The 67,269-nt window shown below is 55.1% G+C and overlaps 4 protein-coding genes across 14 annotated transcripts; 3 read left to right on the forward strand and 1 right to left on the reverse strand.

The window, feature by feature from the left end:
* Nucleotides 1–1,778: 1,778 nt before the first annotated feature.
* On the forward strand, nt 1,779–10,411 carry JPH4 (junctophilin 4). The gene is made up of 6 exons (XM_032856337.1): nt 1,779–2,664; nt 3,193–3,743; nt 4,527–5,298; nt 8,273–8,391; nt 8,709–9,241; nt 10,171–10,411. Exons 2-6 carry the CDS (start codon nt 3,365–3,367, stop codon nt 10,252–10,254), a joined length of 1,887 nt encoding a protein of 628 aa, XP_032712228.1. The 5' UTR covers nt 1,779–2,664; nt 3,193–3,364; the 3' UTR covers nt 10,255–10,411.
* A 1,670-nt stretch (nt 10,412–12,081) lies between these two features.
* On the forward strand, nt 12,082–20,617 carry AP1G2 (adaptor related protein complex 1 subunit gamma 2). Of its 5 annotated transcripts, XM_032856338.1 has the most exons (22): nt 12,082–12,187; nt 12,624–12,828; nt 13,256–13,380; nt 13,520–13,661; nt 13,774–13,870; nt 14,045–14,121; nt 14,239–14,334; nt 14,745–14,825; nt 15,128–15,226; nt 15,400–15,455; nt 15,626–15,739; nt 15,925–16,065; nt 16,150–16,204; nt 16,289–16,411; nt 17,104–17,193; nt 17,280–17,407; nt 17,644–17,748; nt 18,091–18,208; nt 18,290–18,425; nt 19,745–19,908; nt 20,123–20,221; nt 20,316–20,617. In XM_032856338.1, the coding sequence occupies exons 2-22, from the start codon at nt 12,625–12,627 to the stop codon at nt 20,415–20,417; spliced, it is 2,352 nt and encodes a 783-aa protein (XP_032712229.1). In that variant the 5' UTR covers nt 12,082–12,187; nt 12,624; the 3' UTR covers nt 20,418–20,617. The 5 variants fall into 5 exon arrangements, with proteins under 5 accessions (XP_032712229.1, XP_032712230.1, XP_032712231.1 ...); XM_032856339.1 differs by lacking the exon at nt 17,644–17,748; XM_032856340.1 differs by lacking the exons at nt 16,150–16,204; nt 16,289–16,411; nt 17,280–17,407.
* A 334-nt stretch (nt 20,618–20,951) lies between these two features.
* THTPA (thiamine triphosphatase) lies at nt 20,952–24,061 on the reverse strand. 2 transcript variants are annotated; one of them, XM_032856344.1, is made up of 4 exons: nt 23,705–24,061; nt 23,378–23,566; nt 22,743–23,291; nt 20,952–21,667 (listed from the first exon to the last, which is right to left on the reverse strand). In XM_032856344.1, exons 3-4 carry the CDS (start codon nt 23,284–23,286, stop codon nt 21,525–21,527), a joined length of 687 nt encoding a protein of 228 aa, XP_032712235.1. In that variant the 5' UTR covers nt 23,287–23,291; nt 23,378–23,566; nt 23,705–24,061; the 3' UTR covers nt 20,952–21,524. The 2 variants fall into 2 exon arrangements, with proteins under 2 accessions (XP_032712235.1, XP_032712234.1); XM_032856343.1 differs by lacking the exon at nt 23,378–23,566.
* A 2,460-nt stretch (nt 24,062–26,521) lies between these two features.
* On the forward strand, nt 26,522–56,432 carry ZFHX2 (zinc finger homeobox 2). 6 transcript variants are annotated; one of them, XM_032856350.1, is made up of 11 exons: nt 26,522–26,881; nt 40,478–40,604; nt 43,060–45,152; nt 45,346–45,863; nt 46,419–46,659; nt 47,922–47,996; nt 48,647–48,705; nt 50,325–50,525; nt 50,955–51,081; nt 51,257–54,727; nt 54,991–56,432. In XM_032856350.1, exons 3-11 carry the CDS (start codon nt 43,109–43,111, stop codon nt 55,968–55,970), a joined length of 7,716 nt encoding a protein of 2,571 aa, XP_032712241.1. In that variant the 5' UTR covers nt 26,522–26,881; nt 40,478–40,604; nt 43,060–43,108; the 3' UTR covers nt 55,971–56,432. The 6 variants fall into 6 exon arrangements, with proteins under 6 accessions (XP_032712241.1, XP_032712239.1, XP_032712242.1 ...); XM_032856346.1 differs by lacking the exon at nt 26,522–26,881 and adding an exon at nt 38,760–38,772 and having other exon boundaries at nt 40,434–40,604; XM_032856349.1 differs by lacking the exon at nt 26,522–26,881 and adding an exon at nt 38,802–38,852 and having other exon boundaries at nt 40,440–40,604.
* The last annotated feature ends 10,837 nt before the right edge of the window (nt 56,433–67,269 follow it).

The following is a 67,269-nucleotide window of genomic DNA, read 5'->3' on the forward strand; positions in this document are numbered from 1 at the left end:
GGCTGCTAATGGTTACGGGTTTGTGGGAGGACTGAATGTAGTGATGTGGGCCACGTGCCTCACACAGTGCCTGGGTCCGAGAGCAGAGCAGCTCCACTCTTTGCCGGTTCCCTTTTCTAGGACCCCAGCATAATGACAAATTGTGACAAAAACCAGTGCAGCCTCCAAAAGTGTCTTTGCCTTAAAAGAAGGGATTATAGGACCTGTAGGGGCAGAAACAGATTGGGGCTGGAGGGCTGCCTCACCCAGGGAGGTGGCTGGGACCATGTGCCCAAGTTCCAGGGGACTCTTGTCAGTGACTTCTTCAGCCCTACTTGTTGGTTTGCAGCCTAGAATTCAGTACAGAGTCGCTCTACCCACAAGGCATCGCTCCCTGTCTTCCATTACCCCTCCCACCCTGTCTTCCCAAAGAATAGGGCACAGGTCTCACCAGACCTTTTCCTTTCTTGTCCCTCTTTCTTGGAGAAAAAGAAGGTCTGAATAGCTAAGCATAAGCAATGAGATGGAGATTGGCCTGCTCCAGAATCCCTTCTGGATTCATCATAAATGCCTCTTTCCCTAGGGAGCCAGCCCAAGTTTGTTTCCATCCCTTCTCTCTACTTCTACCCCTTCGAACCGGAACTGGAACTCCCGAGTCTGAGGGAGGTTCCTAAGTACGTGGAATTCTGGGAGGAATTACAGAGCTCAGAGGTCTCAAGTCTAGTGTTCTGGGCGTGCCTGGGTGGCTCAGGTGGTTGCACATTTGCCTTTGGCTCAGGTCATGATTCCAGGGTCCTGGGATGGAACCCCTGCTCAGTGGAAAGTCTGCTTCTCCCTCCGGCCCTGTTCTGCTCTCTTGCTCATTCTCTCTCAAATGAATAAAATCTAAAAAAAAAAAAAAAAAGTCTGGTGTCCTAGCTTTGCCACCTCTGCTGTGTGACTCTAGTGACTTTCCCTTCTGGGCCTCAGTTCTTTTTGTAAAATGGAGTGAATTAGACTGCAAAAAAAAATGAAAGCAATTGAGTACATCTATTTACCCCATTGTATGTAACTGGACAGGGTCTTCCCTCCTAAATGCTTAGGAGTGGGATAGATGCATCATCTCAGCAAGTAAGCTGAGGGGCAGGGAAGACAGTATGTGCCTACTTCTGTCTGTAAACAATAAGGCCCAGGGTGTGCTGCCCCTCTCATGAGTAGTTGGAGAGTGGTAGGCTAAAGGGGGCTTTGCTACAATAAGGGTCCACCCCAACATGTCTATGTGTCTTAGCTTCTAGGTTTGCAAAAGGCTCCAAAGTCCCAGCGTCTTCATGGCACTACCAAGCATGACCCCCTATTCTCCATTCAGAAACAATACACCCCTCATGCCACCCCTTCCCCTTCAGAGGGACAACCCAGGGAGAAATAGTTGATGGGGGTTCTAGATAAGCACTAGTGGGGCCAGGCTTCTTGCAGGGCCCCATTTCAAGGTTCATCAGAAAGCGCAAGTAAGGGAGGCTTCTGATCTCCCTGCAGTGGTTACTTAGGGAGGACAGCGGACTTGGTGGACAGGTGCCCAAAGGCTTCCTGGCTTCAGTCCAAGCAGCTGGCAGGTTCATCCTTCTCCCTGGAGCCCCACGAACACCACTTCCGGCTGTCCTGCCTCTGTTTGGGCTCTTCCTGCCTGGATTTCTATGCCCATGCCAGCCCTTCCCTGTGCAGTGCTTTTTCTCTCTCACTTACAACCCTTATTCACTCCCACTCTATCTACTTCTTTCCCCCTCTCCTCCTCCCCTGCTTCTCTCCTCCTTGCCAACCCTCAGAAGCCCTAGAATGGGTCTCCCCCCTCCCTCCTTCTCCGGAGGCATCTCCCCCTCCTTAGGTCTCACCCAGCACCTCTTTCTTTGTATTCCTCTCGCCCTTTCCCGGCCTCGCCTGCATCTCTCCTCCCCCGCCAGGATTCGGCCTCCCCCAGCCTCCCCATCTTCAGCTCAGTCTCCTCCCTCTGGCTCTGCTCCCCTCCCCTCTCTCCCCCCCACCCTCGGTCTCACCCCACTCCCCGCCGGCATCCCAGGATTTCTTTCCACCCTGGGGGTCTCTGTGCTTCTCATTCTCCCCTATACCTGCCTCCTCCCTCACCTCAGATTTAGCCGGCACCCATCTTTTCCAGCCTGGGCACCCACCCCCAATTGCTAACATCGCCACTGTATCTTCTTCCTCTCCTCTCCCCACCCTCTCTTCCTCTCTCTTCTCCCTGCCCCTTTAAATCTGCCTGGCCCAGCCTCCCCCGTGATGCTGGGATGGAGCAAACATTGATTTGTGCTGGGATGGAATCGGAATTTTGATTTTTTTTTTCCTCTCCCAACCATAAGGAGGAAAAAAATAATAAAACACCCCCTTTTCATAGCCCCCTCTCCCTTCCCATCCAGTTCCCAGTTCCTCATCCCTATCTCCATCCAAGGCAGATTTTTTTCCCCTCCACTATTCTCATTCCCCCCCCACCCCTGCCACTACCTCGCCCCCCACCCCCACCGCCTGCTCCTCCAGCTGGGGAGAGAGGGGACTCGCGGCTCTCCCACCTTCGCTCCCTGGGTAGGAGCAGTCTCTCCGGAAGGGGAGGGGGCTTTGGCTTGTCGGGACGAGGTGGGAGTGGAGGTACCCGGCCATGGATGCTGTGCCTGGGAGGCAGCCTGAGCCCCAGCCCACATGGTGAGTAACCTGCCCCCTCCCTTCCGCCTGTCTGCCCATCCCCACCCTCGCCTTTTCCCTGCAGAGCCTCCTCCATCCCCATCCTTTCCCCCACCAAACCCACTGCCCACCTTGCTCCGATCCCCCCCTTACATTTTCAACCCCCACCACCTTGCCCGGGGTGAACCGGGCAGACAGGTCCTGACAGCAGCCAGAGGAACGGGTGGCCTACGACTCTGCCCAGCCCCCTCTCAGGACCCCCCCCACCCCCGTGCCAGCAACTGCCATCCACACTCGACACTTCGGGGTTCTATGCTGGAGAAGCGGGGCTACCGCTTGGGGTTGGGGACCCAAGTCCTGGGAGGGGCCCTCTACAAAGACGGAGGGGTGGGGGAGCCCCCATGCCTACAAAGCTTAGGAGCTGCTGGAAGACGCTGCCGAAGGGTGGGGGGTTGGGGGGCGGTGCTGATGCCCCAGAGCCACTGGGCCAGGGAGCGGCGGGCAAAGAGGAGGGGCATCGCTCGCCACTTCCCCCCTCTTTCTCCGCAGCCACTCAGGATGAGGGTCCGGCCCTGCCAGCCCGCGCTGGGGCCCCCCCCGCCCGGCCCCGGTCTAACTGCCCCCGCCCCCAGGCCTCGCCCGGCTTGCAGGCCCCCAGCCGGCTCTCCAGCCCCAGGATGCGCTGAGCCGCCAGGGGGCTGAGGCCGCGCCAACTACATGCATGTCCCCCGGGGGCAAGTTCGACTTTGACGACGGGGGCTGCTACGTGGGGGGCTGGGAGGCGGGGCGGGCACATGGCTACGGCGTGTGCACGGGGCCCGGCGCCCAGGGCGAGTACAGCGGCTGCTGGGCGCACGGCTTCGAGTCACTGGGCGTCTTCACGGGGCCCGGCGGACACAGCTACCAGGGCCACTGGCAGCAGGGCAAGCGCGAAGGGCTGGGCGTGGAGCGCAAGAGCCGCTGGACGTACCGCGGCGAGTGGCTGGGCGGGCTGAAGGGGCGCAGCGGCGTGTGGGAGAGCGTGTCGGGCCTGCGCTACGCCGGGCTCTGGAAGGACGGCTTCCAGGACGGCTACGGCACCGAGACCTACTCCGACGGAGGTGCGGGGCCCGGCCCACTACTGTCTGTCTGCCTGCTCGTCCGCGTGCGCCTCCCCGTCCGCCTGTCCCGAGTCCGCCTTCCCCGCCATCTGCCCCCTTCCCCCCGCCCCGCTGTTCTGTACGCCTTCCCCCACCCATATGCGCCCCCTGCGCCCATCCTGCCGCCCTCTCCTCCCATCGCACACGTCTTCCTCAGCGCTCTGGCCCCTGCCCGCTTCTCCCTCTCCCGGGTCTGCAGTCGGCCTGCCCTCATCCCCTCCCTATCTGCCTGTCCCCTCACAACCCCCGTCTACCTGACGCTCACCCCCACATCTGCTTGTCCGTTCCAACCCTCCTCTCTGTCTGTCCCACACCACCCCCTCTCCCCCCACCCGCCTGTCCCTAACACCTTTGCTTTGCTGTCCCCTCACATTTCCTCAGTCAGCTTGCCCCTCATCGCCCTGATTGTCACATGACTATCTTAAACACCCCGTCAGCCTGTCCCTCACACCCTCTGGACTATCTGTCCTTTACACACCCCAGTCTGCCTGTCCCTCCCCCTTTCCCTTGTCTACCTGCACGCCCCAAACCCACAGATCTCCTGCTATCTGTCGGCCTTCACTCCGCCCTTCCACACCTTCTGACCCAACCTGGCCCGTCCCGGCTCTTAGTGCTCTTCCTCAACCTCCACGCTAACTGCCCCACCTCACCTTCCCGACTCGTAGGCCTCCAGGGGTGCTTGGGGCCGAGGGTGCAGGAAGCAGCGGGTCCTGACCCTTTCTCCCCGTCCTACCCCGCCCGCAGGCACCTACCAGGGCCAGTGGCAGGCCGGGAAGCGCCACGGCTACGGGGTGCGCCAGAGTGTGCCCTACCATCAGGCGGCGCTGCTGCGCTCTCCCCGCCGCACCTCCCTGGACTCTGGCCACAGCGACCCCCCGACACCGCCCCCGCCCCTGCCCCTGCCGGGCGACGAGGGAGGCAGCCCGGCCTCGGGCTCCCGGGGAGGCTTCGTGCTGGCCGGGCCGGGGGACGCTGACGGCGCGTCCTCCCGAAAGCGCACCCCCGCAGCCGGCGGGTTCTTCCGCCGTTCGCTGCTGCTCAGCGGGCTCCGGGCGGGCGGGCGCCGCAGCTCCTTGGGCAGCAAGCGAGGCTCCCTGCGCAGCGAGGTGAGCAGCGAGGTGGGCAGCACAGGACCCCCGGGCTCCGAGGCCAGCGGGCCCCCGGCCCCAGTCCCGCCCGCCCTCATCGAGGGCTCTGCCACCGAGGTGTATGCGGGCGAATGGCGCGCCGACCGGCGCAGCGGCTTCGGCGTGAGCCAGCGCTCCAATGGGCTGCGCTATGAGGGCGAGTGGCTGGGCAACCGGCGGCACGGCTATGGACGCACCACCCGCCCGGACGGCTCCCGCGAGGAGGGCAAGTACAAGCGCAACCGGCTGGTGCACGGGGGGCGTGTGCGCAGCCTCCTGCCTCTGGCCCTTCGCCGGGGCAAAGTCAAGGAGAAGGTGGACAGGGCTGTCGAAGGCGCCCGTCGAGCCGTGAGTGCTGCCCGCCAGCGCCAGGAGATCGCCGCTGCCAGGTGGGCATCCGCTGCAGAGGCCAAAGCTGGGCTAAGTGGAGAAGGTACCCTGGGGACAGCTGGGGGTTGGGGGGCGTAGGTAGTGCCTACAGGAGGACCACGACCAAAGGCCTGGGGCCTGGTAGGGGAGAGCAGGCCCGAGGCCGAGCAGTTGTAGCCCTGGGTATTTGGAGTGTTTATATCTGAGGCTACAGGTGGATGTGGGTGTAACTGTGGGTGGCTGGGTATTTGAGGGAAGCCGTGTTAGACTATAAGTGTGTCTTGGTGTCTTTTGTGGGGATGTGTGTCATTATTGTGTGTGGGAGTAGCAAGGAGCGCTGGCTTGTACAGGCTCAGAAACCTGTCCCCAGTGTTCCTCTTGCAGCTGGGAGCAGCAACCCTGGGCAGAGAGACAGGGAATGTGCGTTCCTAGCCACCTCCCTGCTTGCCCATAGACTGATGTTATCTCAGCCTCCAGCCTTGGGTAGATCTAATTTGTACAGCTGACCTATTCACCTGAGAGGAGAGCCTCTTAGCTTTGTCTCCTCTGCCTCCCTTTACCCAACTAACTGGGAAAGGTTTGAGGGGAGGAGGCTCACCTGTAAATGAAATTTTCTCTCCATAAATCAGATTACATGTCCATGCATTATCTTATTATGTAAAGCAGCACTGTGCAGTAGGAATATAATAGAAGCCAAATATGTAATTTTTAATCTAGTAGCCATGTAAAAAAATTAAAAAATAAATGATTTTAATTATTACATATTTTTAAAGTAAGCTCTAGGCCCAACATGGGGCTGGAACTCAAGCAACCCTGGGATCAAGAGTCCCACACTTTGCTGAGTGAGCCAGCCAGGTGCCCCATAAATAGTAACATCTTTATTTAAACCAAGTATATATCCAAAATTTGATCTTTTTAACCTATAACCAACATAAAATTACTAATGAGAGACTTTACATTCCCCCCTTTTTTACTAAGTCTTTGAAATCTAGTGTACTTCATATTTATAGCGCATCATTTCAGATCAGACTAGTCACATTTTAAGTGCTGGATTAGATAGCACAAATCTAAAAGCCAAAAACCCATCTGTAATGAGGTTCTCAGACCTCTGATTTATACAACTCATACATGTGAATTTTGTATGTTGCATTTTCTTTAAAAGGGAGGGTACAGTGGAAGCATTTTGTTTAAATTTGGAACTGTTTCACAGGATCAGAGGCCAAGATACGTCCAAATATGCTTCAGGGAATTTGTATAAGGGCTGACCAAGGTGTCCGTGTAGGAATGTGTCATACCCAAAGTAGATGCCTGAGCCAGAGGTGTCTATCTGTAGCTACATCTAGGTGTCTAGGTGGTTAGAGTCTGGGCCTTAAGCCAGGGAAGAGGGAGGGCAGGGCACCAGGGAGCACTTTAGTCTAGATGAGGAACAGGCAGGGGCAGGAAAAACTGATCTCAGTAGCTGAAAGATCAGTCAGTGGGAGGAGGCTGGTTGGTCTCCCCAGCAACAGGCCTGGCAAACCTGATTGGTTGCCAGCTGCCATGGAAACAGCAGAGCCTCAGCAGCAGGTGCCCCTGCCAGGTAGCCTGAGCCTGGCCTGATGACTGGGTCTTCTGCCTAGGACTTGCTCATCTACACCCTCCAAACCCAAAAACACAGCCTCTTGTCAGTGTTGCAGTTTTTGGCTGCCGACAGAACTCCATGTAACCCAAGACTTTGATCGTCATCCTTCACCCTAAACCCTGAGACCAGTTTAGTTTCAGGGCAAGGCTAGTCATATACAGTCTGGCAGTGCAAAGGGAGAAGAACAGGGTTATCTGAGGTCCCTGCAAACAGGCTCTAAAAGTCCTTCACCCAGCGGGTTTGAGGGGAGGTGGCTGACCATATCTCCCAAGGTACATAAAGAGAGGGTAGGCTTAAGACTACAGTGAACATCACCACCCTTCTCCCTCCCCTGGTACCCAGACTGCCTTCCTAAGCCAGATAAAACAAGCCTGGGGCCAGGAGTGGGGTCTTGATCCATTTAAGCCCAAGTGTAACTGATTACGTTTACCTCTGCCTCTTTGTGCGTCACCTTCAGTCAGTATGACAGAACTCATTGAATGACCATGGGACGTCTGCGATTAACAGCAGAGGGTGAGACAGAAGGGAAACTGAGGAAGCATCTGACATTAGAGGGAGAACTGGGAAACCACTGTGGGGAAAGGACCAATAATGCTTCAAGGCTGCCTGTACCCAGGGAGCAGGGCACAATGGGAGGGACATGTGGAAGGGAAGGAAGCTAAGATTTTCCTTGGAAGAGATAATCACAACGGTGAGAAATTCACGGTGCCTTGGATAGGGAGTAGAAAGAGCAGAAAGGTGGGACTCATGCTTACCCCAAATCCAGAGCTCAGAAAGGATGTGATGGTCCAGGGAGGCAGGGGCAGTGACCTAGGGGCAAGAACAGTGTGGCAACAGAAGAGGCTAAAGGAAAACAGCCTGTTAATCTGTCATGTCAGGTGCAGGGAAGGGGCAGGGTTACATTAGGAGGGTTAGCAGTGATGATGGGGAAGGAGGCAAAGCTCCAGGCACAGGGAGCCAGTGGCCCAGAACAAGGGGGGCAGGGAGGGGGAAGCTGCTGGGAAGACCCAAGCAGGTGCTACTGTAGAGAGGTGTGCTAAGAGCGTGAGGTCTCATCTATCCCTGGGAAGGAGTGGAGGGCAGCCGGTGGCTGTGGCTGGAGGAAGGGAAGTGTTACTACAGGACATGATGATGGCAGGTGTGAGAGGAGCAGGGGAGTGTGATGAGAGCAGGCACAGCCCAGGTCTATGGGTGGAAAGCAGAGGCCTGCTGCCCTGCCAGGCCAGGGAGGGGAGCAGCAGGCAGTGCGTGAGCAAGACTGAGTACTCCAGAGATGAGCTCCCATCCAGAGGACATGATGTGGTGGGGACGTGGACCAGGGGGCTGGAGCATCTGAGCAGGTCTGCTAAGTTCCTGTCCCTGGACCCCGGCAGGGCGGCAGATGCCCTTCTAAAGGCAGTGGCAGCCAGCAGTGTCGCCGAGAAGGCTGTGGAGGCAGCTCGAATGGCCAAACTGATAGCCCAGGACCTGCAACCTATGTTAGAGGCCCCAGGTGAGGTGTGGGTGGCCCGGGGAGCTGGAGGGGCTCAGGGGCAAGGGAAGGGGAGGAAGTCCCTGCAGAGGACTGGGGATGGAAAAATCCAAGGTATGAGGATCCAAGGGGATGAGGGTGGGGGGCCAGACCCAGTTGTTTGGGGCAGTGGCACTGGGAATTTATAAAATAGGGTAATGAGGACTCGGGATCTGGGGCCTGGGGTCTGGCTATGAGAGACCGTAAGCCTGGGAGGTGCCCAGGCAGTGAACTAAAGCTCTAGCTTTTGCTGCCCAAGGCCATTAGGCCCCTCTGATTCTTAGCTATCCCTGCCACAGGCCGCAGACCCAGGCAGGACTCAGAAGGCTCCGACACAGAACCCTTGGATGAGGACAGCCCTGGGGTATACGAGAATGGACTGACCCCCTCAGAGGGCTCCCCTGAACTGCCCAGCAGTCCTGCCTCCTCCCGCCAACCCTGGCGACCCCCTGCCCGCCGGAGCCCACTGCCTCCTGGAGGGGACCGGGGTCCCTTCTCCAGCCCCAAAGCTTGGCCTGAGGAGTGGGGGGGCCCTGGTGAACAGTCAGAGGAACTAGCTGGCTATGAGGCCGAGGACGAGGCTGGGATGCAGGGGCCCGGACCCAGAGACGGTTCCCCACTTCTTGGAGGCTGCAGCGACAGCTCCGGAAGTCTTCGAGAGGAGGAAGGGGAAGACGAAGAGCCCTTGCCCCAGCTGAGAGCCCCAGGGGGCTCAGAGCCTGAGCCCATGGCCATGCCGGTCCTGAGGGACCCAGCCTCGAGGGGTCCCGAGGCCGGGTGCCTGACGGAAGAGCTTGAGGAGCCTGCTGCAACCGAGAGGCCCGCCCAGCCGGTGAGCTGCCCTCCGTTCCCACTTTGTGGCCCCTTTTCTCCTCAAAGCCTTGCCTCTCATCATTTCCAGACCTCTCTGATCCCTTCAGGGGCTCTGATTTGGACTCCGCTTCCTTTCTTCCTGCACACTCTTGGACCATATCCCACCAAAAAAAAAAAAAAAAAAAAAAAAAATAGGGAATTTGTGAGCTGCAAGCAACCTTGGAGACCCTCATCTCCAGCTCCCTCATTTGACAGATGAGGGAACTGAGGCCCAGAGCACTTAAAGTAATTTGCCCAAGGTTACCAATAAGGAACGGGAGAGCCAAAGCATCTTTCACTGTTCTCCTTCCATATAATTTCCAGCTCTTGGTTTCCTACTCCACCCCCACCCCCACCTCCACACTTTGTCTCTTTGGTGCCCAGAAATAAAAAAGGAAAAGCTTGTTCCCTCCCTACCCTGACTCTCCCTCCCTCTCCTGGGAAGAAGGGAAATGGGAAAGGAGGCAGAAAACTGGGAGGGGTGGAGTTTTCCCAGAACCCTGTACTCTGATTGGACTCCAGGCCTTCTCCTGTTTCCTAGCAACCACATCCTCACCCCTTCATCCCTCTCTGCTTTACTGCAGTACCGACTGCTGCTGCCAACGTCTGCTACTAAGGCCAGGCACCTTCTGCCTGGGCCACGTGACATGCTAGTGGGAGGGGAGTGGAGGGAGGGGGAGAAAGGGCTGTTCCTGACTTGAGGGAGCCAGAGGGAAGGAGGGGCCCTGCCTGGGAGAAGAGAGGTGTTTTTGCAATCTGAAAAAGGTTGGAGATGCCCCTGCTCTGACCTTTGAGGAGAGGTGCCTGGGACCCTTCAGCTTTGCCATCTCTGCCAGGGCAGGAAGGTGGGACCTGTCGCTGGATATGGTCCTCAGGGACTGAGACTGTCTTTCCCCACTGTCTCTCTAGGGAGCTGCCAACCCCCTGGTGGTGGGAGCCGTGGCCCTCCTGGACCTCAGCCTGGCGTTCCTGTTCTCCCAGCTCCTCACCTGAGGCTCCGGCCCAGCCTAGTTCTGGCTTCGGTTGCTGCCTCTTCACTTCTTTGACCTGCCTTTTTCTCTTTTCCTCCTCCTGGTTGTTTTTATCTCCTATCTTTCTTTCTCTTCTTCCTTCCCTTTCTTTTCTGTCCCCCTTTGGTTTTGTCTTTGGCTTTTTCTTTCCAGCTTTCCTTTCCGATTCTCTCATTTATTCTGACTCTGTCTCTGTCTTCTTCACTCCCTCCCCCACCCCCCCACCCCACCTCTCTCTCTAGATTGTTTACATATGAAGGGCTTTTCTTGCTCAGAGTCGCTCTCTTCTCTGAGACACACAAATCTAAGTCAGACCATTGCCCCCTGTCTTCCCTGCCTTTTCTTTAGACCTGAACTTCAATGAGGGTGGGGGTTTGGTGTCCCGAGGAGTCTCCTAGAAGCTGAGTGGAAAGGAAGAAGAAAATGGAGAAGGGATAACTGTATACTGGGCAAGGCACTGGCTGAGCTGCTGTGGCTCCCTGACCCAAGGGGCCTGGTGTCCCTGCGAGGCCTAGTGAAGGAGCTGGAGAAGGTATAGCCTCCATCTATGACCTTGGAGGAGCCTATCTCACCTCCAAGCACTGAGCTAGGTTCTTGCCTAACTTTATCCTTCCCTGAAGGAGATAAGGGAGACAAAAAGTAGAATGACTCCCTAAGATCTCCCTCTTCCTTTCCTCAACCGCCAGCCCCTCATCCAACCCCCACCCTATGCCCCGGGTGGCATATCTTGTCAAAAGCAATGTGTAAAGGAAAGAAATCGTCCAATGCAGTCATGTCTACCCACTGACCTCTCCCACCCCCCTCTCTCCCCCTAAAAGTTTATTTGGTTGGTCTGGACTCACCTGTGGCCTTTGATTAGATTTCTAAGGGGCCTGAAGAAGATATTTCTGCCACAGAGGGTTAGAGGCACTTGAGCTAGGACCCCACTCCCCAACTCTGGCAGTTGTGGAGCGGGGGTGGGAGGGGCATTTCGGGGAACACAACCAGCCTAGATAACAGGAACTCACAGAGCGGCAGAAGCTGTAACAAGTTTAGTAGTCTCTAAGTGGATTATATCCCTTCCCCCGTCATATCCGAATCTTGTGAAATGGGAAAACAACAGAAAGAGGGATCAAAGGAAGCCAATCTCTCACACACTTTCCAGGCAGGGCAGAGGTGGGAGTCAAAGCAGGGTGAGAGGTGGGTGGAGAGCCCTGTTTGAGGTTGTGGCTGATCCCTGTTAATAGCTTTCCCCTGGGGGCAGGAAGCCCTAGGAAGAGGGGGACCCCTCTGTAGGGTCCCCAGGGGATCTTTCCTCCCTCCCCTGCATGAGGCAGACGAGAGCTGCCTGCCAATCCCCTCCCTCAAGGAATGGCCTTGCCTGGGAATGCCCATCACACATACCCTCTTCTTTTTTTCTAGTCAAACTCTGTTTACTCCTTGGCCTGCCTCCCTCCCTCCCCTCTAAACCTTTACTTCTGATTTCTATTTCATGGAATTTGGGATTGAAGTTAAACTACAACAGTGCCGCCAACACCAAGTCTTGCAGGAAAAAAAAAAAATACAAAGAAATTTAACAAAAAAAAAAAATATATTAATAAAAAAGTTCAAAAAAGGGGGGGGATTGTCATCTCCTTTGGGGTGCGATGGCTTCAAACCCAAGGTCTCTTGAGGCTCTTCGGGTGGTGAGAATGTACAAAGAGGCCTCTGGGAGAATCCCAAGTCTGCTATGCAGTCTTGCCTCCCAAAGAGCTCCTTGCCCTCAACTCCAAAGCCTGCGGTCAGAGGATTCTAGACGGCTCAGCCGGGCAGCCCAGGAGGGGGCGGGGTCCCGTGACGGGGGCGGGAAGAGGGAAGGACTAGGAGAAGGACCAACCCCCGTCGGGCCCGGTACCAGGAAGCGCTGGGGGGAGAGGAGCTGAGTTGAGACCAGCCAGGTGAGGCTGTCGGTGGGGGTGGCGTCCTGGTGTGAAGCTGAGGCCGCCTGAGGTGTGACCTTGGGGGGGAATCCCGCGGAAGAGGTAGCGCAGGACCCCGGAAGGAAAGCAATGGACGAGCTAGGGATGGGAAACCAGGTGGGGCCGGAGGATGGTGGGGTGTTGGGGAATAGGCGGGGTTCTGGCGCATGCTCCGTCTGAACGGGCGCTTGGTGGGGCGGGGACGCATGCGTAGTGGGGCTCTCCTCCCGCTGTGACGAGGGGGCGGAATTTGGTAAACCCATGTGGGGAAAGGTAAATGTGGGCTCGGTTTTAGGGTAGCTGCGGGTCCCGGTCCTTCAGGATCTTGATACAGGGCGAGTCTGGGCTGGAAGGCCAGGCACTCCCAGCCCGAGAGGTTCAAAACCCTCTCCATTAACGGGCTCTGCCCCCTCAGGATGGTGGTGCCTTCCTTGAAGCTTCAAGATCTAATCGAGGAAATTCGTGGGGCCAAGACCCAGGCCCAGGAGCGGGAGGTGATCCAGAAGGAGTGCGCCCACATCCGCGCCTCCTTCCGCGATGGGGACCCTCTGTACAGGCACCGCCAGCTTGCCAAACTGCTCTACGTTCACATGTTGGGCTACCCCGCCCACTTTGGACAGGTACCAGGCCGGGACACCTCCCTTCTGAGTTTGATGAGGAAGGCTGAGGGGCAGGGTTTTGGACATCCTCACCTACCTGTGCCCTGATTTTTTTATTCTACAAAGTTTCTGAGCCCTTCCTTCTCACAGCATGCACCGCTAAACTCCTTCCCCATTATAACCCCTGTAGGTCATAAGCTGGACTGAACCCTTCATTCTCTGGCCAGCCCCATTCAAGCCACCTCCTTTTCTCTCCCATCCTCCTCGACTCCTGGTTCCTTGAAACTACCCACTAACTTTGAATTTCCTAAGCTTTTTCCTTGGTTGAAGGAGGATGATGGGAAATGGTGCTACAGTAAATTAATCTGGGGGTAAAGAAGATAGAGAAGGGATGTTAGTGCCTCGAATTTCACCCCTGCCCCTTCCTGGTCTGCCCCCTTCCCTGTAGATGGAGTGCCTGAAACTGATCGCCTCCCCCAGATTCACAGACAAGAGGGTGGGCTACCTGGGGGCCATGCTTCTGCTGGATGAGAGGCAGGATGCCCACCTGCTCATTACCAACAGCATCAAGAAGTGAGAGGGTTCTGGGAAGCACTTGGAATCAGGGAGCTGGGAGAGTGGGGAACTGGGAAATCCCAGGGGGCTGCCTGATGCAGGTACTGGGAAGGATGGATTTCTCCGACCTTGACTGACCACCCTCCCGACTCTGCAGTGACCTGAGCCAGGGGATTCAGGCAGTACAAGGCCTGGCCCTGTGCACTCTGAGCACTGTGGGCTCTGCTGACATGTGCCGGGACCTGGCCACTGAGGTGGAGAAACTGCTCCTGCAGCCAGGCCCCTATGTGCGCAAGAAGGTGAGATGGCAGGACTCTAGGCACAGGAAACTGTTCTATTTGCCACATGTTAAAGGTGGTTAGGTCCATCCTGGCACCCCCTGCCCCTTTCTGAGCCCCTTGATCTCTGCAGGCTGTTCTGACCGCCGTGCACATGATCCGGAAGGTCCCCGAGCTCTCCAACATCTTCCTCCCACCCTGTGCCCAACTGCTTCATGAACGCCACCACGGTAAGGCCATGGGGTTCCCCATCCCCTGCCTTACTTCTGGGTGTGGACAGAAGTGAAAAAATGGGACGGGAACACCAGCCCCCAGGGGCAGGGTAGCATATGCACATGAACACACACACGCAGTAGACTCTCCTGTGCCCCTGGCCCACCATTCACTACCCCCCTCAACACCAGGCGTCCTGCTGGGCACCATCACGCTGATCACGGAGCTCTGTGAACGAAGCCCTGCAGCCCTCAAGCACTTTCGAAAGGTGGGCTGGTGGAAGGGGCGCCCCTGGGCCAGGAAAAGAGGGGCCATGGGGTTGGAATGGGGTTGAAGGTTGAGAGGATTAGGCAGAATGCCCAGTAAGGCTGTGCCCTCCCTCCAGGTGGTGCCCCAGCTGGTGCAGATCCTCTGGACTCTGGTGACGTCAGGATACTCCGCAGAGCACAGTATATCTGGAGTCAGCGACCCCTTTCTGCAGGTGGGCTGACCCTGTCCTGCTGTGTCCCTTGAGCAAAGGGCTTAGCAGTAACCCAGTGGCTCGAGGCCACCTCCCGGAGAACATTCTGGGTCAATGAGTGTCTCAGGAGGGTGGCAAGCACAGGATTGCACAGGTAATTCCAAGACCAGTCTGGGAAGTGGGGGATGCCTAAAGATCAGAAATCCAGTTTGGTAACAACAACAACAACAAAATGCCCATCTCCAAATCCCCTGGCTTCGTGTGCCTCTGATCTCCCAGGACCCAAGGGACCCGGGCAGGGGAAGGGGCAGGGAAGATCTAGGAAACCAGCCAGGCCCCTCACAATACTTTCTTCAGTGCTGGATTCTTCTCTTCAGCCCGACTCTTAACCCTTTGAACCCCTCCACCTTTCGATCTTTAACCCATCTCAGGTCCAGATACTTCGTCTGCTTCGGATCCTGGGCCGGAACCATGAAGAAAGCAGTGAGACAATGAATGACTTGCTGGCCCAGGTGGGGGTCTGGAGAGTGAGCTTTGCTTAGGGGTGTGGCTCTGAGATCGTACTGGCCCCAGGCATCCCTCACATGATCATCCACCCCCATGGTAGCCATATAATCACGTTGCCATTTCCCTGCAGACTATGATCTCTGTGAGGATGGGGACACAGTCTGTCTCAGAGTGGTACCCCCCAGCACATCGTGGGGGTTCGGGGAACTTTGTTAGATAATGAAGGGATGACATGGTGGGTACCTTCCAGAGACCTGAGGAGAGGACAGAGCCCCTTCTAGTTGGATTTTCTCTCTCATCTACTCAGGTGGCCACTAACACAGACACCAGCCGAAATGCGGGCAACGCAGTCCTATTTGAGACAGTGCTGACCATCATGGACATCCGCTCTGTAGCCGGCCTCCGGGTATCACCCCATATGCCTCTCCCACTGCGGCCCCACCCACCAACCCCAGCCAGGCAGACAGGTCCTACTCACTGGTTTCTCCTCCACACCCACGATCCTCTGCCCTACTGCCCGCGCTCCTTCATGAGCATGTTGTTCCTTCCCTGACTGTCCTCAACCTTTGCCTCCCATAGGTCCTGGCTGTCAACATTCTCGGCCGCTTTCTGCTCAACAGTGACAAGAACATTAGGTAATCGTCCCGGGTGTCTGGCCAGCCTGTGCCACTGAGCCCCTGGCCCTCAGCCCTCCTCCTTCCAGTGCCTCCTGATTTATATGCCTCTTATTCCAGGACTCAGAGCAGGATGGGGCAGGGAGGGGGCTGAGGAGCATGGTGTGATGGGCCCTCTCCCACTCTGGCAGGTATGTGGCGCTGACGTCGTTGCTGCGTGTGGTGCAGTCTGACCATAGTGCTGTGCAGCGGCACCGGCCCACTGTGGTGGAGTGTCTGCGGGAACCTGACGCCTCCCTTAGCCGGTGAGTAGGACGGAGCAATAAGAGGGCAGGGCAGAAGGCCCAGTCCCTGGTAGCCAAGACCTGGACCAGGTCAGAGCCACTGAAGTAGAGGAATTAAGGAGACAGGTGCCTGGGGAAGGGAGGGCCTGAGGCATAGCTCAGGGTGACCTGGCTACCCTGTATCAACAACCTCTTTCTCCTGCCAGGCGGGCCCTGGAACTGAGTCTGGCTCTGGTGAATAGCTCCAATGTGCGAGCCATGACGCAAGAGCTGCAGAGCTTTCTGGAATCCTGCCCCCCTGATCTGCGGGCCGACTGTGCCTCAGGCATCCTGCTGGCAGCAGAGAGGTGAGGAGACAGGTGCCCAGGAGGCAGAGATGATAGAATCTGGGGAGGGTCAATATGAGGGCTGAAGAGGCCTATGTCCCCTAGGTTTGCCCCAACCAAGCGGTGGCATATAGATACCATCCTGCGTGTGCTGACAACGGTGAGGCAGGGACTGATCTAAGAGCTGGGAGGGAGTGGGCAGGGTTCACTGCCCTGAACCCTGGGCCTCATTCATCCCCTCCAGGCAGGCACCCATGTACGGGATGATGCAGTGGCCAACCTGACCCAGCTGATTGGGGGTGCCCAGGAGCTCCATGCCTACTCCGTGCGCCGCCTCTACAGTGCCCTGGCAGAGGACATATGCCAAGTACTGTTCGCACCGCCAGACCCAGGGCTGCCCGAGCCTCCTGGCCCTTCCTGAGCCACCAGCTCCCTACAGCTGATGCCCAGCTGCTTTTCCCTGGAGGTCACAGCCACCTACTCAGCAGAGACATCCAAGGACAGAGCCCTGTTTTTAGTTAGAATACCTGAACTTCTGTCCTGGCTCTGCAGCCACAGATGACTGATTTAAGTCTCCTTAACGCTCTGTGTACTCAACTCTCTACCCTGCCTACCTCTCAGAGCTGTGTTGAGGATCAAATGAGATCGAGCTCGTTCCGTGTGTATCAGGTTTCCACTGCCTTGAATGCTGAGTGGATTAACAGAAGCCAGCCACTATCTATCTCCCATGTCCATATTACTCAAGTAGTATGGGCAGAAACCACGTATCTCTTCCTCAGAGCAGGGACCCTCTTGCTTGGCTCTTGCTGAGCTCCTTTTGGTGAGGCCATGTAATTCTGATGCTTGGCCACCAGAGGGCAGAAGACCTCCAAGAGCCAGGACAGAGCTGGGTTGCTCAGGAGAGTGGACAAACTCTTATGTAACTGTTTCAATGGGAGACATTTCCCTTCCCCACCTCTCCAAACCCCACAATCTCTGCACTGCATAAGGTCATGACACTGTGGTGGAAGTGGGGAGGGGACCCAGAACCTGACTTAGCATCATTCTTCTCCCACGCAGCAACCACTGGTGCAAGTGGCAGCCTGGTGCATTGGAGAATATGGGGACCTCCTGCTGGAGGGGAGCTGTGAGGAAACCGAGCCCTTTCAGGTGAGGCCAATATCGGAGGTACACTGAGGAGGGCCTTGGCAGGAGAGACAAGGTGCCCCACGGTTACGGCCTTTGTTCCTGCGAAGGTGGAGGAAGAGGAGGTGTTGGCACTGTTGGAGAAGGTGCTGCAGTCCCATATGTCCCTGCCAGCCACCAGAGGCTATGCACTGACAGCCCTCATGAAGCTCAGCACCCGGCTCCGTGGGGACAACAAGTAAGAAAGGGTCCTGGCCCCTCTTCTTGGTGCCTCCAGTAATAGATTCCCTTCACCATGCCCAGCAGTTTCAGAGTTTCTCTCCAGGCACACACCCCAGGTCCCCCAGTCCGTAGGTTCTTCCTTATGAGCCAGGTATTGCGGGGGTCCTCCTGCTCTGTGGGGCCTTTCCCTTCCATGTCACATCCTGGAGTTGGGGGGCAGGGCCGCCCACCCACACACACCCTGTGGCCCAGCCGCATCCGCCAGGTGGTGTCTGTCTACGGGAGCTGCCTGGATGTGGAGCTGCAGCAGCGGGCTGTCGAGTACAACGCACTCTTCCAGAAGTATGACTACATGAGGTGCGACTGTCCCTGTGCCACAGCGTAGGACCCAACCCCTTCCCTCTCCCCACGCCACTTCTCCCGGTACCCCTTTCTGGGTACAAGGGTTTTGTCGTCCCCTGTGGTCTTCCTCCTCCATAGTCAGAGCCTCCCATCCATAGTTCCTTGAAGCCAAGGTGGCTCCCAGCCCTCCATGCTCATCCGAAAACCAGCGGCAGTGTGCCAGCTTAGGACATCAGGGAGGCACTCTGACCCACCACGCACCCGGGGCTCAGCACAGTCTTACCTGTCCTCCCACATGCTGCTTATGAAAAGCCCACGGTCCAGCCAGAGGGACACACCTATATTCCATCCTCTCAGGGCTGCCATCCTGGAAAAGATTCCTCTTGTGGAGCGAGGTGGTACCCAGGATGAGGAAGCAAAGGAAAGCAAAGAAGCCCAGCATTCGGAAGCAGCCCTTGTCCCCACAGAGCCGCAGGTGGAGGCTGGAAGCCCCTGGGGGAAGAGGACTTGGTCAGACTTCCACACCTAGCCCTGCTCCTTCTGCCCTTTCCCGCAGGCCTCCAAGCTCTTGGATCTGTTAGATCTCCTGGATGGCACTTCTGGGGCTGCCCAGCCCCCACCTCCTCTGGAACCCTCCTCAGAAGGCTCTTTAGTATACCTCCTTGACCTTCCCTGTGTGTCTCCAGCCCCGGGTAAGCCTCAGTAAAGGGGAGACAGGAGACATCTTAAGAAAAGTAGGGGTATGGGGCTCCTGGGTGGCTCAGTGGGTTAAGCCTCTGCCTTTGGCTCAGGTCTTGATCCCAGGGTCCTGGGATCAAGCCCTGCATCGGGCTCTCTGCTCAGTGGGGAGCCTGCTTCCTCCTCTCTCTCTGCCTGACTCTCTGCCTATTTGTGATCTCTGTCACAAATCTTAAAAAAAAAATCTTAAAAAAAAAAAGAAAGAAAGAAAGAAAGAAAAGGAGGGGTGGAAATGGGCTGTTTCTCCTTTTTTGCCAAGGACTGAAGTCCACATGCCCTCCTCCGTGCTGTGAACCTCTCATCCCTTCCCCATCTTGATAGATAAAAGGCTTCATTAGCTCATGCCAGTTCCCTCCTGGATACCCCTCAATGCCTTGTCTTTGTTCGATACTTCATACCCTAGCCCATGAGGCCCAGCTGCCTCCCAGTCCGTCTCCTATACTCCCCACTCCCGGCTCCATGGCCCTCTCAGCTCCTCAGACCCTCTTACCTGAAGCCCTTGGTAAACTTGTGCTCCTTTCACATGGAATGATCTTTTTTTTTTTTTTTTTTTTTTACTTTATTTGAGAGAGAGACCTAGAGAGCACTAGTGGGCTGAGGGGCAGAGGGAGAAGCAGACTCCCTGCTGAGAGCTCAATGCAGGGCTCGATCCCAGGACCCTGGGATCATGACCTGAGCCAAAGGCAGATGCTTAACCAACTGAGCCACCCAGGCGTCCCTCCATGGAATATTCTTGCCCAGCATGTCAGATGACTGGCTCATTCTCATTCTTCAGGCCTCAGCTAAAATGTCAGATGCCTTCCCCTGCCACTCTTTTTATTTATTTATTTATTTATTTGAGATGGAGAGCGCATGAACAGGAGAAGGGGCAGAGGGAGAGAGAGAAGCAGACTCCCTGCTGAGCAGGGAACCCGATATGGGGTTTGATCCCAGGACCCTGAGATCACAACCCAAGCTGTAGGCAAGTTGCTTAACTGACTGAGCCACCCAGGTGCCCTTATTTAAGTTATTCCTCCCAGTTACTCTGATGTCGTTTATTTTCTTCATAGCACCAAATAGTCTGTGATTATCTTAGTTGTTTTCTTGTTTATTGTTTTTCCCTGCCCACTAGACTATAAGCTCAGAATAGGGACTTCATCTTCTTGTCCACTTTGTACCTGGCTTCTCCAGCACTGCCTTGAACCCAGTGGGCACTCACTTAATTTCTGTTGAATGAATGAATGAGCTTGTTATCTTCCCCATACACTGAGCTGCTGCTTTTTCCACACTCCAGCTTCCATCCCAAATCTCAAAGTGTTTGAGCGTGAAGGACTGCAGCTGAATCTGTCTTTTGTTCGACCCCCTGGAACCCCTGCTTTGCTCTTAATCACAGTCACTGCCATCAACACCTCAGGGGCTGATGTCACCCACTTCGTCTGCCAGGCTGCTGTGCCCAAGGTTTGTAGAAGACCAGGATTTGAGGTGGCCTGGGCACTCCAGGAAAAAAGGCGAAGTAGGGGAGGTGGATGGGAGGAAGAATGAGACAGGAAGGGAATGCAGAGACAAGCACTTGGGGAGTTATGGGAAGAGGGTTTGAAACTGTTGGGTGTGGAGGGGTTGCCTGAGCCCAGCTATCTGCCTTACTGTGCTCTGCCCAACCTCCTGTGTTCAGAGTTTCCAGCTGCAGCTCCAGGCCCCCAGTGGGGACACAGTTCCAGCTCAGGGTGGCCTTCCCGTGACCCAGCTCCTCAGAATCCTCAATCCTAACAAGGTGAGCTCAGGAGCACCCACCCCACCCCCTGTTGATAAGACCCTGGGACTGAAATCACAGATGCTAACCCTGGTCTCCACTCTCATATTCCTAGGCCCCCTTGAGGCTGAAGCTGCGCCTCACCTACAACCACTTTGGCCAGTCCGTTCAGGAGATCTTTGAGGTGAACAACTTGCCCGTGGAGACATGGCAGTAACACCCTCCATGCAGTCTGAAATCCTCCTGTGTCCCAACACCCCAGGGTCTCAGCCACTTGGCGCCTCTACCTGCCAGCGACCAGCAGGTGGCGCTCTGGTCCTGCATTTGCCTCTGCAAAAAACGGGGTGGGGTGGGGGGTGCTGTCCCCTTACTTCCCACAAATAATGAAAGTCCAATAAATCCTGAGGGGAAAAGCCATATTTGGGTACAGTTGAGATAGAACACATTTACAAATCATAGCAAGGGAAGAGTCTTCTTATCCAGGAAGTTTGTATCTTTCCTTGAGCCTTAGGAACCTGTTTCAACAAAGAAGGGCTCTTTCTACCCTCTCCAGGTTGGGGAGCAAATTTGCCCCTAAACTTCCACAGGAGGCACTCTACAATCTGTCCAGAGTAGGGCACAGCAGCAAAATGAAACAGAACTTCCAGATTTTTTTTTTTTTTAAGATTTTATTTTTATTTGACAGAGACACAGGGAGAGAGGGAACACAAGTAGGGAGAGTGGGAGAGGGAGAAGCAGGCTTCCCAATGAGTAGGGAGCCCAATGCAGGACTCGATTCCAGAACCCCAGGATCATGACCTGAGCTGAAGGCAGACACTTAACAACTGAGCCACCCAGGTGCCCCAGAACTTCCAGATTTCTAACAGGGATTCCCACCTACTTCCCCAACCTGCTGCTCTTCCCCACACCCCAAGGCAGGGAAATCCCTGCTGCCTCCCCTCATCTCTAACTCAGCTGTAAGGCAGTTTAGGAGCCGCTGGCAGAATCAATGGCATCGACCAAGGGAGGGGGGGTGGCAAGGGATTTTCCTGTGCTTAACTACTGATCACGGCTAAGTGGAAATCCTATAAACACGAGCGGAAATCAATGGAGGCTGCTTAGCGGCCAGGGGAGAGGGGCGGCCCACAGATTGCATCTGACGGATGAGGGAGAAGAGGCAGCCAGGGAGGGCTCATGGAAGGCTAGCTGAGGGTAAGGTAAAGAACAGGCAGAGCTAGAGAGAGAGGAGTCACTGTGGGAAGGAGGCCTGGGGAAGAGGCACAGGCTGCCCAGGAAAGAACCCTGTTAGACCCAGAGTTCTCTTCCTTGTTGAAGAAGTGACAGCCTAGCCCAAGCTGCTGTCAGATTTAGTCCTCTGTGGTTTCTCTCTGAGGCTGTATACTTCCAGCAGGTGCTGATAGTCCTGAGGCCGGAAGCGCTGGAGGTATACCATCACCTTAGGAGGTGCTGTCTCCTGTGCAGGCACACCTGCAGGCAAAAGGAGAAATGAGAAGAGAGAACCAGACAGAGCTGTAAATGCTTTGATTCCACTCCCTGCCCTCCTAGCCAGACCTCAAAGTTGTTTCCAAGGCAGCACTGGGATTCTGAAGGCCATCCGAGCAGTTTCCATGACCCACCAGCGCACACCCTGACTGGCCTTGCCAGTGGGGCCTACAGGGGCCACTTCGGGTAGGAGTGAAGCTGGGAAGCCAAGCGTGAGCCTCTCCTCAGGCAAGGAGAAATGAAGAGGTGCTCAGATGCCATGAAGACAGAGGGTGCCTCTGTATCTACTCTTTTCAGTTACTGCTCCTGGCCCCCAGTCAAGATGAAAGCTCATGCAGGCAGGCTGAAGCTCGTTAGGTTGATAATGAAGCACAAGCAGAGATGCACACAGAGAAACAGGGATGTAGAAAGAGAAGCAGCAACAACCATGGGGTGAGATTCGCATAGTATTCTAGCCTCTATGTGGTATGGAGTCGCCATAAGTCAGTATCTTATTGTTAGAGCCTGGCAGCATGCTGGGCTTATAGCAGGAAACTCAACTCAGTGTATGTTTGCTGAGAAAGCGAGAGCAGCATTCCACCGCTTGAAGGCCTCATGGAATGCACAATCCCATACTTCTGTGGATGAACTGTCTACAGAAAAAGAAACCTGCCACGGCTTCTCCTGTTGTCTGTCACATAAGTACAGCGTTCTTGCCTTTTTAACCAAAGCCAATGGGACAAATTAAATGAGGATCTAGGTAGCTATAAAAAAGAAGAAAACAGGATTTGGGGGAAGAAAGGATGGATGGAAGGATTCAAGCAGAGGACGAATGCAAACTTGGAGCAGCCGGTGGTGTGAGAACTAAATGAGGCAAGGATTGGGGGAGATTAGAGACAAGGAAGGATCCAATCCAGGTTAGACAGCTTCTGTAAAAGAAAACTGTCCTCCAAAAAATGGCCAAGACGATCCCTGTTACAGAAATAACCCCAAGACCCTCTCCTCTGGCTGATTTCAGTGGATACATCCAAAAGAGTGGTAGGGAAGGCAAGGAAATGACAGAGGGGCACATCTCCCTCACCAAGCATGCTGCTGAGGCTGTGGATCTTCTCTAGGGCAGCTGGGACCTCAGCCTTCTCGTGCACCAGGGCCTCTACCTCACCCACAGCATAGCCAAAGTCGGCTGTATCCAGATCCACCGTGAGCGAAAGCTCCTCTTCAGCTGGGGATAGCACCAGCTTCCAGGCACTACGCTTGGTCACAAAACTAGCTACTTCCTGCAGCCCCAGTGGGCCCAGCACAGCAGCCACACTTCCAGACTCCAGGACGTCAGCTCCCAGCACCTCACAGAGCTGAGCCACAATTGCGGGCTCAACTGTGAGTTCCATAAACTCAGTGTGAGGTCCTGAGACAACAGCTGCTCCAGAATATTTGAGCTCCCACCCACTACCCTCTCTCTGTCGCAGCCAGTAGTCAGACCGCATGAGGTTCAGCTCAGGGGTGTCATAGTAGCTGTCCCGGAAGGTGACCTGGTGCTCCAGGGTGCCCCCCAACTCCTGCAGCCGCTCCTCTGTGTCAGGGCCAGGAACAAACTTTCGCTCCACCTCAATCAATGGCTGGGCCATGCTACCTGCAATCAGTAAATCAATAAACATTTGCTGAGCTCCCAAGGGTGCTCAACCTTGCAGGGTGACAATTCAGCAAACCACCCTCTACCTGGGAAGAATTTATGAGGCACACGCTGTCACCGAGCTCTGTGTTGGGGCCACAGCTCTCTCTCCCTGCCTCAGAGATGGATGGCCCTGGTCTATCTCTGATGTCTTAAGGTTCTGCAACAGTGGCAGATCTCCAGGTAATCCCTTACACCTTCGGTGATGTCCTCAATCCAAAGGGCTCCCTAGAAAACTGTAGTGGGTGTCCTCCTTTCAATACTCGCCCTCTATACCTTGCTACCCCTACCCCGGGTGGCCAGCGGCTCACTTCCCGCAACGACCCCGCCCTTCGCCACAGCACCGGCCAAGCCAGCGGAGCCTCGGGTCTCACCTCAAAGTCCGAGGAGCTCCCACTCGCTGGACCTGGAGATGGGTGAGGGGAGCCCACGCCAAGCCCGCGAGGAATGCCGGGAGCAGTCCCTGGTCTCGGACCTGGGGCCGGATTTCTGTGCACCTAGCCGGTCCCAGCACGAGCGGCCATATTAGGCCCGATGTGGCGATGCCGAGGACAGGCCGGGCGAGAGACCTGCTACGTAATAGGGGGTCCACGACCTCCGCGCAGGACCGGGAACGCAGAAGTACCCCCGCGCTCTGCTCCTCCTGCCCGACCCCTCCCGACTCCCGGGGGTCTCCCGGTCTCAGGCCGCAGGCTGAGCCCGATACCCCGGGGTCCGGATGCATGATGGGAGTTGTAGTTCCAAAGGGAGATTTTTGCTTCCTCGCCCCACCCGTCGCTATGGTGATAGGAAAGCTTCGGCTACTGCCCGCGGGACTCAACCTGAAGTTGAGCAGGGATGGTGCAGGCACTTCCTAGACAAATAGGCCTGAAATCCAAGCCACTAACCCAAACGCTATCCAAGAGAGATTTTATTGACTGTAATGGTGACCCACAAAATACAAGCCAGTGACAATGGGCTGAAAAGGGGGATAACTAAGACCAGTTTAACTACTCGGGAATTTTAGAGGTGATAATATGTTCTGCATTGAGTGTTTAGGGCAAGGTTGAAAACCTTCTGTCAGAGAAGGAACGAAATTTTGGATAGGAACTAAAGACATAAGGGGATTTCAACAGAGACCCAGATGGAGACAGGAAAAGCATGAGCAAAGACCAAGAAGCTAGAGAGCACCTGGCCAGTGTGTAAGAAGGAGATGAGGCTAGAAATACAGTTGAAGGCCAGGTTGGAAATGGCTTTGAGTGCCAGCCTGAGGAATTTGTCCCTGAGTTGCCAGGGGCCCCTGAGCAGGCTTTGTCTGGAGTGGGAGAAACTCTCACATTCGCCTAAAATACAGGAAGATGTGGGGGTGGCCCTTTGAGTGTTTTGGGAGACAAAATAGAGAAGAGGCCCTTCTTACTCTCTCTGAGGACTATGATTACCTGGAGACCGTGTGTCTGACCCTCTGGGTGCGGTACCTTGCTGAGGAACAGTGCCTCTTTTCAACTCCTATGATGAGTGAAAAGTGCCAGGTTCTCAACATCTGTCATCTTCCCAGGATGTTTCTGGAAACAAATGACCTGTGGGAAGTACTGTGGGGCAGACACATCTTGAACTTGGGATGTCTTGGATGCATCCCTCCTCCACCCCATAACAGGCACCAGTAGTCAGGGAGGGGAGGGCCCCCAGCCCCTAGTTCCAATCACTGGCATACTTTTCATCCATCCTTCAAGGATTTTCAGTTTTCTTTCCTAGGGGAAAAAGCCTCTTTCTCTGAATTATAAGGTCCTCTTCCCTGAGTTACAAAGTGCTATTCAGTGGGGCAGAGGCAGCAGATTAACTGAAAGGAAAGACCAGACTCAGGAACCAGATAGACCTGGGGTTGACTTCAGCTTTGATTTCCACGTGTTTGGTCTTGGGCACGCTACTCCACCTCACTAAACCTCTCAGACCTCTCTTCTTGGTAAAAAGTGGATTGCCACAGTTATGGGTGGGGATTCAGTGATAAATGGTCACATCATAGAGACTCAAAATCTTCCTCTTTTCCTGTGAGCTCCAAGGTGGTTTTTTTTTTTCTTTTCTCTCCTTTCTTACTTTCCTTCCTTTTCTTTTCCTTTATTATTATTATTATTATTTTACTTTTTTAAAGATTTTTTAAATTTATTTGACAGAGATCACAAGTGGGCAGAGAGGCAGGCAGAGAGAAAGAGAGGGAAGCAGGCTCTCCGCTGAGCCAAGAGCCCGATGCCAATGGGGGCTCAATCCCAGGACCCTAAGATCATGACCTGAGCCAAAGGCAGAAGCCTAACCCACTGAGCCACCCAGGCGCCCCTATTATTTTACTTTTAAGAGAAATAGGCTATAGCAGCTATTGTGAGCCCTGGAGTCAGACCATCAAGGTTTGAATCCTGGCACTGTTACTTATTGGCCATGTGACTTTGGGCCACTTAATTAACTTTTTTGTGGCCTGATTTCCTCAACTGTAAAATGGGACTAGCTTGTGAGGATTAAGTAAATTAATGAACACGAAAGTGCTTGGAACTGTTCTGTGTACTCAATAAATCTGTACAGCTATTATTAGACTATAAGAGAGCTTAATAACCTGAGGATGAGGCCCAGGGGCCGGAAGCTCCCTTTCCCGACCCAACTCTGGGTGGAGGGAACAGAAGCTCTTGGAGACTTTCGAGTAACTGCTGTGGAAGAGAAGGTTCTAGTACCCAACTGGAAAGGAGGGGGACTGGTAAGGCAGGAAGAAAGGAATGGAAAAGAAAGGTGGGCCTGGGGCGCTCTGGAAAGCTGGTAGAAGCCCATGCTTATTCTATGGCCGCTTTAAAACAAACAACAAAACACATGCATAGTTTCTGTAGGCAGGAGGGAGAGAAAGAGAACACGAGAAGGAGTTTAAAAGCGCCTGCACCTTTGCAAGCACTAGCTTGGACCCGGCGCCACAGTGAGCAAGGGGGCCCCGCCCTCGGGCAGGCCTGCCCTCGGTCCTCGGTCCCGCGAGCTCACGCAGCGTGTGCTGGCAGGCGGGTGGGAGCAGGGACGGACTACAACTCCCGGCACGCACCGCGGCGGGCGGGACGCTGCACCTGCTCAGTGGGGCCGCCCCGGGCGCCTGGGTATTGATTATTCCATTGTGTAGGACGCCTCGGCTCCAGCCAGTGAATGAGGCGGAGGAGTGAGGGCGAGGAGGAGGAGGAGGAGGAGGAGGAGGAGGAGGAGGGCGAGGAGGAGGAGGAGGAGGAGGGCGAGGAGGAGGAGGCAGGGAGAGAGCGAGTGCCCAGGGTGAATCAATGGAAACCCCCTCACGAAGCCGGGAAAACACTTCAGCCGCAGCCAAATAGCATTGATTATTTTCCTTCACTTCCCTCACCGCCGTGAATTTATTTATTTATTTTTTCCATCTCCGTCCCTGACGCCCCGGAGTGAGCGCTGGAGGGAGGGAGGAGGAGGGGAAAAAAAAAGGAATCAACACATCGGAGAAGTCCCTTCCAAGAGCCGCCCCCTCCCCTCCCCGCCTCGCGCTGCTCGGCGGCCGCGGTTCGACTCCCGTCCCTGCTTCCAGCTGAGGTGTAAGTGCATCGATTTCCGATGCTGCTGGGTTGGTTTTTTTTTTCTCCTCTCCCTCTCTCTCTTCTTCCTTTCCTTGCTCTTTGGAAGCTGGAGACGGAGGGGAGAGGAGGCGCTCGGAGACTGCCGCTGGAGGGCACGGAGAGGGACGGGGAAGGGGCTGGGGGAGGGGACAGGGACGGACGGACAGACAGACCGAGAGCCTGGGGAGAAGGAGAGGTAGCGGTGGGGGGGAGGGGGTGTGCGAGGGAGGATAGGGTGGGGGAGAAAGATGCAGGGGTGGAGGGAGAGACGGCGAAAGGAAAAGGCATCGAGGCTGGACCAGGAGCCAGCTGGACAGACGGAGGGTATCGAGAGCCTAGACGGACCGCGCCGAGCTGTGCGGGGAGCGGGGGTCCCGGAGGGAAGGGGAGGCAGGGTGAGTTGCGGGCTCGGAGCTGTCAGCCGGGAGGGGCCTGGGTCTCGGCTGCCCCCAGCCGGCTGCGGGATCGGAAACCTCGGCAGGGGGCGGACTGGCGGATGGGCTAGCATGCTGGGGCCGAGGGTGGGTGGAAGCGGACGTGGATACTCAATCTTCGATCTTCGTTTTGCCTGAAGTTGAGCTTTTTTTTTTTTTTTTTTTTTTTGGAAAGGTGCGAGTAGGTGAGGGGAGGCCACTGCTCCACTCAAGGTGAAGTGTGTCTCTCCCGGCCCTCCAACTCTCCACCTGCTCTGCTCTTGTGTGTCCCCCTCTCAGTAGTCCTGTCATTTTTGAGCACTCGACCACGCGTGGTCTGGATGTGCTTGTAGCCCCGCTGATCTGTGTCCACGAGTCCCCTGCCTCTTGATTTTGCCATTCTTCCCCCTCGTTCATTCTCTTCACCCATCCATCTCTGGGTCTGTGTGTCACTGTCTCCGCATGTGACTCTTCCTATCCGAGTGATCCTCTTCCTGTGTGTCCCTGTCACTTTGTGTCATGCCTTGGCTGCCTGACTGGTCTGTCTGTCTGTCTGTCTAGGACTCCATGCCCTCTCCTTCAGAGTCCTTATGATATCCCTGGCCTTTTGAGGCTACTTTTTTCATGCTTATCAGTCATGATAGTGGCAGTCACTGGTCAGGGGCCTGGAAAGAGTCTGAAGGATGGGGCAGATGTGTCTCCTTAAAGGACTCAGGTACCCTTTCAGCACAGCCAGGACAGCATCCTCTTCCACCTTCACCTGCGAAGCTTGGAACTTCTAGCATTGTTGACTGTCTCCTTTGCCATGTGCCTGTCTCCCCGACCAGGACCTCTGGTCTCTCGTGTGTCATTTGCCTCTCCAGAAGCTTCCCACCACAAACCTCTTCCTTGCTGACTTGATTTCCTCCCTTCCCTCATTTTGCCATTGTATATTTTTTCATTTTCCCATTTTGCTTCACCCCCCACCCCTTTTTTTTGCGATCCTGTCTCCCATGACCTCCCTTGCTTCTTTACCTTTGTTCCCATAACCTGCCTTCTGCCTACCTTTTCTCCTTGGTCACCTTAATTTCCTTTTATCCCTTATCCTCTCACCCAGAATTTTAACCTCCGCACCAGAAGGTAACAAGAGAGCAAGGGGCTGGGAGAGGTGGGGAGTATGGTTTGTGAAGGCACATAAACAGGCCAAGAAATCAATTTAGTGGGCTTCCAGGGCATATAACCCCTTCATCAGTCAGGGCCATTATGTCCATTAACTGTCAACTTTGATTTTGTAAGGGGACCTTCTCTAGGTCTTTGAGCTCCACCCTGCTTGGTTGCCTCTCATCCTTTAGTTCCTTTTAGGTATCAGTGGCTTTTTCTTCACTTTCTAGCTCATCTGCCCGGGCCCCTGTTATTATCATATTTGGATTCAGCATGATCTTTTACAGGACTGTTTTCATTCATATGACAGAAGCTATCTTATGGAAGAGGCCCGGTTCTTTCAGCCTAAAGAATGGGAAAGGTGGATAAAGAGTCAGGAGAGTTTGCCTTGTTTTAAGCGCATCATTGTTTTCCAGCCCTTGGGGCTTGAAAGGGTAAGAGGAGGAGGTAGATAGGGGCAGAAGATGGACGATTTCAGAGGTGAATAGTGTTCCAGAAAGGAAGGAGAGGCTGGGTATAATAAATGTATGGGGTAGAGAAATGCATGACGTGTGGAATGTGCAAAAGGAAAGGAAGAAAATCCATGCGGAATGGGGGCAGGGAAGGAACTGAGGGGTGATTAATGAAAAATTGGGAGAATGAAATAAAACACGAGTTTAGAGCGGTACAGAAGATGGACAGAAATGATAGAGTATTCCTAAAGAGGAGGTCAACAGAAAAGGCAAAATGCAGTGAATACAATGGTAAAGTGGGGGAAGGGAGGAATTGGAAGAATAAGATGAGGTGGAAAAAGAATATGGTACAAAGAAGGTAAATGGAAGGCAAATGGAGGAGTGCTGAAGCAGATCAGAGCCGCACAGAGCTTGGGAGGGGGAAGAAAGGAGAGCATGAGGTATCAAAGGAAACAAATGCCTCTGGTGTGAGAGGGACACAGCGTGACCGGTGCAAAGAGAGCGCTGCAGGAGGGGTGATTCGGAAAAAGGCGTAGCAGAAATACCACCGGGTGAAGCCCCGCAAGAGAGAGATGCCAAAGGAGAGGCAGAGAGCGTGCAGAGATACTGGTGAAGAGAGAGGGAAAGAGACCTCACAAGCATCCGTTCCACTGGCCACATCCCTCACTACCCCACCAGAGGCCTTTGCTTTTCATTTCCAAGCCAGGGGACACAAGCAAAGAGATGAAAAAGTAGAATTTCCATTTACTTAGGCTGACAGGAACTTGAATCTTTCTAGTCCCCTGAGAACCAAAGGCCTCCAGCTCTGATGTCATAAATTGCTGGTGTTGCCCTGGCAACCTGACAGGGTTCCTCCCTCCGTGATGTCAGAGCAGCTGGTGTTACCTTGAGACCCACAGAGGAACAACTTGCTGCTTTGCTGGGAGCTGGGCACTACGGAGGCCAAGGCCTGAGTCTGATCTCTAGGATCCCTGGGTCGGTAGCTTGACCTTGCCTCCCCAGAGCTGTTCTGAGCTCAGAGTGAGATCTCCTATGTGAGTCCCTGACATTCACTGGAACCTGCCGGAGCAAGAGGAAGAGACCTTGGGAGACGGGGCATTGAGGACCGGGTGGTAGGACTGAAAGGCAGGCAAAGAAGGAAGAAAACTGGAGATGGCAGTTTGGGAACGTGAAAGGAGAAGGGCTTTGTGAGCAGGGAGGAGAGTTGAAAATGTAAGATGAACCTAGCTCTGGATTTAGGAGTAGAGACTGAAGCTGGAAATGCAGAAGAGAGGAGATCAGGGCTGTGTGAGTGTAACCTGAGGCAGGGATAGAGAAAAGGGCTGGGTTCTGAAATGCCAGAGGGCACAGTGGACTTTGTCTGGGGTGGGGTGGGGCGACTGAGTTGAGAGAGGAAGCTGTTGGGTGAGAGACCCAGGGTTAAGTCATGATGGCCCTAGGTGCAGGTGCCTTGTCCATCTACTTGCCGATTGTTTCCCAGCACATGGCCCAGCATCTGCCACATAGATGATGCTTAGTAAACATCTGTTGACCAAATGTTGAATTAATCAGAAGAAGCCAGGGAAAGGAGTTGCCTACCTTCCTCTCAGGCTTAAGTCTCCATAAATGGGCAAGTTGAGAAAGCAGAAACTGAAGGAAAGGGCTGGAGGGGAGTTCACTGAACAGCAGTGAGATCTGAGGTGGAGAGAGGAGAGACTGTCTAGGTTAGAGGCACACTTGGTGTCAGCCAGGGCAGCCACACTTGGAGGGCTGACTCTAGGGGCTGATCTGGGGAGTCTTTGGAGAGATAATGGGAAGAAAACATGAATGAACAGTCTTAGAAGCCCAAGAGGAAGATGAGGAGGAGGATAGAGAAAGGAGGTGGTTTCCAGAAAAGGTTGGGAGTTGTTTCCGAAGACAAGAGTTGGCAGATGTGAATTGGAAGTAGCATCCCCACTCTACCCCATTCCCAATCATGGAACCACAACTAAATCAGTGATACCCCTGCCCCGCCCCACAAGTCACCAAGAGTTCATGAATCAATACCAGGCCCGTCCTACACACCCTCTCCCAATCCAGGCAAACACAAGGAAGTCAGCACTGGCCAAGTGGGCCAGCAGGCAGTAGGCACAGACCTGGGTGTCAAGAACCCTGTGGGGATGGCCTTGACCCCTGACTGCCAATTGTTGAGAGTCCAGAGGCTTTAGAAAGGGATGGGGTGTGGCAAGAGATGTGGAGCTCATCACAACTCTGAGGGAAATCTGCAGAGAGGTGTCCCAGTACACAGAAGTCTTCGAGAAAGATGCACGGGTCAGGGATTATAATCTTCCCGTTTCTATGGTGGAGTCATAAAGACCCTGAATGGGTTGAGGACTTGAGAAGACCTGGAAGGGAGCAAGCAAGCAAGTGGGGAGCCCTGGGAGGGAAGGGGAAGTCTGGCTATAATAAGAAAGGCCAGGGCAACTGGAGAAGGGGCAGGGGTGGGGGGGGGGGAGTATCCTGAAGGGAGGGCAGTGGCGGCTGGATGCACTGTCAGCCACCACCATGGACTTGGGCAGCTCATATTTTGCAGCAGGCGACAGGCTGTCGACACGGCGGTCCTTTACCTCACCGTTAGAAACTCATTTCATTGATTTTTCCATCTTTCTTCTCTGCCTTCTCAGTCATCCCACCACTCACTTTCCCAGAGCCCCTTGCCTCTCTGGGGAAAGCCCAGGGGCCTGCCTGCCCACCCCTCCTCCACCCCAGGCTCTTGAGACAAGGGTGAAAGATTAGAGGGCCGTCCCTCGGCATCCTGAGGTAATCCCATTGGCTCTCAGTAGCCCCCTTCTGTAGGAAAGTAGTTCTGAGACTAGGGCCTCTGGATGGTTGTTCGAGATGCCCAGTTCAAGGGGAGACTGGGCTAGATCCGCCTCTTCCCCTGTCACCAAGCTATACCACTAGAGAGCAGGCTGCATATACCTGGAGGGAGACATATTTTTTTCCTTTCTTTTTTTTCTTTTTAAAAGATTTTTATTTATTTGACAGAGACAGGGAGAGAAGGAACACAAGTTGGGGGAGTGGGAGAGGGAGAAGCAGGCTTCCCGCTGAGCAGGGAGCCCTATGCAATGCGGGGGCTCCATCCCAGGACCCTGAGCTGAAAGCAGACGATTAACAACTGAGAGACTTTTTTTTTTTTTTCTAATTCCTGCCGAGATAGCTGGGTATCCCTCAAAAATTTTCTTTCCAAGTCAAGTGAGAGAACAGGAGCTGCCTCTCTGTGTTTGGGCAGGAATAGGGGATTACATGAAAGCGAAGCTTCCAGTCTTGGAGTCACCCCAGGGCCATCCACCCACACGGCGGCCTGTGCAATTAGGAGGACATAGTATCAAGAGCTCTTTTCTGAGAGAAGGTAAATGCATGCAGGCTCGCGCTCAGTGTAGCGTGCTGACATGCAGTCGGTGGGGCAGGATGGGTGTGGGCCAGAAATTTTTACTTCAGTGTGGACATTTCCCTAGTGCCTCCTCTAGTCACAGCCAGCTACCCTCAGCCTCTCCCTTTGGGGCTGGGATCCGAGGAAAGGTTAAGAGTCAATTGCTAGTCATTTGGCTTCTCAGTGAAGGAAGGCAGAGGGTGGGACCAGAGTGTTAGACTGGGTTTCCCTGAGGAACTGATGGGGATACACGCCATTTCCATCCTCCTATCTTTCCATCCTTGTTTTCTCCGTGATCACCACCCCCCCACCTCAGTCTCAAGCCCAAGGCAAGGCCATCTATCCTCCTTTTTCTCTGGTCTCCGAGGTGGTTTTTCAGGTCTGCGATGTCTGAGTCTAGATTTCTGCTGCTGCTTCTGACTCATGGGCCTCTTGCCCCCATGGCAGCTGTCTTCTTTCCTGTCCAAGTTCTGGACCTCTGGCATGCTTGGGCCAGAATGCCTTCTTCCATCTCCAGCTTCTTCTGGCTGCCCGATTTCCAAAATCCAGAGATAAACCCGATGCTTCAGGGAAAGGAGTGCACTTGAGGTTAGGAAGAGAGAAGGCCAGGGGAAGCCAAGAAGGGGGTGCGGGATGGATGGGGCAGGGAGCGGGAGAAGCGGGGACCGTTAGAGTCTGACTGAGAGGGAGTCCGAGGCAAAAACCATGTGACTTGGAGCCGGAGTGAAGGCCACAATTTAAATGAAAAAGGAGGAAGGAGGGCGGTAGGCTTGTGCGGCCGGGGAAAGAAATGGAGGAGCAAAACCGGGAGTCTGACCCCCTGCCGGGAAACGATGGCAGCGTTCGAAGGGGAGGGAGGGAGAGTGGTTGGGGAGAGGCTTCAAGCCGAAAAGGCAGCCTCGGCTCGGCCTCCGTGGCAGCCCTGAGTTCAAGCCGTGCTGGCTTTGACCCTTGTGGGAGGAACTGAAGTGGCAAATTAACGACGATAATGAAGTCACTGCTCCTTGTTTGTCTTTGCTGGTTTCCCCTTGAGATTTGTCCTTTGGCCAGACGGGGCAACGTGGGGGAGGGGAGGGCCAGCGGCAGGGAAGGGCGGGGGAGGGGCGCGGAGGAGAGGACGGGCAGGCAGAGATGCGGAGGCCGAACGAGAAGGAGGGAACCCAGGCACAGCGGAGGCCGAGGGAAGGGGACGCACCAGGAGTAGGGCAGAGGCGAGGGGAGCGGAAAGCTGGGACGAAAGAGAACAATGGGGAACAGAGCAGAGAAGCCTGGAAGGAGGAGCACAAGACCAGGCGGGAGAAGGAGAGGTGGCACCGGGAAATGGCGAGCCGGAGGGAAAGAACGTGGCCGGGCTGCGGGAGCTGCAGCTGGCTGGGCCAGTGGGCGGGGCCTCATCTCCATCTCTAATGGCTGTGAAATGAGGTTAGCTCCATTAGAGGCGGCGAGAGTGTAACGGGATCACACTCATTAGGGCTGGGCCATCCCAGTAATTACCACCACCCCAAACACGCCCGCGCCAGCCGGGCCGCCGAGCACAAACAGGCACGAGGCAACACACCCGCACCGGACACCCCGCCGCCCAGCGGCAGCCCCCGGCCCCCGCCCGCAGAACCCGGGCCTCGGGGAGACCCAGCCGGAGGCTCGAGAACCAGCACCTTCACTAACCTCGAAAAGGTGCTGGGACCGACAGCGCTACACCCAGGCCCTCGGCCACACACAGTCAGAAAACAGAAAACACACGCGTACACCCCAACTCAGGAAATAAGGCACGTGGATGAATAATTACCGTTTCCATTTATTGATCACAAAGTGCTGGCCTGGATAATGATCATCTCAATGGACACAACTCCATGAGGAGCCAGTCCCCATTATGTATATGAAGAAATCGTTTTTAAGCAACTCACCCGAAGTCATTTACATAATACAGACTAGAACTAAAATTGGATTCCAGTTTGACCCTAAAGGCCGCGTTCTAAATCATAACCATACTGTCTGTCTTGAAGTCCATCTGCTATTATGGATGCACATGTGTAGACTTCCAGCTTTAAGAGACATTATCCCAAACGAATACTCATATCCTCAACTCCGCCTTTTGATATCTAGCTCTCCCCCCACCCCAAACACAAACATACAAAAGGAATGGCCAGAGCCCCTCATTGACTACAGTGTGAATAGCGCCCCCTGGAGTTGCACAAAGCCTTAGTCCTCTTTTGGCCCATCTTCTACTAAGAAATTGAGAGTGGCCATCACCTTCCAAGCTGAAAGAGGACCTGATATGTATCCTCGGGCTTATATGCTCAAGGCGGGACACACATAAGGGCAGAGTAACACACACAAAACTCAAAGACCTCGTTCAAAATACATGGCAGCCAGAGTTCAGAAGCTTACGAATTGTACTGGGGTCAGGCTACCTGAGTCCAGTCTGGGTTCTACTTCTTCCTAAGTGTGAGACCTTAGAAATTCCTTAACCCATCTAAGTCTGTTTCCATGTTTGTAAAATGGGAATGAATAGCTGTAGTTTTCATCAGACTGCAGGTCAGAATCAGGTGATGCAGGGCTTGGTGGGGGGGGGGCTCAGCATGGTGCTGGCATAGAGGAAACATTTAATGACATTATTATTAGTTGTTGTTGTGACACTATTTAAATGGAGTCGTTACCATCACAAGGGTTCACAGATGCTCAAAGAATTAGAAGGGTTTGTTTATATACACAGTCACTTAGAATGGTATTCTTCCAAATGATTCTAAAGCATTGTGTGTAATTTCTTTCTGAGTGCAGGGAGATCAGCAGTCTTCTACAGAGGTCCCCCCTGCCAGGATCAGATAGGATCCTGAATCTGAATTCAAGGGCACTACTTCCTGCCCTTCATATAGAAGAAGGGTTCAGAGCTGGCTTTATGGGGTTGTCTGGCCTGAGTCTCCCCTATGATATCACACAGCTCCACTCTGCTGTCCTAACAACTGAGGGGTGTCATTAAGGGAGATGCATGAGCGAAAGGGTCCACTCCTCTCCAGGACATCCACCCTTCCAGCAGCCCATTCAACATGCCATGCAAATGTGGATGGATGTTCAACTAGCTAGCTGTGGTTTTAGTCCACAGTTTCCTTTAGACCCCTGCCTTCTGCTCCTAGCCTACCCCCCCCCAGCCCCTCAGTCTTCTTCCTCTCTGCCTCTCTTTTCCCCTCACACCTCATCCAGTTAGTTCCCTCATGCCCACCTTAAGCATCTTGCAAGATGTAAGACACAGCCCCCTTGCTTCATCCTTCCCAGTGAAGACAGGCCACCTGCCCAATCTGATGTCAAAGCTGGGAGGTCTTAGTGAGATTCAGTAATCACATGTGCGGATCAAGATCCAGCCCCTTCCCCGAGCTTCCCTACCTCTCCCTCTTTCTCCGGCCTCTTCTCTGCATTAGCTCTCTCTTTACCCCCTATGACACTCCTTCACCTGCCTGAGTATCTCATTCCCTGCCATTCTCATTTTCCATCCTGTGGACAAAACTTCTATTGCACAAAGTAAACACTACCAGATATTTGGGGTAGAGGGAGATGGAGAGATCTAGGAGAGATAGGTAGGATTAAAATAGAGGAATAGGTACTCCTGAGACTAATATTACACTATATGTTACTTGCTAGATTTTAAATAAAAACTTGAAATGTGAAAAATATATAAAATGGAGGAATAGGAGTACCTCCTTTTGTTTTCTTTTTAAATAAGAAGGTAAGATTTAGAGACAGAAAATTATCATTTTAAATGCAGGGAGAGTGGGGCGCCTGGGTGGCTCAGAGAGTTAGGCCTCTGACTTCGGCTTGGGTCATGGTCTCCGGGTCTTGGGATCCAGCCCTGAGTCGGGCTCTCTGCTCAGCAGGGAGCCTGTTTCTCCCTCTCTCTCTGCCTGCTTGTGATCTCTCTCTCTCTGTGTGTCAAATGAATAAATAAAATCTTTTTAAAAATTAAAAAAAATTTAAATGCAGGGAGAGGCCATATAGTTTTGATCCAAGCATTAGCTGCTTCTGCACCCTGGCCAAGTGTGGGCCCAGGCAAGGCTTTCATTCTCTGCTCTGGGATGATGGGGTGTCTTGCAGCCTGGCAATCTAGAGGACAAAGTGAGAAGTGAACTCTGCTGCTGGGCACACTTAGATTTAAATCCTGTCCACTGAAGGCACTGCCCTCAGTTTTTGAAATGGGCAGAAATTAGAGGATGAGTCCTGGTCAAGAGGGACAAGGCAGGGGCACCTGGGTGGCTCAGTTGGTTGGGCACCTGCCTTCGGCTCAGGTTGTGATCCTGGGGTCCTGAGATGGAGCCCCACATGGGGCTCTCTGTTCAGCAGGGAGCCTGCTTCTCCCTCTCTCTCTGCCTGCCACTCCCTCTGCTTGTGCTCTCTCCCCCCCGCCCGCTGTCAATAAATAAAAACTTAAAAAAAGAAAACAAAAACAAAAAGAAGGGGCAAGGTGGAAGGAAAGTTGTCTCCTACCTGCAAACACCTTGCTCTACTCTGTGGGCGGAGCTAGCGAAGAGAGAAGGAAAAGAACTAACCTGACCATCCAGTGTCCACTGGACGTGCACACAGTCTTTACAGTGGCCAGAAAAGAAGGAATCCTTCTTCCCATTTTCCCAGATAAGGAAACAAACAAGTAACTTACCAAGGTGGCACAGCTGGTGAGTGGGGGAATCAGCACTGAACCTGGGTCTGCATGAATCCAAAGCCCATGTTCTTCCCCTACCCTAAAAATAAAGCTCATTAAGTCAGAGTTTATTTGCTGTTTATACCAAAGAGTCCCCCTGAGACAGGGCACTCACTCCATCTTTCCTTTTTCTCTTCGAGACCCTCTTCTCCACGTCTGAGGCCTCTTGAAAGCAACAGGTTGAGACAAAATGAGAAGAGAGCCCAGGGCAAAGTGAGTGTGGAAGAGAGCAGTGCTGTAGGCAAGAATTTCAGAGAGGAAAAGAGAAAAGCCAGAGTGTCTGGAGGGCTCTGATGGGGAAATCATTGTATGTAAATTTTAAGCAAAAGTGCTGGTGCTCTCAGGCAGACTTTTCAGGGAAAGCCTTTGCCTTGTCCTTGGGCTTGGAGAAAAGAAGGGAGTGGGGTTTTGCTTTCTGATTTAAGGACGGAGGCCGGGAAGAGAAAGGCGATCTGTTTGTTCCTCGCCTGCCCTGTCTTTTCTTTGGTGCTGTTCCTTTCGTAACCACTAGGGAGCAGTAGTGTTCCTTCCCCTCTCCTAGTCGGCTGGGGCCGGGAGGGGGCGCTACCCACCGATAGTCTTAGTCTCGCTGGGCTCTGAGGCAGCGCCCCTGGCCGGCTTTGCCTTGGCTTCCTCCGGCCAGCGTGACCCCACGCCCTAATTCCTCCTCGGTGAGGGGCAGATTGTCTCCTTCCTCGAGCCTCCTTTCTTTGGTCCTTCCTTTACCCTTGCTCCTTTAGCTCCTGTAGTTCTCCGGTCTTAAGTCTCACTATGCTCTGCCTGCCTTGCGTGGTCTCACAGCCTACCTCTTCAGACGGTCATAACGTCCCATTCAAGCCTTTTAGCCCATCTGTCTCTCTCCCCATAGCTTTCTGGGTCCCACTGTCTATGTTGGAGCCTCCGGGCTCCCTCCTGTTCTAGGTACTGTGTGTCTGCCCCGAGAACAGGGAGCGCACATCAAGACGGAGGAATTCTTGCGCAGCTATTTACTGGGTGTCTTTCTGAGGGACAGGTCTGTGCAGTTCAGTGATGACGGCTGTGGGGCAGCCGCTCCCCAGCTCAGCTTTGACAGTAGCTCAGCCTTCTCTTCTCAGCCTGAGCAGCAGCCAGCAACAAGGCCCTGGAAAGAGGAAGAGGGCAACAGAAACAAACAAACAAAAAAAAGAAAATATTTCTCCATCTCTCCGTCTTCCCTTTTCTCTGCTCCTCTCCCCAGGAGGGAAGGAAGCATTAGGGAGGGAAATGGAATGAAGGGGTAGCAGGGGAGCTCTGGAGACTGAGGGCCCTTTTGGAGCTGGAAGATTCCTCTCAGGGGACGGCTACACCCTCAGAACTCTCCACCCTCCCTTGGCTCCAGGCCTGCCTCCTCCCATCCCCCTCGGTGGCAGCAGCCTTGTAATTTAAAGCTCTCTCTGTCGCCTCTAATGTGATCCTCTCGTTTTATTGACTCTCTCTGCCGTCTGTGGCGCCCCTTCACATCAATCTCCGCTCTAATCACACCGCCGCTACTGCCTGCTGTCTCCCCTAACCCCTCTCCTCCTGGGCCCCAGCCCTTGCTGCCACCTTTCCTTTGACTGTCCCTCCACTTCCACCCTCTGCCTGGCCTGCCCTCTTCGCCCCCTCCCTCCCCCAGAGGCAGGAATGCCAGGGCCCTTGAGGGGCACCTTCTCCCCTTCCCCACCTCTTGGATGTGCACCAAGGGAGAGGAGACGCCCTTAAGGACAGCCCGGACCTACAGGAGGAATGGCAGCAGTCTGAGGGCGGACAGGACACTTGGCCCGGGGCTGGGGGTGGGGGGTAGGTGGAGGGTGGCTTGGTTCGTCATCTGGTTTTGCACCATCTCCAGCGAGAGCTGCAGACTGAGTTCCAGGTAGGAAGCGCAAAGAGAGGGACACAGGCCCAGAGAGGGAAGGAAGAAAAGAGTGAGGAGGAGGGAAATGGAAGGAGGGGGGAAAGGTGAAAAACTAATTGCTGCAGTTAAAGGTTTATAATAAATAGAGGGTGAGGGGGGAGACATGTGGAGAAGTGGGGGGAGGAGTCGGGGGGTGCACTGAGGCAGAGATAAATTTGCAATTGAAATTCTTTCCTGTAGAGGAGGAGGGGGAGGTGGGGAAGAGATTTGCAATTTTAAACAGCCGCCGAACTCCCCTCAGCTGTCTGGGTCTCACCCGCAAGCTAGCCCAAAGCTAAAACTCCTTTGGTTTCTAGCTAGCAATCAGCTGGGTCTTTTTCCAGGCCTGAGAAATAAGAGCTTTGGAGGAAGGATCTGGGGCTTAGGTCTTCCTAGCACCTCCTCTGAAGTTGGAGCTGGAGTTGGGAGGCAGGAGGAAGCCGCTGAACGATGGGATGTAGGCGCGGTGGCCCCTTGGGGCCGGAGCACCATCCAGGTCAGCCCTCCGTGGCAGGGCCCCGGAGAAGCCTCTCGGGCCCAGCCTCAGTCCTTCTCACCAGGTGGGGCGGCGGAAGGGTGGCAGGCCCCCACTGTGGGGGGTGACAGTGGATTGTCAGACCCTCGTGAGCCAGCACACCTACCCCCAAGGATTCTGCGGGGGGACACCTTTCTCAGACAGGGTCGGGCTTCTGCTTTCTGGGTATCTAGGATAACCCCACCTTCTAATTCCTTTACTTCCCTCTTGGTTTTCCAAAGACCTCCCCCCTCCCCCCCCACCCCTCCACCCCTCGCCCAGGTGCTGATTTGCATTTTCATTAGCATGCTGCTCCAGCCCCACTCGGAGCTCCTTAATGGCTCCGACTTCACGCCTGGCTAGACCCCCAGGAGGAGGGGGGTAGTGGGAAAGGGGGCCTGCAGGCTAGGTGGGGCCAGACTGAAGACCAAGTCCTAATGGAAGAGTCTGAAGGTGAGGGTTAGAGGTGGCCCAGGGAAGGAGAGGCCACATCCCTTCCCGGCACTGGGCTGAGCTCGGAAGGCTAAGTTATTAGAGATTGGCTGATAGTAAAAACTGGAAAGGATGCAAGCCACTTGGGACATGGGGAGAAGTATGGGATGGTGATCTCTGGGGAATTGGTGAGTTGGGTGGGGGCAGGGAGGTGTGGTCAACAAGGTAAAAAGGTTGGGAGCAGCCTGGGAGGCCAGGTGCTTCTAGTCAGCCGGAGGGAGGCTGGGAATCCTGACTGCTATGCGGTTGGAAGCAGTTTTGGTCTGTATTGGGTCTGAGAACCATCCAGGTAGTTGGAGGAGCCCAGATCTCTGGGCCCCGCCGGTCCTTTTCTCGTTTCACCTTCTTGGACCTGCATGACAGTCAGCAGCTCGCTCAACCTCTCTGTGTCTTTGGCTATCTCATCTGTAAAGTAAGGTGGTTGGTTGTTAGATTAAATGAGATTATTGATGAAAGCATTTAGCACAGTACCAGGACGGTGGTAGACGGACCTGGATAGCTTCTAATAATAATATTACTGTTACTTTTTTTTTTTTTTTAATCTCTTTGGGGAGGAGGAGGTTAATCACATTGCAGCTGTTATCTTCCGACTGGCCAGGGAAGCCTCTGCCTATTCTGAGTGCAGTGACCAGCGATGGATGATCTGGAAGGCACCTGCAGGCCAGTGAAAGTTCTCTGTGGCCTCCCTTGCCAGAGGACCTTGACTTAGGGCAACTACCCCTTCAGTGAGTGGAAAATCTGAGGGCCTTTCCTAGAGTTCATTCATTCAACAGATAATGTATTGACTACACGTGGCAGGCATGTTTCATGGTGCTAATGATAGAGTAATAAATAACACAAGAGTTCTTGCTCTCCTGGCATTGACCTTCTAGAATTCTAGGCAGAAATAAGTAAACCAGGAAATAGGAGGTAGTGGTAAAGCTCTGAAGAAAATAACCCCTGGGGCATAGTAGCCCCTGTAGGGAGGGAAGGCCTGTAGGAAGGGGTGACAGGTAAGCAGAGACCTGAATGAGCAGGAGCCGCTAAACAGAGGTCTTGGCTGTTTACCTTAGGCAAGGCCCTAAGGTGGGAATGAACTTGACATGTTTGAGGAATGGAGAGAAGGCCAGTGGACCGCTGCTAGCCAGCCAGGCGGGGTGGAGGGTTTGAAGATGTGTCAGAAGTGGGTAGGCATTAGATGAGATAGATGCTTTTATAAATCAGGGACAGAGTTTGGATCTTATTCACAGTGCAGTGAGAAATCATGGACAAGTTCTAGGCACAAATAGAGTTTACGTTTTAAAAGATGCTTCTTTATAGTACAAGTTGCTTTTTTTTTTTTTTTTTGAAAGATTTTATTTATTTATGTGAGAGAGAGGGAACACAAGTAGGGGAAGTGGGAGAGAGAGAAGCAGGCTTCCTGCCAAGCAGGGAGCCTGATGTGGGGTTCAATCCCAGGACCCTGGGATCATGACCTGATCTGAAGGCAGCTGCTTAATGACTGAGCCATCCAGGTGCCCCTACAATTTACATTTTAAAAGATGCTTCTTTATGATAACTGAAATGTGCTTTAAAACAATATGGGAAGAGGGGAAATGGGTGAGGATATGGATGGAACAAGACCAACCATGTGTTGGTGGCTTTTGAAGCTGAGTGATGAGAACGAAAGGGTTCCTGGTATTACTTGGTCTACTTTTATATAGGTCTGGCAGTTTTCTTTTAAGATTTTATTTATTTAGGGGCACCTGGGTGACTCAGTGGGTTAAACCTCTGCCTTTGGCTCAGATCGTGATGCCAGGGTCCTGAGATGGAGCCCCACATCGGGCTCTCTGCTTAGCAGGGATCCTGCTTCCCTCTCTCTCCCTGCCTGCCTCTCTGCCTACTTGTGATCTCTGTCAAATAAATAAATAAAATCTTAAAAAATTTATTTATTTATTTGACACAGAAAGAGAGCGATCACAAGCAGGCAGAGAGGCCGAGAGAGAGGGGGAAGCAGGCTCCCCGCCGAGCAGAGAGCCCAATGCGGGGCTCGATCCCAGGACCCTGAGATCGTTACCTGAGCCAAAGGCAGAGGCTTAACCCACTGAGCCACCCAGGCACCCCTTCTTTTCTTTTTTTAAATATTTTATTTATTTATTTGAGAGAGAGCACACGCGTGAGAGAGAGAAAGCATGAAGAGAGGGGGGAAGGTGAGAGGGAGAGACAGACTCCCTGCTGAGCCAGGAGCCTGATCATGCTGGGACTTGATCCCTGGATTCCACGATCATGACCTGAACCAAAGGCAGATGCTTAACCCACTGAGCCACCCAGGCACCTTGGCATTTTTCATAATTGAGAATTAAATGAAAGATCATTCCTGCTGCTGGATGGAAGGAGACTGGGCTATAGGGGCACTAGTGGAAGTGGAGGCCACTATGTGGAGTCCGTTGCCCTGTTCAGGAAGGGCAGTGGTTTGGGCCACGACAGTGCTAGTGGAGAGGACGCTGGTGGAGGGACAGGACAGGTGTCTGAGAGGTTGCTGTCCAGTTGCATATGAGTGGGAGCAAGAGGAACCTTATAGGTTTTTACTGATTTTTTAAAAAGAATTTATTTATTTGATAGATAGCACAAATAGGGGGAGGCAGGCAGAGAGAGAGAGGGGAAGCAGGCTCCCCGCTGAGCAGGGAGCTTGATGTGGGACTCCATCCCAGAACCCTGGGATCATGACCTGAGCTGAAGGCCGAGGCTTAAGCCACTGAGCCATCCAGTTGCCCTTGGTTTTTATTGATTTTTAAAGATTTTATTCATCTGAGAGAGACAGACAGATTGAGAGAACGAGTGGGAGGAAGGGCAGAGGAAGAAGTAGACTCCCCCTGGGATCATGACCCGAACCGAAGGTAGACGCTCAACCAACTGAGCCACCCAGGTGCCTGACCGCTTTTTAGCTTTTTTGCCTAAGCAACCAGATCAATGGAGGTGCGAATTTTTGAGAGAGGAAAGATGGGAGGACCAAATTCAGGGGAGAAATACAGAGTTCTGATTTTGAACACGGTAGGTTTGAAGACTTAGCACTAAGGCGAAGCTTCATGTTGGCAAACAGGTACCTGAGTCTGGTGCTCGGGAAAGAAGCAAGTGGGGCTGGAGTATCTGGAGTGTCGACTGCCTGGCCAAGTGTCTCCTGCCACCTCATGGCCCCGCTCTCTCTCCACGTTTCCCCTGCAGGGTACTGGCTGTCACGCTGAGATGAACCCCCAGCACCCCTCCGTCAGCAATGGCTACCCTTAACGCACCCTCTACCGCCGGCGTCACCCCAACCCCTGGGCACCATGCCCCGTCCCCGCCTCCAGACACCTTCCCCAGCACCCCCGCTGACCCTGTCACCAAAGATCCCCCTGCTGCCCCCTCCAGCTCTGAGAGCATGAGGCCCTCAGAGCCAGGGGGACAGGCCCTGGAGCCGGGCTGTGGCCTCGTCCCACCAAAGGAGACTGGGGAGCCCCAAGAAGAGCCTGGCTGTGGTGGCTTCTCACCAAAGGACCTAGGAGTTCGAGAGGACAAGGAGCAGGAGGAGGAAGGAGGTGGGCTCCCACCCGTGGACCTAAGCAACCATTTGTTCTTCATAGCTGGTGGTGAGGCCTACCTCGCAGCCAAGCTGTCCCTGACAGGTGGCAGTGAACTGTTACCAAAGGGCTTCCCTTGGGGTGAGGTGGGAATCAAAGAAGAGCCCAGCCTGCCCCTCCTTGCCCACTCGCCCCCTGCACTCCTCACTGCCCTTCACATCCAACATGGCTTTGACCCAATCCAAGGCTTTAGCTCTTCTGACCAAATTCTGTCCCGTGATACCTCAGCGCCATCTCCGGCCACCTGTGAGGGAAGGGATGGAGCCTTCTGGAGCTACCAGCTGGCTCCAAACCCACCCGGAGATCCCAAAGATGGCCCTATGGAGAGCAGGGGAGGAGACCACAGGGCACTCTTCTGGCTCTGCCTCCTGTGCCGCCTGGGTTTCAGTGGGCCCCAGGCTTTTGTCGGTCACACACAGTCTCACGGGGTGAAGCTCACCCCTGCTCAACACCTGAGCCTGCCCAGTAACCCAGCTGTGCTCCAGGTGGGAGAGGAGGGCTGCACGGCCCTCCTAAGCTTTCTGGAACCAAAACCACCTACTCAGCCCCCTCTAGAAGGGCCCCCCGACAACAGCAGCACAGTGAGCACAGAGGCAAATGGAGCCCCGCCCGAGGACGGCCCCACTGAGGCCAAAGCCCAGGCACCTGTCCTGCCTGCCAACGAAGTCCTGGCCCTCAGCCCGCCCTCCCCGCCCGCAACCCCCGCCACCTGGGACCCCAGCCCAGCCGAAGCCAAAGAATCGCCGATGGCAGCAGGTGAGGCAGGGCCGGATTGGCTCTCCGAGGGGCAAGAAGAGGACGGAGGGCTCTGCCCCCCACTCAACCAAAGCTCACCCGCCTCAAAGGAAGGGGGCACTCTCCCTGCCCTCGTCGGCTCCCCTGAAGACTCCAGTGACCCACCGCAGCCCTATCGCCTCGCTGACGACTATACCCCGGCCCCCGCGGCCTTCCAGGGCCTCAGCCTGTCCAGCCACATGTCTCTGTTACACTCCCGCAACTCCTGCAAGACGCTCAAGTGTCCCAAGTGCAACTGGCACTACAAGTACCAGCAGACCCTGGACGTGCACATGCGGGAGAAGCACCCCGAGAGCAACAGCCACTGCAGCTACTGCAGTGCGGGCGGCGCGCACCCCCGCCTGGCCCGGGGCGAGAGCTACAACTGCGGCTACAAGCCCTACCGCTGCGACGTGTGCAACTACTCCACCACCACCAAGGGCAACCTCAGTATCCACATGCAGTCGGATAAGCACCTGGCCAACCTGCAGGGCTTCCAGGCGGGCCCTGGGGGCCAGGGCAGCCCCCCAGAGGCAGTGCTCCCCGCCGTTGCTGGGGACAAGGAGCCCAAGACCAAATCGTCCTGGCAGTGCAAGGTGTGTAGCTATGAGACCAACATCTCCCGCAACCTGCGCATCCACATGACCTCTGAGAAACACATGCAGAATGTGTTGCTCCTGCACCAGGGGCTGCCGCTGGGCCTGCCACCTGGGCTGGTGGGGCCAGGCCCCCCGCCGCCGCCGCCGGGAGCCGCCCCCACCCCCAGCCCTGAACTCTTCCAGTACTTCGGGCAGCAGGCCCTGGGGCAGCCTCAGGCTCCCTTGCCAGGCTCTGGGCTGAGGCCGGACAAGCCCCTGGAAGCCCAGCTGCTTCTCAACGGCTTCCACCACCTTGGAGCGTCTGCTCGCAAGTTCCCCACACCTGGTAAGCAGCCTGGGCTCTGCACCCGATTCCCCTCCTCCCTTCCCCGTGCCCAAACTCCAGTCCCTATGTGCTCCCAAGGGCCGGAACCCCCCTAGCCCCCCACCCCAGGTAATCCCATCTCCCTCTGCACTGCCCTCATTTGCCCACCCGCCCATTTCCTTCCTTGGGCCACTCATCTGTCTCTGTCCCCCAGCCCCTGGCAGCCTCTCCCCGGATACCCCTCTGCCTCCAAGTCAGCTCCTGGGCCCCTTGTCCGATGGCCTGCCCACCTCACCGCCCCCAGACGACAGCCCAGCCCTGAAGGTGTTCCGCTGCCTGGTGTGCCAGGCCTTCAGCACGGACAGCCTGGAGCTGCTGCTCTACCACTGCAGCGTGGGCCGGAGCCTCCCGGAGGCCGAGTGGAAGGAGGTGGCCGGGGACACCCACCGCTGCAAACTCTGCTGCTACGGCACCCAGCTGAAGGCCAACTTCCAACTCCACCTCAAGACTGACAAACACGCGCAGAAGTACCAGCTGGCCGCCCACCTGAGGGAGGGTGGTGGGGCCATGGGCTCCCCTGCCCCAGTGCCCCTGGGAGACGGGGCTCCCTACGGCTCCGTGCCCCCGCTGCACCTGCGCTGCAACATCTGTGACTTCGAGTCCAACAGCAAGGAGAAGATGCAGCTGCATGCCCGGGCTGCAGCCCATGAGGAAAACAGCCAGATCTATAAGGTGAGGGAGGCGGGGAGGGTCTGGCCCTGGAGGGGCCTGGCACAGAGCCCCTGGGGACAGAGGAGAGGTGAGGGGCACGGGGATGGACCAGGGAGACACCCACGAGTGGGAGAGTGTGGGGGAAAACCCGTGGCGGGCAAGATTGGGTAAAATGGCAAGTATGTACCAGGCTTATCGACTTTTTGGAGATGATTATGGAGAGGAGACCAAAGGATGATGGACACAGACAAAGTGAACCCAGTACTTTATTCAACTTTTCTGGTGTTTGGGACTAGAGAGGTGGGGTCTCTGTCTGCTTAGGCCATCTTGTCAGCAGTTCAAGGGGATGGAAACAGACTTCATCCACCTACCAGGTGGGAGTCTAGGATTGGTAGGAGGAAGAGGAGGAGATGGGGGAGGAAGAGCAATCCTATCCAGGTGGCCAGAGGAGGGCAGAGGGAGTGGGCAGGGTGGGGGTGCTGCTGCTCATGCTCCCTTGAGGGAGGCAGAGGGGGTCCCTGAGATCGAGAGGGGCCTGTCCCTCGGGGCCTGAGCACCTTCTTTCCACGCTTCCAGTTTCTGCTGGAGATGGAAGGGGCAGCAGCCGGGCCCGAGCTGGGGCTGTTCCGCTGCCTGCTGTGCGCATGGGAGACGCCGTCCCGCCTGGCTGTGCTACAGCACCTGCGTGCACCAGCCCACCGCGACGCCCAGGCCCAGCGGCGCCTGCAGCTGCTGCAGGGTGGCCCCGCGGCCGAGGATGGGCTGTCCGCGCTGCAGAGCATCCTGAGCTTCAGCCATGGGCAGCTGCGGACTCCCGGTGAGGAAGCGGGTGCTGGGGCTTGGGAGAAGGCAACACCTGTGAGGAGAAAGGGGTCTGTGGACAGTCGAGAGCGTGTGGAAAGGAACCCTGTGAAGGCGTGATGAAACCGGGTGTGGGGAACAGTGGGGCAGCCCGGGGGAGGCTCTTGGGAGGGAGGAGGCAGAGGAGAGCAGTGGCTTTGCTGGGTGGAGAGCAGAGAACAGGAGGGGAGGGCAAGGGAGGAGAGGAGGAGTTGCCTGGCAATTGCAAATGGTAAGCAGGGTTCCAGCAACACTAGCTAGGTGTTGGGGGTGGCAGGAGCCGGTCAGGAAGGAGAGAGGAGGTAGAAGAACAGAAGAATGGAATCCGCTTCGTGCTGGGCAGGAGATGGGAGCTGTGGGCCTGGCCCTAAGGCAAGCAGGGAGCAGAAGCCCTTGTCAGGCTCCCCAGACTCTTCCTGTCTCCTAGGAGGTCTTCAGCCCGAAGGCTGGGCTTAGGGTCCCCTTAGGCAGCTGAGGTTGTACCAACAGAGACCAGGAACAGCCAGCCAGGCGCCATTGATCCAGAGGGTGCAGAAGAGCCTGGAAGGGGCTGTCAGAGGTGGGCACGGGCATCTGCGCTTGCAGGGGCCGGCGGCGGGCGAGGGTGAGGGTGCGGGCAGCAGGAACCAGGAACAGGCCGCATTGACTGGTGCTAATTGAATTGCCAATATGCTGGCTGGAGTTAAGTGCCGGAGGGGCCCAGATCAATAGCTAATGATCCTGGCGCAGGGCTGAACGGAGTTAAGGAACTTTAACACTTTAATTAGGCTGCCACCGAAAATAAATTCCTACACATCTGTCAATTCTTACTTGAGTGGTAATCTCCTCTCCCAGCTAGACCTGCTGCCTCCTGCTCACCGCACCTGCTTCCATTTTAGGCCTCACCTTCCTTCTTCGGTGCCCCTCCCTTTATGGTTCTGGGCTCCCTGCTTCCAGGACCAGTCAAGATGGGGAGCCAAGTTGGGCCCCCTCTCTGCTGCCTAGGGCCAGACTTGCCTCCTCATCCTGAAATGACGGGGCCTGGGCTCACAGAGAGGATCTCTTATGCCCTCCTAGCTCTAACCCCGTCATTTCTCCTTAATCCTGTATTTCTTTTTGCCAGCTTTTTGTCCTCTCCGGCCTGGTGGCTCATCCATCCATCTTCTCCTCCTGGCTGCTTGTCCTGCTTCCTCTGCCCTGTGTCTTCCCTTTCCTAATGCTTCACTTTTATTAAGCCGACTCTCCCCTCCTCCTACACAGGGAAGCCTCCTGTCACCCCCTCAGCTGAGCTGCCCACCCCTGAAAAAGATGCTCAGAACAAAACAGAACAATTGGGTGAGTTGCTCAACTGGTCCCTCTTCCCTCCATCCCTGCCCCGTTTCCCGCCCCACTCCCCGCCCTGTTTCTCATACATTTGGAGATGCACAGGGGATATGGCAGTAATCCAGACGCCCAGCAAGACCTCCTGGGCACAGGGAGCCAAACTGATGCAAGAAAGGACTCACCAGAGGGAAACGAAGAGGGGGAGCCCCAAAAGGCTCAAAACTGGCCATCCCGCTAATCTGGGGTCAGCCCTGCTGGGCCTTCTCTCCCTGTATTGGGTACAGCTTTGTACTTTCCTGCCTTTCCCCCTTTCCCCAGAGCCTACCCTCTACTCTGGAAGGTCTCGGCTACAAATCAGGTCATCTTAAGGGTCAGGGGTCGGCAGGGTGGGGGTGGGGATGGGCATCTGGAAAGGAAGAGGGAGGGCTGTCAGAGTCTTTTTTTTTTTTTTTAAGATTTTATTTATTTGACAGAGATCACAAGTAGGCAGAGAGGCAGGCAGAGAGAGAGGGGGAAGCAGACTCCCTGCTGAGCAGAGAGCCTGATGCGGGGCTCGATCCCAGGACCCTGAGATCATGACCTGAGCCAAAGTCAGAGGCTTTAACCCACTGAGCCACCCAGGCGCCCCTCAGAGTCTCTTTAATCTCCTCTCTTTTTCAAAGCTTCTGAAGAGGCAGAGAGCAAGACTGGCCCTCCAGGAGACAATGCCAACCAGACCACGGTCAGAACTGGGGTAACTGGGAAAAGCTGGGGTCAGGGGTCTGGTGTTACTGTGATCTGTTCACATTCTAAAGCCTAAAATTCTCCTTGGTAGAGCTTTACACACAGATTTCAGACTTAAAGGTAAATGGAATTTTGTCAGGCTTGTGACTTACCTCAGAACGCCACACTGAGAAACGCCACCTAGGGCCAGTGCAGCACCACAGAGGGGCTGGAGGACAGAGGGAGAAGACAAGGGCGGGCAGGATTTGAGAGAGATGGGGAGACAGAAGCTGTATGGAGGTAGGAAATGCTGAAAGCAGGGGGACAGAGGGGGGAAGACACAAGTGAAGAAATGAAAAGAGAAAGCCCAAACCACAAAACTAGCTGCTGCCCAGCTCGCTCCTGTCATGACCAGAAAGACACAATGGTCATCTCCTGCAGAAGGCCCTGAGCCTGCAGGGAAGCATCTGGGCACCCCCTTCCTGAGGGTTGAGGCCCCAGCCCAGATGACTGACCCAGATGGCAAACTCCGCAGCTCTCTAAGTCTGGCTTCAGGGCTCGGCCTGGGGTAGGCAGGTGGTTTAGCTCTGTGGTTGCGAAGTGGTATCGTGAGGGGACTCCCAGCCTGGGTCCCAAGGCACCGCGCTGCCCCTCAGCTCTCCAATGGGACCTCAGTGCACACCATTACTGCATTCTCACAGACGACAATGCTGGCTGGACCTGCCTCCTCGCTCCTGTTCCCTCCTGCAGACCCACTGCAGATGTCTGCTCCTAGGGCCGAGGGCTTTAACATGAGCATCTGGATGCCCTTCCTTTCTGGCCATTCCCTCCCCCAGTATGTGGTCTTGGACCAGTGGCACCAGCCGGCAGGAGAGGATGTGAGCCGAGCTGGGCAGACCAGGGGCAGGCTGGAGGTCAGGCAGTCAGGTGACTAAGGCGGTGGCAGGGCCTTCCCTTGGCCCCGCCCCTCAGGAGGTATGGGCGGGAATGCGCCAGCAGAGCCAGGCCAGAATTTTCCTGGGCCGCTGGGGGAGCTGTGGTGTTTGTTTACATTAAGAAGGGAAAAAGGAAAAGAAAGTGGGAGCCGCTAAGCCGCTGGGAGAATGAGCCAGCTTCTGAGAAGACAGGTAGGGAGGACCCCTCTTCAGGAGACACTCAGGTTAGGGACCTCGGAGGCGCAGAGTGGGCGGGGATGAAGGAGGAGCCTCTGGTTCCAGATGTGCAGAGGGCCGGGGAGCCATTTCCCAGAGATGACGCTGGCAGGGTGGGGGGGTGGTAAGAAAACTCAATTCGGGGGAGCAGGTACAGGGCCATACTGTTAGCTGGAGAAGTGAGAGCAAGGCAGAAGAGATGGGAAAGACAGAGGGCAGAATGGAGGGAGAGGCCCGGACAAAGAAGGAAGGCAAGGGCAAGTCTAGCCCAGGCCTTTGTTCCAATCTAAGGGAAATGAGGGAGGAGCCAGCTTCTTGCCTCTGGCTGGATCCCTGAGATGCCTTGAAGCCTTCGTTTGGGGCTCACTTCTCCTAAATTGGGCATGAGGGATCTTGCTGTGTTCAGGCACACAGGGGGCAATAGTGGCCCCCCAATTCCCTGATGCCTCCTCCCTTGGCACCCCCTCCCCCCGCTGTGTGTCCCCAGGTGTTCTGCTGTCCGTACTGCAGCTTCCTGAGCCCAGAGCCCGACCAGGTGAGGGCTCACACACTCTCCCAGCATGCAGTGCAGCCCAAGTACAGGTGCCCGCTATGCCAAGAGCAGCTGGTAGGCCGGCCTGCCCTGCACTTCCACCTTAGCCACCTTCACAATGTGGTGCCCGAGTGCGTGGAGAAGCTGCTGCTTGTGGTGAGTACTGGCTGGGCAAGGACCTGACCCGAGGGGAAGAAAAGACAGGGGTGTCCAGGCAAGTGTGTGTGGTGGGGAGGGTAGTGGTGAGGAAGCAGCATGTCACAGGTTTGGGGTGGTTTTACAGTCGGGGAACACTTAGCAGAGTTTGTCCTGCTGTCTCTGCTTGCCGTTGAGGGAGCTCAGCATTTCCTTCATTTCCATGAAGTCCTGACAAGAGCTGTTCAACAGCATGCCCTCGCTGCGGCATGGGAGAGGCAGCAGCCTAGGCCCTCTCCTCTGGGGAAGGGCAGAAGGTAGGGAGAGTGAGTCCAGGAGGAGCCCTGGGTTGGGGCTGGGCACAGGTGTGGGCGCAGGTGCAGAGCAGGGCGGCAGGAGTATCAGGGTGGGGGAGGCTCGGGTTAATCACTGGGCTTTCTTCCGTTACAGGCCACAACTGTAGAGATGACCTTTATGACCAAAGTGCTGCCTGGGCCTGCTCTCTGCCCGCTGGGGGATGCCCCAGAGCCCCATGCTCTTGGGCCAGAGGCTGCACCCAGCAGAGAACAGGAAGCAGGTAAGAATGGGGATGGCAAACCTGTCAAGGTGGCAGGGAAAGGGGACCTGGGCTCCACAGACCAGGAGGGTCTGAAGTCAACCGAGGCAAGGATCTGGTTGCCCTAGACATTGAGTAGGTGGGGTCTGACCTTAGACCAAGTTCCCTGCTTATGGCCCCCTTCTCTCTCCCTCAGAAGGCCCTCACCTGACCCCTGAAGCCAGTCCTGATCTTCTTCCTGAGCCTCCCCCGCCCTCAGCCGAGGGCCCAGACAAGCCCCCAGGAAGCCCTGATCGATCCCCTTCTCCAGCCCCATCTCCAGCCCCTCAGCCGGAGGCCCCGATGGAAGAAATGGCCCCTCCACCCACCGTGGCTGAGGAGGAAGAGGGGAGTATCGGGGAGCCACGCCCCACAGAGCCCCCTCCAGCTGACTCTCGCCACCCTCTGACCTATCGGAAGACCACCAACTTTGCCCTGGACAAGTTTCTTGACCCTGCCCGGCCCTATAAGTGCACTGTGTGTAAGGAGTCCTTCACACAGAAGAATATCCTCCTGGTCCATTATAACTCTGTCTCCCACCTGCACAAGATGAAGAAGGCTGCCATTGACCCATCTGGCCCTGCCCGAGGAGAGGCGGGCGCTGCGCCTCCCACTGCGGCTACCACAGACAAGCCCTTCAAGTGCACGGTCTGCCGGGTCTCCTACAACCAGAGCTCCACCCTGGAGATCCACATGCGCTCCGTTCTACACCAGACTCGCTCTCGGGGGACCAAGACTGATGCCAAGGTGGAGGGGCCAGAGCGAGGTCAGGAAGAGCCCAAAGAGGTTGAGACCGAGGGGGATGTGGGCACTGAAAAGAAGGGCTCTGACCCTGGTAGCTTCATATCTGGGTTGCCCTTCCTGTCGCCTCCCCCGCCCCCCTTGGACCTGCACCGATTCCCAGCCCCACTCTTCACCCCGCCAGTCTTGCCCCCCTTCCCTCTGGTGCCCGAATCACTGCTGAAGCTCCAGCAGCAACAGCTGCTCCTGCCCTTCTACCTCCATGACCTCAAGGTGGGGCCCAAGCTGGCACTGGCGGGACCTGCACCCCTGCTGTCCCTGCCAGCTGCCACTCCCCCTCCCCCGCCCCCGCCCCCCAAGGCTGAGCTGGCTGAACGGGAGTGGGAGCGGCCCCCTGTGGCAGAAGAGGGGAGTGAGGCAAGGCCCACCACATCCCCCAACTCCACGCCCAGCGAAGCAGCCCGCACTGCAGCCAAAGCCCTTCTAGAAAACTTCGGCTTTGAGCTGGTGATCCAGTACAACGAAGGCAAGCAGGCTGTACCCCCTCCCCCAACCCCACCCCCACCAGAGGCCCTGGGGGGTGGGGACAAGCTGGCCTGTGGGGCCTGTGGGAAACTCTTCTCCAATATGCTCATCCTCAAGACACACGAGGAGCACGTCCACCGCCGATTCCTGCCCTTTGAGGCCCTGAGCCGTTATGCTGCTCAGTTTCGAAAGAGCTATGACAGCCTGTATCCACCGCCTGCAGAGCCCCCCAAACCTCCTGATGGGTCCCTGGATTCACCAGCTCCCCCACTGGGCCCTCCCTTCCTGGTCCCGGAGCCTGAGGCTGGGGGGACCCATCCCTCTGAGGAGCGGAGCCGGGCAGGACGTTGGCCCCCAGAGGAGGAAGAGAGCTCCAGAGGGAATCTGCCTCCCCTAGTGCCGGCAGGCCGTAGGTTTTCCAGAACCAAGTTCACAGAGTTCCAGACTCAGGCTCTGCAGTCTTTCTTTGAGACCAGTGCCTACCCCAAGGATGGAGAGGTGGAGCGGCTTGCAAGTCTCCTGGGCCTGGCTAGCCGTGTGGTGGTAGTGTGGTTCCAGAATGCCCGGCAGAAAGCACGCAAAAATGCCATTGAGGGTGGGCCTGTGCCAACCGGAGGTGGCAACGGGGGAGCCTCTGGCTGCAGGCGCTGTCATGCCACCTTCTCATGCGTTTTTGAGCTGGTGCGGCACCTCAAGAAATGCTATGACGACCAGTCCCCCGAAGGGGAGGAGGAAGAGGCAGAGCGAGGGGAAGAGGAGGAAGAGGTAGAGGAGGAGGAAGTGGAGGAGGAACACAACCTGGAACTGCCCACAGGACCTGAGGGTCCCTCACCAGAGCCCCCAGACCGGGAAGAGCTGAGTCAAGCAGAGGCAACAAAGCCAGAAGGCAAAGAACCTGAAGGGAAGGCCCCTCCCTCACCTTCCCCAGCCCACACCTGTGACCAGTGCACCATGTCCTTCCCCAGCCAAGACCTCCTCGCCAGTCACCGGCGGCTGCACTTCTTGCCATCCGTGCACCCTAGCACGGCCCCGAACCTCCTAGATCTGCCCTTGCTGGTGTTCGGGGAGCGGAGCCCCCTGGTGGCAGGCACTCCGCCCACACCAGGGCCCCCGCTCAAACGGAAGCACGAGGAGGGCAGCCTGTCCCCGACAGGCAGTGAGGTGGGCGGGGGAGGGGAGAGTGATCCCCCCAGGGACAAGCGCCTGCGCACTACCATCCTGCCAGAACAACTGGAGATCCTGTACCGCTGGTACATGCAAGACTCCAACCCGACTCGCAAGATGCTTGACTGCATCTCCGAGGAGGTGGGGCTCAAAAAGCGAGTGGTGCAGGTCTGGTTCCAGAACACCAGGGCCCGGGAGAGGAAAGGCCAGTTTCGAAGCACCCCTGGGGCAGTGCCCAACCCAGCAGTCAAGGCCGTCACGTCTGCCCCCGCAGCATTCCCCAAGTTCAACCTCTTGTTGGGCAAGGTAGACGACGGGCCTGGGAGGGAGACCTCAAAGCGAGAAGCACCTGCTTTTCCCTACCCCCCGGTTACCCCTGCCACCGGGCCCCTGCCTTTTCTGCCACCGGGGAAAGAGGCCACCACCCCAACACCAGAGCCAGCACTCCCCCTCCCACCTCCCCCTCCACCCAGTGAGGAAGAGGGTGCCGATGAACCTGCTAAAGCTTCTCCAGAAAGCGAGGCTTGCAGTCCATCTGCAGGCGATCTCAGCGATTCATCTGCTTCCAGTCTGGCCGAACCGGAGTCCCCTGGGGCTGCAGGAAGCAGTGGAGGAGCAGGAGGGGGGGCTGGGGTTCCAGATGGAATGGGGCAGCGGCGCTACAGGACCCAGATGAGCAGCCTGCAGTTGAAGATCATGAAAGCCTGCTACGAGGCCTACCGTACCCCAACCATGCAGGAGTGTGAGGTGCTAGGGGAGGAGATTGGGCTGCCCAAGAGAGTCATCCAGGTCTGGTTCCAGAATGCTCGTGCCAAGGAAAAGAAGGCTAAACTGCAGGGGGCAGCAGCTGGCGGAGCTGGGGGCAGCAGTGAAGGCCCCCTGGGAGCCCAGCGCACCGACTGTCCCTACTGTGATGTCAAGTATGATTTCTATGTCTCCTGCCGAGGCCATCTCTTCTCACGCCAGCACCTCGCCAAACTCAAAGAGGCCGTCCGAGCCCAGCTGAAGAGTGAAAGCAAGTGCTACGACTTGGCCCCAGCACCTGAGGCACCCCCGGCTCCCAAGGCCACACCTGCCACCACATCTGCCTCTCTGCCCCTTGGGGCTGCCCCGGCCCTGCCTCGCCTGGCCCCGGTCCTCTTGTCCGGCCCAGCTCTGGCCCAGCCCCCGCTGGGCAGCTTAGCTCCTTTCAGTTCAGGTGAGTGGGCAGTTGGGAGGGGTTGGACTGCAGAGAGCACCTCTCTCTAGTGAAGGTCTCTTTTTTTTCCTCCTTGACTCTTCCCACTTCCAGCCTTCTGTGGCCTTCCTTAGTTTCAGGCTCTTCGCAGAGAGAAGGGAGGGAAGGGCTCGTGGCAGCTAGGTGGCGGGAGTGGGCAAGGGTGTGGCTGGAGGTGGCCTACAGAAGGAAGGATGACGGACCAGGAGGTGGCTAATCCTTCATCACTCCTTTCATCTTCCTAGGCCCTGCAGCCTCCTCTGGCCTCCTCAGCCTCACCACTTCAGTCCTGCCTGCCACCACAGTGGTCCAGACTGCTGGCCCAGGCTGCCCCTTACCTCAGAGACCTGTGCCCGAGCAAACTAACACCTCCACAGCAGGCACCGCTGACCCGGCCCCAGGCCCCCCTACTGAGCCCTCTGGGGACAGAGTCTCTGGTGAGCGAAAGCCAGTGGCAGCCCCCACCAACTCCTCCACCGACGCCCTCAAGAACCTCAAAGCACTGAAGGCTACTGTCCCAGCCCTCTTGGGGGGCCAATTCCTGCCCTTCCCATTGCCCCCTGCTGGGGGGGCAACACCACCAGCTGTCTTTGGCCCCCAGTTGCAGGGGGCCTACTTCCAACAGCTCTATGGCATGAAGAAGGGGCTATTTCCCATGAACCCCGTGATACCTCAGACCCTCATCGGACTGCTCCCCAATGCCCTCCTCCAGCCACCACCCCAGCCCCCTGAGCCCACAGCCACAGCGCCTCCAAAGCCTCCTGAACTGGCTGCTGGAGGGGAGGGGGAGGCCGGGGAGGCCGAGGAGCTGCTGTCAGCCAGTACCGGCATCTCCACCGTGGATGTGACCCACCGTTATCTGTGCCGCCAGTGCAAGATGGCATTCGATGGGGAGGCCCCAGCCACTGCTCACCAGAGATCCTTCTGCTTCTTTGGGCGGGGCTCTGGGGGTTCTGTGCCCCCCCCACTGCGGGTGCCCATCTGCACCTACCACTGCCTGGCATGTGAGGTGCTGCTGAGTGGGCACGAAGCCCTGGCCTCCCACTTGCGCTCCTCTGCCCATAGGCGCAAGGCGGCCCCGCCCCCAGGGGGCCCAGCCATCACCATCACCAACGCCGCCACTGCTGCCACGGCTGCTGTGGCTTTTGCCAAAGAGGAAGCAAGATTACCTCACACGGACTCCAACCCAAAAACTACTACTACCTCTACACTTCTAGCTTTATAAACAGATAAACCAAGATGGGGGGAGAGGGGAAGGCCTCAGGGCCCCCTCCCCTTGCCCCAAGGGGTGTTTGGTGGAGTTCAAATCCCCCACCCCCAACCCTTGGCTCCGCCCACCTCCTGGGAATCTTTAAATTCCCACCCTCAGTGGGCTTCACACAACCCACCTCCAGCAGAGTCCTGCCTCCCCCTGCCCAAGCCCCCAGACACACACTGATCCTCTGCGGCTCCTTGCCCCACATCTTAACAGACACATGCCCATTTGTCATCCTGATGGTCTGCTCATCTCTGCCCTGCCCACCACACACGAGATCTATCCTAGAATCCATCTTCCTACAACCTTATCCCCACTGGATTCACCCCCTGCAACACAGTCAACCCCTGCAAATACACACACGTATGTCAGGCCATGCTGTTCCACTGACTGAGAAAACACCAAAAAAAAAAAAAAAAAGAAAAAAGAAAAGAAGAAAGGAAAAAGAAAACCCAAGACAAAGAAGGGGGAAGGAAAACAAACTGCTACTCCCCCTTCTCTCTCCCTACCCCCTTGTCTAGAGCGCCACACAGCTCACAAACTTTCCAAATACCCAGTTGGCTCCCAAGGTTGGAGCCTGGGATGGGCAGGGAGCCCACAAAACTCTAACCAAACTGGAGGTTGGCAGGGGGGAGAAGTGCTCAGAGCTCACTCTCCCCACATTCCTCCTTCCTGACCCTCTCCTCGCCTGATAGGAGCCCCTGTGGCCTGGACTCTAGTGGAAGCCGCCGCCAGGAACCCCTCTGCCAAACCCCACCCTGCACCCTGGGAACTGCAGTAACTTATTCTCAAAGGCTTTAAACACAGAGATCCTCTCAGCAGCCGTGGGCCCGCCCCTTGTCCCAGCCCTGCCATGTGGGGGGCCCAGCCTCCGGGACCGGCGCTGCCCACCAACGGCAAATCCAAAGTTCTTTTAAAAAAACTGAAACACACACACAACCAAAAAAAAAAAAAAAAAAAAGAGCAAGAGAGAGCACGCGTGCGAATGTGCACAGGAGAGAGATGGAGACAGAGGAATGAACTAAAGTAAAACATAAACTTGGAAAATACAGAAAAAAGCTGCAAACTCTCCCATCAAACAAGTGTTTTTTTTCCCCCCCATTTGTGTCCATTTTCCCCCATGTTAAGGGTTTCTTTAAACTAGTCTTGGGAAGAGCAAATGGCTTTTAAGTCCTTGCATGGGTATGGTGATCCTTGGGACAGAAAGCTGTGCAGCCTGACCCTAGCCAGCCCAGGTTCCGAGGCGAGGGATGGCCATGGGGAGAAGAGCCCGGAGACTGGGAGAGACCTACCTTTGCCCTCTGAACTGAATATCAGGACTGCTGACACCTCTTTATTCCCAGTCACTAGTTAGGAAAGTCAGTGTTGCCAAATGTATCTTGGCAGTCCCAGGAAGAAAGAGGTGGGTGGACAGGATATTATGGTTTCTGAATCTCAGGTATGCCTCCCTTTCCTACAGCTAACCACTGCTCCCTCTCATTCGCTTCTTTCACAAACCAACCCCAACTTCTATTTCCATGTCCAGTGTCCCCTTCACATTCCTGGTCACTTGAAATCCTTGCCTTTGCGGGGACCTTTATTTCCCACCTATGTTCTTCCTTCCTCCTTTGCCCTTGCCCTTCCTCCCACCAGCAAGCAGCAGCTGCTGGGAGGACCACCCAGTCAAGAGGCTGTCTCAGGAGGCTCAGGGGGTGGGTGGGCTAGGCAATGACCAAAGCACAAGGCGAATCTGACAGAATGCTATCACCAAGGGAAACCAATGAAAAAGGAATGGGCTAGAAGAGGGTTCCCCACCTCTAACATTGTTTCTGCCAGCATCAGATGGGAACCGGTGATCCCAAAGCCCAGCTACAGTGGCACAAGGTCTAAAAGCAGGTGTTTTATTTTGGCAAAGAAAAGCCTGCAAAAGTTCCCAGTCCTCCAAACAGTTTCTGCTACCGCCCTTGCCCAGGAGACTTCCCCTCTCAAGGTATAGCAAACTTTCTCCCTTGGGGCTTCTTCCACTACCCTCGTCCATTTAATATGTGTGCACACAGTTCAGTCAGCCCTGGGATTTCCACTTCCTGGCCTGTTGCTCCGCCCTGTGAACACGTTAATACCAAAGCAGAGGCTTATGTGCCAAAAAGATGGGAGAAAGGGGGAGGGAAAATCAGCCGAGACCCTAGTGCCCACACGTTCTGTGAACCTCACTTCTCAATGCATTTCTAAAGTTAAGAGCTCCAACTCTAGCAAACCGGAGTAGGGTACAAAGAGTCCTTCCAGTGACACCAGTTACAAATGCAGGCCCCACCACACTCTCGTTCTTGCCGCCACCCTTCCCACCTCTCACCTCTCTCCTGTGTCCCTCCCTTCCTATCCTTTTCTTTTCCCACTGAAACTGTGTATAAAATTATTTTCTTAGCAGCATGTGTAGGTAGAAAGAAGCTTTTTCACTCTGTGCTTTCAGGGAATGTGACTTGTGTGTAAAAGTTGAAAACAAACACAAAATTAGAAGAAAAGATAGGAGGGAAAGAAGAAACATTTTAAAAGAAAACTGGGGCAAATGCCTAGTACAGGATGATTAGAGGTGAGGTGTCGCGCATTTTTAGGAGTTTACAATTAGGACAGGTTGCTGTCATTTGAATTGTGAATATTTTTACCAGGAATTAACATAGCCAGAAATCCCTCTTGTGCCTCCTCTTGTCCTCTGGCACGTTTTCTTACATGGGGACATCCTGGTCTAGAGACACGGCATAAGAGCACAGTAGGGGATGGGAGCTGACACTAAGCCACTGTCCTTACCAGGAGCCCTGTAACTTGAGAGACAAGAGCCTGCCTGACGGTAGAGTTAGCTATGCCATTCCCAGTGGCTGGAAGCCTTCCTCCCCAACCCAATTCTCAGACCAAAAGTCCCCGGCAGCCACGCTCCTGCTTCAGAGATGCTCAGCGGGCCGTTCTGGTGGAAGGAAGGCCAGGTCATCAGGCCCCACGCAGAATACTAGAGGCAAACACCAGGTCACCCTGGGTAAACCCTGCTGCTTCTCCTGGGGAGCAGCAGACCCAACTTAAATGCCTGGCATATCCACACCTATTCTGTAACACAGGACCCACCCCAACAACCCTAAAATGAGCTTGAATCCTTGGCTTCTACCATTGGTCTTCCACGGCCTGGGGCAAAGAACTACGGTTTCTAACATACATGGGCCCTAAGGTATCCAAATTCTGGTCCAGCCTACTTACTGTTAGGATCAGTACCAGGAGACAGGAGGTGGATGGGAGCTTGGCTGTAGTTACTCTAAACCAGAATCATGTGGGGATGGGTTCAGGTACCTCATTCTCAACTAGAATATGAGAAAAATCTAAAGCTACAGCAGCCAAATGGGGCAGAATCTGCAGTAGGGCCAGAAAAAAGAAACCCTTCTTCCCTCAACCCCCTAGTCCTTGGAGTGTCCTTACAGAAACATGCACAGGAACCAAGAAAGCCAGTATTCCACACCCAAAACACCCATCTGCTTAATTCCATCTATTTGTTCCTTAGCCACGTAGAGGGCTTATAGGTCAGATCGCCAATTTCCCAAACCTCCACCAGCCTGGTTGTTTTAATGCACATCTTCTCATCTAATCATTCATCCCTGTATAGAAAATCACATCTGAAATACAGAGCTCTGTGTATATGACTGCACCAATGAAACAAGCATGCATGCCATCAGAAGCTAGCAGAGCCACAAGGAGAGTGCTGTGGGGGTACACACATGCCAGCAAGGATGGGCCCCATGGGCACAGAGGCCTGTGTAGGGACCTACACTTCCCGTAAGTACAACCAGCCTCCAGGACATATTCATTTCCTTCAATCCAGCAGTAGATGAGAATAAAATATGAACAGGGGAAATATAACCAGAGTCAGGAAGGGTGACCAAATGCTGCAATCCATGGGGAAAGGACCTTCCATTCCTCTGCACTGTGATACTGGGGAGAGGAGAGGTAGAAGAGAAACCAGGAGGAAACTTTAAGGAAAACTCCTAGAAACAGAAATAAACTGGGCTGGGACCCTGTGTTATAGGAAAGGTAGGCACGAGGAGCCCTTCTCTCTAGGCTGCACTGGGAAGCTAAAACACCAGTTGGGAACAACTAGTGAGCAACTTGTAAGCCCCAAGGATGTCCTTGAGGACTAAGGAAGAACTGCTCCAATGTCAAGGAACGCTTGCTACAAGAAGGGCTACAGATCCAGTCTGCAGAACAGCCTGGATCCATTGTGAAAAGGGCAGATGAAAGAAAATTCTGACAGAGCACATTCAGAGAAGATCTAGACTGCGGCTCGTCAAGTCTGGGGAGAGATGGGAAGCGATCCCAGGGTAAGCTTCCAGGGTGAGACCACACGTTATGGGCAGGCAGAGTGTATAATTGGGTGAGGACCCACCCTGTCATTCTCCGTCATACAGAGGGCCCAGCCAACCTTCCACACAAAGGACAGACAAGAAGTAAATGGCATTATTCCCGGTCAGTAGTCTGAGCCTGGTGTTCCCTATAGCTCTCCAGCCACAGAACAGTGTCCAGCTAGAAGCTAGTGGGGAAGCAGGCTGATTATAAGTGTACTAGAAGGAAGGTGATGGGGAAAGGTGACCTGGGATCGACATTTTTTTTCTTTTTTTTAAAGAAATCGCTACACCCAATGTGGGGCTCAAACTCATGACCCCAAGTTCAAATGTCAGATGCTCCACCAGCTAAGCCAGCCAGGCGCCCCCACCCCTGGGGTTGACTCTTAATCTTACCAACCACCACACACACACTTTTACAAACAAACAATGGCTAAAACACTGAAAGAGGTCATCAGTAGGAGCTCGGGATGCCCCACATCCACAGTCCTTCCCTGATATCCAACCTTATACCATGTCTTCTCCAGTGGACTTGAGTGACCCACACTGTGCTCATTCCCACCAAGTGCCCAAACAACAGCATCGTTTGCATCTTGCTAGGTATCTGCAGTAGGCGAGGCCCTATACTCTGTCCATCCAGGACACAGACCTGTCTCCAAAAAGCAGTGTAATTAGGACTCATGCTGTTCTGAGCCACAGAAGCCACACAAATTTTACCGGACCAAAGACGGTCATCCTCCTGGCCGTGCTCCTAACCTAGTGGTTCTCAGTGGTGAGGTTTCAAAAACACAGGGCAGCTGCCCACCAGAATTCAGAAGTGTTCCCTAAGGGATTCTTCTGTGATAACTACTGCCAGTGAGAAGCACGGTTCTGTCAGGCTAAATCTGCCTGGTTTGACCTCATGATCTGTACTATTCGTCCTGCTGCTCCTACTCACAACACACTGACACACATCCCACAACATGTATCACAGGCATGACAGCATAAAGACATGCCTGTGGCTGGGGAGGAAGAAGAAAGATGCCAAAGGCCTAGAGAAGCCCAGACTAGGGTTAATGATCTACAGGTGACTGCCGCATCTCAGAACAGTCTCTCCAAGTTCTGTCTACCTGCAGCGTGGTCGCCCGAGCGCTGGCTTAAATGCACATTTCTGAACCACACTTCAGATTTGCTGAGTTGGAAACTCCTAAAGTGATCCCATGCTCTCTGGAGTACAGGAAGCCCTGATTTGGGCTGCTCAGCCCATTCACACCTGTGACCTGCCCCTCACTCTCCAGCACCCAGACCCAACCCTGCTCCACCAGGGATACCACCAGGGGCCTAACATCACTTCAGCTTTGTCTTCTCCAATACCCTACCGTCACCCCCACCACCACCACCTGGGAAATCTGACTCTGTCTTCTGCTTACGTTGGCTATTCTTGAACAGGAAAAAAGAAACATTGTCCACTCACCCATTTGGCTGAGTGTTTCCCTGCTTTTTCCTCTGCTGTGGAAACCATCTCCATTCTTCTGAAGCTGGCATCCACTTCCAGAAATGCTGGAACCAGAGCTCCCCCAACCCTAAGCAGTTCAGTCCAGCATGGCAATGACTTGACTTCCCTCTGGGCAGGTCCCATCCTCCATCAGAGCCACCCAGCCTCCCTCAGTATCACCCAGAGCCAAAGCTTCTACCCACGTATCTTCCTAGTTACTAATCCATGGCTTCTGGCTTCCCAGAAAGCCCAACCTACTAGAAGTTCTTCCAGATGGAGGCCCAAGGTCCAGTTTTGTGGCACTGCCAAGGGAACTGCCCCTGGAGGCACAGGGGTGGTCTGTGTCACCACAGATGCTGGCGCCTCCCCTCCTAAGAGCCTTCCTTTCTACGAGGGCTCACTGCTGATCTGTGGTTTCCCTTTCAGGGGTGGATTTCAAAGACATGGACACTTACCCAAATTCAACCTAACTGGGGTGCCATTGAGAAATTCCTAAACACTAAATCTCCCCAAACAGTGTTTCTGGAAGGATGAGTCCCAGCTGCCTTTGTCTTCCTTATACCTGCCTACCTCTCGGCCAAGAGCACCTCTTCATTTTTCTAGGACTGTTATTGAATATGGGCCTTTTAACCAGGGAGGAAGAACTGATTCATCTCAACCACAGCTCAGCCAATCACAAGAGAGACGAAATACGCACAGGCACAAACCACCCTACTACCTGGCAGCAAGGCCTGAGGGTCCCTCCCCACTTCTCTTCCAGCCTCTTCTGGCACTGGCTTTGTGGCAACACAACTGGCTGGCCTCTCTATAGCTCTCATTCACTCTGCTGGTATTTTTTCTGTCCTCACTGCCCAGAAAGGTGGACAGGCCATTGGCCTGGTGCCTTGAATTTGGCTTCTTGCCTGTGCCCTTGTCCCTCTGTGCTCCAGCTTCCCCTGAAAGGGCTGCTCAAACACAGAGTATGGTAGCAGGTAACTCCCTTTCTGGGGGGCAGTGAGGTGGGAGGGAGGTGGGTGTCTGGTTGGGGTTGGCGGGAGTACTGACGCGGTGAGCTGTTGAGGGTCCCGTCTCCTGCCACCCCCCAACACAGAGCTCCGCCCGATGCCCAGCTTGCCTAGGTGCGCCCCCTCTCTCTCTGCCGCCAAGTGGCGGTCGTGAGCATGTTTGGCGGCTTGGGGTTTGCCGCAGTGCCAGGATCGGAGACACTATTCACGTGCCAGTGCAGCACTGCCAAGCGTGGCGGCGTCTAGTTGGTTGGGTGCCAAGCAGTAGGACCCAGATGGTGATAGAGAGATGAAAGAGGGGTGGAGGGGAGGGAGTGGGAGGACAGGAAGGCACCAGGGAGAAAATCAGATACCTCACTTGTTAGAGTGGAAAGTCCAAATGGGAAAGGTGCCCTTCCCGTTCTAGATCCCAGCTCAGCAAGCAAGCCCTACCCCGCTCCCACCACGCGGGCGCACAGTGACATACACAGACCAGGCAGGAGGATTTGGCCATCTTCAGCAGGAAACTGGCCGGGGGCCAAACAGGACTGCCAGCGCTCTCCATCCTTCTTCCTTGGGGTCTTGGCAATGGCGCACGTCCTCCTTTGTGTCCTCACGCCTCTCTCCGTCTGTTGCTCCACTCCCCATGCCTAAGAGGGAACGGGAAGGAGGTCCTGGCAGAAAAAAGTCTGTTCTCCCAAACAATTCATAAACACACACACACATACACCCCAACATCTCACCTCCCTTCTCACTCCTGGCACAGCCACCCTCTCAAGCAGATTGGTAAGAGGCACTGCCCCCCTTCTTCCTTCCACACAATGCTAGAGCCTGTGCCAGCCTCCTCAGGCAGTGCCAGCACCCACAGCCGCATGCCCATGTCCCCTTGCTTTTCACAAAGGGCCAGACTGCCAGCCCTGAGGAGCTCTCCCCAGGGAACAGTGGCACGGTCCCTCCTTCTGGCTCTTAGACACTTTCTTGGCACTTCCCTGGCTACTCTTTCCACCACTTTACTTTCCCAGACTGGAAGAAGGCTGACTACCTCCTAGTCCAACCGTTTCTCAGAGCTGAGCTCCAGAGGGACAGCAAGATCATTAACATCCCCCTGCCCCTCCTCTCTGCCTCCTGGGGCCCCTGTTCCCACTGCCCCAGCTCGGGGCACCAGCATGATGGTTGTGATGCCAATGGTTCCCAGGTAGCGATCCTTCCTCTCAGAGCACTAGTACTCCTACCGCCGCCCCCCTCCCCATTCGCCTCCTCCCATCTCCGCGGGCACGAGGGTGGCAGCTGCAGTGCCAATGCCTGGAAGCAGGCAGCAACGAAGCAACCCATGCACCCTGTTCTGCCCTCCCGGGCCCCGCACCTCTCCCCTCCTTCTTCCCCTCCATCCCTCTGTCCTTCTGGTTGGACACTAGATTGGCAACCGCAGTGCCAACCCCCACCCATGCCCAGGAGGCTCACATACAGCACGCGCTTATGCGTACATGTACATGCGCACACACACACACACATACACACACACGGCCCCATGAGTGCCAGGCAGCGGTGGCAGACACACAGCAATGCATAGTGACGGGTATACCCGAGGAGGCAGCCAGATTCGGCACCTGATCCAGCACCCGTTTGGGATTGGGTGGGTAGGCGGGCGGGCAGGCGGGCGGAGGGGTGATGGAGGCAGGCGATGGCCCTAGGTTGGCAGCCGATAGAGCAGGGAGAATGGAGGGAACAGATGCTCTTTGCCCAGCCTCCCTCCCTCTCTCTCGGAGATCAGTGCCAAGCTGGGGGGATGGGAAGAGGGGAGGATGGGGGAAGGGTGGCATTTGGAAAGCTGGCAGGCGGGGGGGTGGGGGGGGGGGAAGAGCTGGGTCCGCCCAGGCTGGGCAGTGCCGGCACTGGCTGCCGCCTCTCCACTCTGCCATCTGTCTCACTTCTTTCCCCACCCCCTTTCTCTTTCTCTCTCCTTCATCCACAGCAAACCAAACGGAAAACAGGGTTCCTCATTCCACCCACCCCCAACCTCTTCCAGACCCCCTCGCCTCCTCCCCACAACTCACCACACCATACCACCACCAAGCCATCTGTGCTCTCTCCTCCTGGCTCGGTCACCTTCTTTCACTCGCCTCCACCCTCATACCAAAACGGGTGTAATGTTTTAAAAATATATATATACACATATATTATAAAAAGCAACTTAAAAAAAAAAAACCACAATTTTCCTTGGGAATGTCCTGTCCTTCTGAGTCTGGGTCCTCGGTGCCAATATTTATGGCAAGCAGAGGGAGGGGACCCTGTCCTAAGCAGGTGCCCATGAATCCCATGCCAGGGAGGAGGGGTGGTTGGGGTGGGGTGGGGGCGGGGTGGGGTATCGGGAGAGCTCTCTTCTCTCTGCGCCTGTGGTGGTTTCTTTTTTTTTCTCCTCTTCCACTTCCGGAGCAGATTCAAATTGATCTAGAGCCTTCCCCACCCCCAGTTCCCAGGGCCCCTGTACCCTTCTCTCCCTGCTTTTGAATTTATTCCTCGATCACCCTCTCCTTTTTGGTGTGTGTGTGTGTGTGTGTGTGTGCGCGCGCGTGTGTGTCCATGTGCGTGCGCGCCGAGTGTCTGCATCCATGGCGGTGGGCACTGTGCCAGCCACCACACAGCCATCTGCGATGCCTTCTGCAGCCTCCGCTCTTTCTCTTTGCCACCTCCAGCCCCAAGCTTCCCTGCACCCCAGCTCTCTATCCCCCCATCATTAATTAGCTACTGAATTAATTAAATCGTGAATGCTAATTAACATTCCTACAGGGCAGGCTGCCAGGCTGGAGGGCAGCAGGGGTGTGAAGAGGGGATTGGGAGATTGGGATAGGGGAAGAGGAAGGAGAGCCTGTCTGCTTACAAGAGCAGGGTGGGGGAGATGAAAAGAACCCAAAAAAGGACGAAGGAGAAAGAGGGCAGAGTGATGAGACATGCGTGTGGAAAATGGGGTATAAAAACAGAGTCTAAGGGAGTGCAACACAGCCCTTCCTGCCCAAATAGGACAGCCAATTCCCCCTCCTCCTCAAGCTTACCTTTCATCCCACGAAGTATATACTCCTTACGTGGGGGACTCCAGCAGCTTTCTTCCCGTCTCTTACAGAAAATCAACCCCACACCAGAGTCAACAGCTACTACCTGTCAATCCAGCCACAATGATCCTTAGACCAGGTCACAGAAAGGAAGCTCTGGGCTCAGAGAAGCCCATGTTGACTTGTCTTTCTCTACCTCTCTGTCAAGGTGAAGGGGACAATCTGTGAGCATCTGCTGCAGGAGGGCATGGGGGACCGATATGGGGAACCCTGAGGGGTGTCAATTCAAGGGTAATTCAATAGCAATTAGCAAAAATCATTGGCACTGCCTGCAAGGCTGCGCTAGGGAGACTGTGACAAAAGGCTGCCTGTCTTTGGGATTCCAGAGTAGGAAGAGTGGAAACATTCCTACCCACCTCGAAGGTCAAGTATTTGTGACCTTTGTAGGGGCCACCTAACTTGCAATTGTTTCTGGTTTTAGAGGAAGAGAGACACCAGTACAGGGAAACTTCTACAGGTGCTCTATGAAACACTGATCTGATGGACTGCTCCTTAGAAAAATGGATCCTGTGATCAGATTTGTTTGGGAAATTCTGTTTATTCCCCCTCTAAGAGATTCAAAATGCATACTGGTATGTTAAGGCTCTGAGAAGTCCTGTGAAAAAAGAAAATGTTGGATGTGTTTAACCCACAGATACTCAAAGTCACTGGGCCACGGAACCCTCATTTTCATATTTTCTAATTTAATTAATTTTATTCACAGAGCAGTCTTCCAGTTTGGGGAAAGCTCTCTTAAGTGATCAGGTGTGGTTGTATCCTGAAAGCCAGGAGACAGACTAGCTGGCCCCAGGTCAGCAGCCTCCCAACAGTTCATGAACAAAGGAATAGCATCCAGGCTCTGGTCTTCTAAATGCAATACACCAGCCATTACAATCTTTAGAACCACAGACCTATACTTTCAGAGCTGGAGAGAGACTTTAGTAACCATTCCCTGATTTTACAGTAGAAGCAAATGAGACTCAGAAAGGTGAAGTGATTTGCCCAAGGTCACAGAGCCACTAGGTGATAGCACTGACATCAGGACCGAGATTTCCTGACTTCTGGAACAGGGGAGGACTTAAAAGTCTGGGACCAGGCTGCTATGGGATTTACCAGTTACCTGTGCTCTTGAAGAGCTTCACCCAGACGCCTTCCCTCCCTCAGCAGACTGAGGCCTGGGCCTGGTCTTTTCCACCGCTGCCTTCTGCCTTCACCCCCATTTTTGGAACCCTACAGCCTTTCCCGCCTCTGGAGAGTCTAGTCTATTTTCTTGTGGAAGTGGGAATGGGGGCAGGAGTTTGTATGTCACAAAAGCTCCCAAGTGCTTCTGATACCATGGATTTAGAACTGGTCTTCTGGGGTGCCCCCATCCCT

The sequence above is a fragment of the Lontra canadensis genome, unplaced genomic scaffold (assembly GCF_010015895.1).
Source record: "Lontra canadensis isolate GAN:19392208 unplaced genomic scaffold, GSC_riverotter_1.0 scaffold12, whole genome shotgun sequence".
In the NCBI taxonomy this organism is placed as follows: Eukaryota; Metazoa; Chordata; class Mammalia; order Carnivora; family Mustelidae; genus Lontra; species Lontra canadensis.

Excerpts from the sequence above, each read along its gene's own strand:
- THTPA (XM_032856343.1), bottom strand. The coding sequence starts at position 23,286 with ATGGCCCAGCCATTGATTGAGGTGGAGCGAAAGTTTGTTCCTGGCCCT. Across the intron at positions 21,668-22,742 it reads CAGCCTCAGCAGCATGCTTG|GTGTGCCTGCACAGGAGACA; the intron begins GTGAGGGAGATG and ends TTTTGCCTGCAG.
- ZFHX2 (XM_032856350.1), top strand. The coding sequence starts at position 43,109 with ATGGCTACCCTTAACGCACCCTCTACCGCCGGCGTCACCCCAACCCCT. Across the intron at positions 45,864-46,418 it reads AAAACAGCCAGATCTATAAG|TTTCTGCTGGAGATGGAAGG; the intron begins GTGAGGGAGGCG and ends CCACGCTTCCAG. Across the intron at positions 54,728-54,990 it reads CTTAGCTCCTTTCAGTTCAG|GCCCTGCAGCCTCCTCTGGC; the intron begins GTGAGTGGGCAG and ends TCATCTTCCTAG.
- JPH4 (XM_032856337.1), top strand. The coding sequence starts at position 3,365 with ATGTCCCCCGGGGGCAAGTTCGACTTTGACGACGGGGGCTGCTACGTG. Across the intron at positions 3,744-4,526 it reads CGAGACCTACTCCGACGGAG|GCACCTACCAGGGCCAGTGG; the intron begins GTGCGGGGCCCG and ends CCCCGCCCGCAG. Across the intron at positions 8,392-8,708 it reads ACCTATGTTAGAGGCCCCAG|GCCGCAGACCCAGGCAGGAC; the intron begins GTGAGGTGTGGG and ends TCCCTGCCACAG.
- AP1G2 (XM_032856338.1), top strand. The coding sequence starts at position 12,625 with ATGGTGGTGCCTTCCTTGAAGCTTCAAGATCTAATCGAGGAAATTCGT. Across the intron at positions 15,227-15,399 it reads GCTCTGTAGCCGGCCTCCGG|GTCCTGGCTGTCAACATTCT; the intron begins GTATCACCCCAT and ends TGCCTCCCATAG. Across the intron at positions 15,740-15,924 it reads CCTGACGCCTCCCTTAGCCG|GCGGGCCCTGGAACTGAGTC; the intron begins GTGAGTAGGACG and ends TTCTCCTGCCAG.